The sequence below is a fragment of the Silurus meridionalis genome, chromosome 11 (assembly GCF_014805685.1).
Source record: "Silurus meridionalis isolate SWU-2019-XX chromosome 11, ASM1480568v1, whole genome shotgun sequence".
Taxonomy (NCBI): domain Eukaryota; kingdom Metazoa; phylum Chordata; class Actinopteri; order Siluriformes; family Siluridae; genus Silurus; species Silurus meridionalis.
The window spans coordinates 14,473,445-14,544,085 of NC_060894.1; the positions used below are offsets into that span (position 1 = coordinate 14,473,445).

The 70,641-nt window shown below is 36.2% G+C and overlaps 1 protein-coding gene across 1 annotated transcript; it reads left to right on the forward strand.

Annotated features, from left to right (window-relative positions):
* The first annotated feature begins 4,172 nt into the window (after positions 1–4,172).
* Positions 4,173–55,955, forward strand: trpc4a (transient receptor potential cation channel, subfamily C, member 4a). Its single transcript, XM_046861467.1, has 10 exons — positions 4,173–4,337; positions 43,616–44,137; positions 47,824–48,160; positions 48,361–48,500; positions 48,640–48,962; positions 49,068–49,263; positions 52,818–53,012; positions 53,245–53,286; positions 53,553–53,642; positions 53,715–55,955. The coding sequence occupies exons 1-10, from the start codon at positions 4,173–4,175 to the stop codon at positions 54,327–54,329; spliced, it is 2,625 nt and encodes an 874-aa protein (XP_046717423.1). The 3' UTR covers positions 54,330–55,955.
* The last annotated feature ends 14,686 nt before the right edge of the window (positions 55,956–70,641 follow it).

Genomic DNA, 70,641 nt, shown 5'->3' on the forward strand with positions numbered 1-70,641 from the left:
CTAGTTGACTACAAGTTATAAGCTATAAGTAAGCTCATTCGTGCTATTTGGGGTGGAAATAAGAATGAATGGGCATTGGCAGACATTGTAACTATCCATCAGAAGTCCCAAATAAAAACTTGAATCAGTGGTTAGAGTATAATCAGGGTGAAAAAAACATGCTGGCTCTATACCCACCAACTAGGTGGTGTCCTTGTTGTAAAATACTCAGCCCTGTTTGACAACATTATCATTGATCCCAGTGTTGTACATTTGCTTTTGCCTCTCTTAAGATTGAACATTTCTATCAACTCTGACTACATTTCTGAAAGTAGATGAATTTGAAATATTGCCAATTCCTAAATCAGCTGACTATGATTCCAGGTTTGGTTCCAAAATCATGAAATAACTAAGAAAATAAAAGGTAACAATTCTCTTTTTAGATGTTTTTTCCAACTAATAAAGATTACATTCAAACCAACTTTGTCATGTTCTCCACCTCAGATCACTTCAATCCTGGAACCTCCATCGACATACTTAAAAATAGGAAACAGGCAGGTTTTAAATTAAATTAAATGCAAATTAAATGCACATCCAGATTTTTTGTCCTGAAGCCCCTAGTTAAATCAATCATCAACAGTTTGGAGCAATACAGCATAATACAAGCCACTTACTTAAAGGCTGATAAGGAAAAATAGGAAGCCACAAAGACCCCAGATGCTCATGAATACGTCACAGTTTGAGCTTACAAGTTAAAACTGGATGCTGTACAGAACAAGTTGGAGTGAGTGAAGCCAGTGACTTTGCCTTCTTCCCTCCACAGGGATTAGTGAAAATTTATTTTGACCATTTCACTTTCTTACACATTTTTATGCATCGTGCTGTGTATTGTATTGTACTGTATTGTAAAAAATACAATTAAACAAATATAGTGGAACCTCGATACTCACGACCTTGACACTCACGACCTTGATAGTTTGCGACTTTCATTTGGAACCGGATCTGAAATCTGATAAATCGCCAGAAGCTGCGAGTGGTTCAAAAGTTCAGAGTAACATTTCAAAACAGAGTTTTTACTAATAAATTACATAAAATGTTTTTTTAAACAATTTTTTTTATTGTTTTATTCATTTAAACTATCAAATAAAACATTTACGACAAGTAATTGAGAAGAATTTCTGTTGAGTTTACAGTAAAGTACATGTACAATTCCCCTTGAAAAAGGAACCATTAAAAGGAGAGAGAGAAAACCTCACAATTTTTTTGTTACTCACAAGGGATCATAGAACGTAAGTATCAAGGTTGCACTGTATTACATTAATATGCATATTTCTAGCTATCATTGTTGTTTTCAAGGTTAAAACTTTTGTTTTAATAATAATCTATAAAGATTTATGACTGTTGCCTCAATTCGTTTAAATCATTGCCTTTTAAATCGATGCGAATTGCCTTGAAACCTCAACATTCTGATTTCTGGGATTGATGCTGATAAGACCATATAAAGTCTTCAGTCATGGCTAGTCAAATTACCTTTGACTGTTTCTTTTAGCTAGTTTTAAGTTTGGCTTTGGAACCATTTTCTAAAATGATTATAGACATAGGGAGTATGGCAATGTATTGCACATAAATATGTGTAATAGCCATTTTAATAGCCATATTTTACAAATGTGTAACAGACATATGCATAGCCATTTTAGTGATGATGATGATGATGATGATGATTATATACAATCTAAGGAATATTGGGGGAATTTGTATTGAACATGGTTGCAAACACTATCATACATAACACTATTTCTGTACTTTAAAATCTGTTGTAATCTAAATGTAAAATATATTTGGTGTGAGAATACTTCGTGTAATATACAGTAGATGCCTCAACTGGAGGTTTTGGTTCATCTTGTCTAACAAATATGCAAAAATTTATGGCATCAATAAGGCATCTCACAGATAATGCCAAGATAATACAATGTTGCATGTACAAAAAAAACTATTGGCCCTAGGACGGATCTTTGTGGCACCCTCTAATTTTACTGTCAGAAAATGGCCTATTTGCATCTACATAATTATGGTCTGTCACATAAGAGCTAAACTAGCTTCCACAAATCTGACTAAATATTAGTTACATAGTTCACTAACATTCTACAGAATGATAATACATGTATCACTAACATTCTACAGAATGGTAATGTAAATCTAGAGTTAGAAATTGAAAAACAGTTTTCAGCCTTCCTGAATTCATGAGTCTACTGTCAAGGTTTGCTCACACATCACAGAAAAGTCTTTACGTGGGTGCAATCCCTGGTGGGCTAAATTCAGGAATTACTTTGTACTTTCAAGGGGTTGTGCATGAAGACGAAGACTAAGTGTTCATGGTATTAACAAAACAAATTCATAATCTTAATTTGTGCTTTAAAGATAATGTTCTTTATCCATTATAATGTTCAACACTGCATTGCCTCTATTCATACTTAAGACTGGAACAAATTTATTTATTTATCACTTCAGCCAAAAGTGGTCAGATAAAAAAAATAATTTTTTGTATTCATTACTGAGGAGTGGCATTCGTTGGGTCACTCTACCATACAGGCTTGATTGGTGGAGTGCTGCAGAGATGGTTTCACAGACAATTCTTTGAACTTCATGGCTTGGTTTGTGCTTTGACATGCACTTATGTCATATGTTATCTGTGGGACCTTATACAGACAGATGTGTGTCATCGCTAAGGCTGTGAATACTGTACATGTGATTTCTTTTCATTTCTTATTTTTAATAAATAAAGATTTCAAACACACTCCTTTCATGTTGCCATTATGGGCTATTGCTTGTAGAACTTTGAGGAAAATAATAAATGTAATCAATTTTGGAATAAGGCTGTAACATAACAAAAGGTGGAAAAAGTGAAGCGCTGTTAAAGTGATAAGCACTACCAATATAGGAACTTTTTGACATCCTTGTCAGATACGGTAAATCTCAGTAAATCTGTAAGTAAATACATTTTGGTTTTACAAAAATGTTAAATGATCCTTAAATCTAAAGTGTTTTAAAGCCGACGCAATTACACATAAAATATTACAAGAAAGTATTACAATATGATATGTTACATACCCGTCCTAAAAATGTTTATAGTCCCAAAAAACCACCCCTATTAAAAATTCCAGTCTAGAGATCATGCAATTAAGAGAAATATCAGTTTTCTTATGCAGAACAGATCTGGCATATCCTTTGCAGTTTCGATTTAAATTAAAAGACCAGGCCACAGAAAGATGATGACATTGACATTTCCACTTTAAGACTGGCAATGCGTAGAGAATAAAATATTTGCTGTAGGAGAAACATTTGATATTCGTACTTGTTAGACTAGCACTTTGTGATATAAGAACTTTAAAAAACGACATGAGCTGATAAATATTTAATGTAAAATCATTTATATTTTCACACATTCAAATGTTTTGTCATATCTGTTATACTGTAGTAGTTGGTTGGATATACTATTCATGGATATACTATTCACTCACTTTCAACATATTCTAATGTGATGCTTGAAATTTCTCCCCTGAATTCAAGACATATTTGTCACCAAGAGGGCTTGATTTTGACTTTTTTTTGTATGATCTGAAATTCTTGGCTGGTTTAGCATTAATAAAATGGTGAGTACATGCATGGAATATATTCAGACATTACTTTTAGAGAATTTAAAGTCTCAAATTCCACTCTAATAATGAAATGTATGAGACTTTAAGAACATAATATTTGGATGAGCTTTAAAATTCATTGTGCTGCTACATGCAATTTAGGGATGAGCAAATTTTAAAGAAACTACTATTTAAACTACATTGATCAATCAATCAATCAATCAATCAATCAATCAATCAATCAATCAATCAATCAACCAATCAATCAAATTTTATTTATAGAGTGCCTTACAAAAGCTGAAAGGAGCACAAGGCGCTTTCCAGTAAAAACAACAAAAGACAACTAAATATAACAACACAATAAAATAGCAGTCGAATCAGAGGCTACGTGTTAAAAGTTTGTATAAATAAATGTGTTTTCAACTGCGATTTAAAAACACTCAGCACAGTGATGCATCGTATGTGTGCTGGAATTGCGTTCCACAGCTTTGGTCCCTGGACGGCAAATGACCGGCCTCCAAACTTTTTATACTTGTATTTGAGAATGACCAGAGAGGTATGTCCAGAAGAGCGGACAGTTTTGGCTGGTTGGTAGACCGTTACAAGTTCAGCGAGGTAGGCCGGGGCCAGACTATTGATGGCCTTGAACACAAACAGCAGGACCTTATACTCCACCCTGAACCGCACCGGAAGCCAATGAAGCGACCGGAGGACAGGGGTGATGTGTGAGTGTTTGGAGGTGTTAGAGAGAAGACGTGCTGCTGCGTTTTGTACCAATTGGAGCTGATTGAGAAGTAATTGATTAAGTCCAGTGTAGAGAGCATTACAGTAGTCTATACTTTTTCAAGGTCAGCTCGGGACAAGAATTATTGATGACTCAATAATAAAAAAAAAACAACTTTTAGCATTTTTACTGCATCATATGCTGTGACTTTGGTATTATCAGTTTTTATGCTATCATGTTATTCAACACTAAAAAACAATGTGACATGGAATTCTCTGAAAGTTCTGACATTGCTCTTACTGAATGTGATAGATTTGTAGAATAAAGTTTTTTATCAATGTTTATAAAAAGTTACTTAAATGCATAAAAAGCCCAGGTGTTAATTAATAGTTTACATAATACTTTTGATACGAAATTATTTTACTTTATTTTGCTGACAAGTGTATATATAAAAAATAAAACAATGTTGTCATCAGCCATTTTTTAATTATTAACAAACCTGCAGTGTTTATTTATTTTTTTCTTTCATAATCACTTTTAATACTATAACACTCAGCATTAAAATTTATTCTCTATCATGACAATGATTTTAGGCTATTTTAAGTTATTTAGTTATCATTATTAAAAATTTCATTCTGCTTCTCTCATTAGGGGTCGCCACAGCAGATCATCCGTATTTATGATCCTCATGTTCGATTTGGCATATGTTTTTACGCTGGATGCCCCTACTAATGCAACCCTCCCCATTTATCTGGGGTTGAGACCGGCATGTGTGCACTGGTTTGTGCAATCCTAATGGCTGTGGTTGGTTCCCTGATCGAACTCGGGGATTGAAGCGCCGCATCCTAACCACTAGACCACCAGGGAACCTTATTATTATTATTATTATTATTATTATTATTATTATTATTATTTTATTTTTTATTATTTTTTTTTTATTACTATTATATATATATATATATATATATATATATATATATATATATATATATATATATATATATATATATATATATATATATATAATAATAATAATATAATTATTATTTATATATAAACAGAATTTTTTTATATGTTTTAAAATATCGTCTATCTGTCCTGTAATCTTTCTGCTTTTACCAGCAGTCACATCATCATTAAATATAGGGGATCATCTGTAAATATCCACACCATAAGATGAATTTGAATACTTCAGATTATGAGCATTTAATTTTCTTTGTCATAATTTTCTCTAATCTCACATCATTCTAATAGAAGTTGTTCCAGAAGGATATTGCTCCAGATCTGTCCAGGCTTTTATTTTAAAGCTGTATATGGGAATCTCTTATCTGGTGTTCCTGTTTCTGAGCCTTACCAAAGGTCATCACTTTGATATAGACACACATACACACAAAACAGTCCTAGACACACATACATCTTTCTAGAGTTTTTTTTTTTCTCAATTTCAAGAGATTTCTTCTGTCATCCACCACAATTGGTTTCCATGGTCTTCCATGCCTTTTGATTTTCAAGAGCTCAACAAGGTATTCTTTCTTTGTACAAATGTACAACCCCAATTGCAAAAATGTTAAGACGCTCTGTAAAACATGAATAAAAACAGATTGTAAAGTTTATTTGTACATAAAGAATGCACAGCTTGCACATATGGATAGGCAGTATCAATGCAAAATTTTATTTTGCAGATTTAAGAGCAACATATGCTTCCATATATTCCGTCCGTGTCATCTTTTTCAGGGAAAACCTGACATATTTCAGTAAGACAATGCTAAAACAATTGCTGTTACAACAGTTTTGTACTGTTGTACTACATATATGTCTATGTACGTAATAGATGCTACACAATGGTAAACACTGCCCAGTTCCAACTTGTGTACCCATCAAAGTCAAAATGAACTTATTTTTCCTATTAAATGTTTTCCTCACTTTTATTTTTGAATAAACTACAGCATTCTGATTTCTGTTCAAACTTTTGTGGTAATTGGTCTTTACCAAAGAGATTTGGCCATACCTAATGATACCTAATGCTACCTCACTGATGTGTTATTTGAATTTTGCAGCTTAGTGACAGCTTGCTTTACTGGCAAATGCACTCAGGAAAAATTGCAGTTAAAGAAATGTGTATTATGATAGTGGGAGAGAGCTCTGTGTTAGATATCAGTCTAAAATAAAATATATCATAAGTTTAATCTAGATAAAAATTTGTTGACTGTGAAGGTAATAGTATGTAATTTGCTTAACCTGCTCATTATATTATTCAGTGAACCATTTTGCCCTGTGCATAGGAACATTATCACTCTTAAAGATACCACTCTCATTAGCATGGAAATGCTTAATTATTGGTGAAAGGTATTTGGTCAGACAAACTCTGTATTGATTTGCAGTGCTACCTTCTACTAATGGGACAAGTGGTCACAAACCTTACAGACCCACATACTCAATAATAAAAGTTCTTAGATCTGTCACCTAGGTGCATATTAACAAAATTACAAATATGGTAAAAAACATTAGAAACAAAGTTTTACGGAAGATAATAAAAAATGGACACAATGCCTAATAAATGAAGTATTGCTTTACAAGAACGAAATGAACTATTCACACCTGTAATATCTCACTTTATCCACTTTAATTGTATTTTCTTTACCCATAATTTTCACAAGTGCAGCATTTCCCTTTTAAAAAGAATAGGGAGTGTGTGTCATTCAACTGTTGAAACAGGCTCACATGTGCCTGACAGCAACTCAAGTGCTTGCATTTGAAGAAAATAAATGGCAATTCTGAGCCCTAATTGCACAGGTCTTTGAACAAAGGGACATAATAGGCTTTCAGTCTATTGTGTAGATAGTGTCCAATTAGCACTGTCTGCATTCTGTTTTCCATAAATTCCACAAATACATAATGCCCATAAAATTACACTCTATTTGAAAACATAAATCCCTCAGATTGCTCACTTTCACACTTTCAAATGTTCTTGGTTGTTTAGCACAAATGATTTTTAGTTTTTTTGTTAATTTACATTTACATTTATATTTTGAGTTTAAAAGTATGATTTTATTAGATAAAAAAAGGGGCCATTATTACTTCAAGGCAATCAGTAATGACCAAGTTTAAACATTTATTTTTCTTCTTCTTCTTCTTCTTCTTCTTCTTCTTCTTCTTCTTCCTCTTCGGCTTCTCCCATTAGGGGTCTCCACAGCGGATCATTCGTCTCCATACCCCTCTGTCTACATCTGCCTCTTTCAACCCAACTACCTGCATGTCTTCCTTCACCACATCCATAAAACGCCTCCTTGGTCTTTCTCTTTTCCTCCTTTCTGGCGGCTCTATCCTCAGCATTCTCCTACCGATATAACCCATGTCCCCCCTCTGCACATGTCCAAACCATCTCAATCTCGCCTCCCTCACCTTGTTTCCAAAACGTCCTACATGTGCTGTCCCTCTAATAAACTAATTTCAAATCCTCTCTGTCCTCGTCACTCCCAACGAAAACCTCAACATCTTCAGCTCTGCTACCTCCAGCTCCACCTCCTGTCTTTTACTCAATGCCACTGTCTGTAAACCATACAACATCGCAGGTCTCACCACAGTCCTATAAACGTTCCCTTTCACTTTTGCAGATACTCTTCTATCACAAATCACTCCTGCCACTCTTCTACACCCACTCCACCCTGTATGCACTCTTTTCTTCACTTCTCTAATACACTCTCCATTACTTTGCACTGTTGACCCCAGGTACCTAAACTCATCCACCTTCTCCACCTCTTCTCCCTGCAGCCGCCTCACTCCACTGCCCTCCCTTTCATTCACACACCTGTACTCTGTCTTACTCCTACTGACTTTTATTCCCCTTCTCTCCAGCACGTACCTCCAGCTCTTCAGGCTCTTTTCAACCTGCTCTCTACTCAACCTAAATCACAATATTATCCACAAACATCATAGTCCATGAAGACTCTTGTCTGACATCGTCCGTCAACCTATCCATCACCACTGCAAACAGGAAAGGGCTCAGAGCCGATCCTTGATGCAGTCCAACCTCTACCTTTAACCAGTCTGTCGTTACTACAGCACACTTCACTGCTGTCACACTGTCCTCATACATGTCCTGCACCACCCTCACATACTTCTCTGACACACCTGAGTTCCTCATACAATACCACAACTCCTCTTTTGGCACCCTGTTGTATGCTTTCTCTAGATCCACAAACACAAAATGCAACTTCTTCTAACCAACTCTATACTTCTCCATCAACATTCTCGAAGCTAATAATGCGTCTGTGGTGCTCTTCCTTGGCATAAAACCACACTGTTGCTCACAGATGGTCACCTCTTCTCTCAGCCTGACTTCCACTACTCTTTCCCATAACTTCATTTGTGACTGATCAACCTTATTCCCCTGTTGTTACTGCATATCTGCACATCTTCCTTATTCTTAAAGATCAGTACCAGCACAGTCCTTCTTCATTCCTCAGGCATCTTCTCACCTTTCAAAATCTTGTTGAACAACCTGGTTAAAAACTCCACTGCCATCTCTCCTAAACATCTCCATGCCTTCCCGGTATGTCATCTGGTCCTACTTCCTCCTTACTAATCCTATTCATTTCCTGCTTCAGCATCTCCACACCATCCAACCTTCTCTTTTTCTCATTTTCCTCGTTCATCAGCTGCTCAAAATACTCCCTCCATCTTCTCAACACACTCTCCTCACTAGTCAACACGTTTTCTTCTCCATCCTTTATTGCTCTAACTTGCAGAACATCCTTCCCAGCTCAGTCCCTCTGCCTGGCCAATCGGTACAAATCGTTTTCTACTTCCTTAGTGTCCAACTTTTCATAAAGCTCCTCATAATCCTTTTCCTTGGCTTTCGCCACATCCCTCTTTACCTGCTGCTGCATCTCATTGTACTCCTGCCTACTTTTCTCATCTCTCTGCTGATCCCAATTCTGTTTTGACAACCTCTTTCTCCTTATGCTTTCCTGCACTTCCTCATTTCACCATCACATCTCTTTGTCTTCATTTATATTTCCAGATGTCACACTAAGTATCTTTCTAGCTGTCTCCCTTATCACTTCTGCAGTAATTGCTCAATCATCCAGCACCTCCTCACCACCACCGAGCCCCTGTCTGACTTTTTGCCTGAATCTTATACGACAGTCTTCCTTCTTCAGTTTCCACCATTTTATTCAATTCAAGTCATTTTTATTTGTATAGCGCTTTTAACAATGAACATTGGCCCAAAGCAGCTTTACACAGATAATGTGGTGATAAAAAATTTATATGTTCTTTATAAGTAAGTTTGTCCCTGATGAGCAAGCCGGTGGCGACTGTGGCGAGGAAAAACTCCCCGAGATGGCAAAGGAAGAAACCTTGAGTGGAACCAGACTCAAGAGGGAACCCATCCTTGTCTGGGTTGCACCGAATGTCCAATTTGTTGCAGATATATGATGTTGCAGGGTACAGTGATGGTGATCAGAAGCAATCTGTAGTCCTGAGTCAATGTAGCAGACTGTTAACATTAACTACAGTTAATGGCATCTACATCTTTCTCTTCTTTCAGTCCTCACTCTCCTCCTCTTCTTCTTTACCTCCAAAACCATTTTACACACCACAATCCAATGCTGTCTAGCTACCATGTCCCCTGCCAACCCCTTCCAATCTCCAAGTCTCCAATCTCCTTTAGGTTGCATTTCATACATAGAACATAGTTCACCTGTGTGCACATTCGTTCTCTCTTATAAACCCTAAAATCCTCCTTCTTCTTAAAATAAGTGTTCACCACTGCCGTTTCCCCTCTTTTAGCAAAATTTACCGCCATCTGCCTTCAACATTCCTCTCCTTAAGGCCATACCTACCCATCACCTTCCTCATCACCTCTGTTCCCTTCACCTACATGCCCATTAAAGTCTGCCCCAATCACCAATCTTCCATTCATCTTCTACCACTTCAGCTAACTCACTTCAGAATTTTTCCTTCTCCTCATCTAACAGCCCACTTGTGGAGCATAAGCACTGATGACATTTATCATCATCTCTTCAACTTCTAGCTTCACGTTTATCACCTTATCAGAAACTCTCTTCACCTCCAGTACACTCTTACTTTACTCTTCCTTCAGAATCACATCTACACCATTTCTCTTTCTATCCACACCATGAAAGAACAGTTTAAACCCCCCTTTCAATGTTCCTGGCCTTACTCCCTTTCCACTTGTTCTTCTGAACACACAACATATCTACCTTTCTCCTCTCCATCATATCAGCTAACTATCTCCCTTTACCAGTCATAATATCAACATTTAAAGTATCCATCCTAACCTCTACTATACTACACATCTCTTTTCCCTGCTGTAGACATGTTCCTCCTCTTCTTCTCCTCCTTCAGCCAACAGTAGCCCAATTTCCACCGATACTCTGTTGGGTAACAATACGTGTGGCGGTTGTTGGTAACCCAGGCTTCGACCGATCCGGTATAAATTTCTCTTTTGTGATCCGCATATGATTTGGCACAATTTACCCTGGATGCCCTTCCTAACGCAACCCTCCCCATTTATCCGGGCACTAAGAGTGCACTGGCTTGTGCAACCCTAATGGGTGGGTAATATACACCAGACCATATTGAATTGACTATTGCATTGTGTTGGACAGATGGTTTAATAAAATAAATAAATAAATAAATAAATAAATAAATAAATAAATAAATAAATAAACAAACAATACTGTGTATATGTAAGAAATCTTTTTATTTTTTATTTTTATAAAATGCTGTGCAAAATGTATATAAAAACAAAAGTTGATTTGCATAGCTCATAAACTCATATTTTACTCACAGTAGTACATAGGAAATAACAAAAGTGAAAAACATAAAAAAAAAACCTGAGGAAATGTAAAATTGTAAGGGAAAAATTATGTAATTTTGAATTTGATGGCTGCAACACGTCACTCAAAACATTGGGACAGTCGCAACAAGTGAGTAAGTGTTACTAAAAAGAAACAGCTTGAGGAATATTTTGCAACTAATTAGATTAAATGGCAACAGGTCAAGAACATGATTGGATAGAAAAAGAGTATCTTAGAGAGGCAGAGTTTCTCAGAAGTACGGTAAAGATAAGCAGAGTTTCATCCACCTGCTGCATCTACAAATTGTGAAGGCTTTGAAAATTATCTGCAGTTCATAACATCATCAAAAGGGTCCAATAATCTAGAAAATCTTTTTCGCTCAAGGGACAAGAGAGAAAATCAATATTGAATGCTTGAGATTTTTTGGGTCCTCAGCCAGCACTGCATTAAAAACAGGCACGATTCTCTAGTGGAGATGACTTCATGGGTTTAGAAACACAGTGAGAAATTATTGTCTGTGAACACAGTTTGCTGTATTATACACAAATGCAGGTTAAAAATTTATTAAAGGTGAACATGATCTAACATGGATTTATCTCCAGGTCAGGAACTCTTCATAACTCTCTGCTCTCCCCCTTCAGACACTGCTCGCAAACTTGGGGTAACTATGGACAATCAACTGGCCTTCTACTCACATGTTGCTAATGTGGCTGGTTCTGAATGAACTTCCAATAGATGTTCGAATAGCAGAGTCCCTGGCAATCTTCAAGCGACTGGTGAAGACCTACCTCTTCCTGAAACACTTAAACTAACAGAGATATAGGCTGATTAGGTTGCATTGTTCAGGAAGACAATGCTAAACTTCATACTGCACCTATTACAATGGATGCAGTTTGCTTTGTAGTAGAAGAGTGCCTGCCTGCAGTCCAGACCTTTCACCTGTTGAAAATATTTGGTGCATCATGAAACAAAGAAAATGGCAAAAAAGACCAGGACAGCTGAACAATTAAAATCCTGTATCAGACACAAGTGGAACAACATTTCTTACCCGAAACTCCAGCAACTGGTCTCCTCAGTTCCCAGGCACACAGTATACAAACTGTTTGCAGCCATTAATTAAAAAAATAACCCTTTTCCTATTAAAATTGTACATATTCTATTAATTATTCAGTTTTTATTTACATTTTGCACAGTGTCACAACTTTTTTGGAATCGGGTTTCGATGTTCCAGCGTTTATGGTTTATAAATTCTGAATTATTTAGTGATGTTGACAGACAGCAGCACTGTTTTTATTGACAATGACAGTACAGCGTGTAAGGGTCACTGCCACATGACGATGAGGAAAAAGAACCCGTTCTACATAAACAAACATGACATTTGGTCCCCATATGTGCTGGTTTTTTTTTTACCCTTTTATGTATTTTATACATAAATTTTATATATATATACACACAGTACAGACCAAAAGTTTGGACATACCTTCTCATTCAAAGAGTTTTCTTTATTTTCATTGTAGATTCACACTGAAGGCATCAAAACTATGAATTAACACATGTGGAATTATATATGGAATTATATACATAACAAAAAAGTGTGAAACAACTGAAAAATGTCATATTCTAGGTTCTTTAAAGTAGCCACCTTTTGCTTTGATTACTGCTTTGCACACTCTTGGCATTCTCTTGATGAGCTTCAAGAGGTAGTCACCTGAAATGGTCTTCCAACAGTCTTGAAGGAGTTCCCCGAGAGATGCTTGGCACTTGTTGGCCCTTTTGCCTTCACTCTGCGGTCCAGCTCACCCCTAAACCATCTCGATTGGGTTCAGGTCCGGTGACTGTGGAGGCCAGGTCATCTGGTGCAGCACCCCATCACTCTCCTTCTTGGTCAAATAGCCCTTGATGCCTTCAGTGTGACTCTACAATTTACATAGTCATGAAAATAAAGAAAACTCTTTAAATGAGAAGGTGTGTCCAAACTTTTGGTCTGTATTGTATGAGACAATGTTATATAATGCAAATACAAATCACTTGAGTCCATTAGCCTAAATGTACAAAAACATCAATAATAATCCTGCTATTTTTATACCTTTAGTACACTTTCTATTTTATATCAGTGTCTGTAATATACTTTTGCAAAATGTTTTTTATATAATCCCATAAAATTATACTCAAAACCTGCTTCACTGCAAAACTTCTCTAAAATATTTCTTTTAATTTTTTTTGCTGTTGTTTATAGATTCAGTTTTTGTTTTTTTCCTTATAAAATATGCTTGATTATTATCTTAAACTGCATACATTTTGTCGAGATAACAGCAGGATTTTTTAAACAATTTCTATAAATGAAAAAAAAAAATGTAATTCTTTTATAACCATATTTTAATAAATATTTTAGAAAATATCTAGGAAAGGTGCTATTTCTTTATTGTCTTTTAATGAACAAAATTGATACATGCAGAAGGGATAAGTAAATAAAATAGTGTATAGATCCAAGAATCACTGTGATATAATTAAGATGTAACAACACATATGTGAAGGGGTCAAGTGTATGGGCCTAACAAAGTTTCAAATTCTGCATGCCAAATTAATTTATTGTGCATGTTATAAAACAAAAAAAAGTGCTACAAAGCTAGAACCAAAGTAAAATAGGAAACTCCCATAAATCTACTCAACAGTAAATGTGTGCAAACAATAATTTTCAATAACCAAATGGGATTTTGCAACCATGGCTATTTCCAAAAGAATCAATTTAGGCATTTTACAGCAATGAATACTTATGCATTTTGTTATGTTTCTTTATTTATAAACAGTTTTGCAAATTTTAGATCCCAGATAGTATAAATTTTACTATTAAATATAAAACGTTTCATAATGTCCCCAGATTTCATATCATATAAAGTAAAATGTGCATAAATGTAAAAGAGTGGTCACTGATGATTTCTTAATTGTTTCAGTACTATTAGACATGACTGAACCAATAGCACCAGACACACAATATCCAACAATTGTTAGCACTGATGGAAGTTGCTCAGTCTGGTATTGGATAAATACAGAATTATCTATTAACTGATGCTGTGAAAAATAACAAATAGCATTAAATTGCACTTGATACAATTTTCTTTTACCTTAAAATTAAAATTATTTGTAACAAGCACAAAAGGAGCAGCACATTTTGGATCATTTAGCTAAATATTTCATGGTTAAAATATTCTTTAAAATATACCTATTTATTTATTTATTTATTTATTTATTTATTTATTTATTTATTTATTTATTTATTTAAATCAAAGTTCAATAGAGCAGAAAGATATAATCTATTAATTGCACAGGCTTATAGAGCGTAACTAATCTTTGAATAGTTTTTGCCATGATATTGTATATATACTGTTATTGTAGTATATGTATATTCTTTTTCATATATTTGCATTTATTTTTATTTCTTTGTCTTGCTGCTGTAACATAGAAATTTCCCCACTGTGGGACGAATAAAGGTTTATCTTATCTTATCTTATGATCATGTTCCTATGGTTAAGCTCAGAATTCAAGCAAAGGAAATATGCTCTAAGAGTCAACTGACAATTTCTACCCAGAGACAGTGCAGTGACTGTGCTCTCTGGTGAGCCTGTGTGTAATGTGCTAATATATTACAGTGCAAAATCTCTCTGCATTTCATTAACTAGCAAACAATCTCTCTAATCACAGTTAATCATGTATTTCTGTGCATATGCTTCCTGTTTTGACATACTGTATATCCAAAGCATTTATATAGTAATGTTTTTATATTAACATATATAGCATCCATGTCAGTATTTGGAATGCCACATCTGAATGCTGTGATAATATATGTGTTAATAAACTCATGTACACTGTTTAATAGTATTGAAATCAGACAGTGCAAGTCTTAATTGTTAATAATCATATTTACCAAGTGAATTTTTTTTTTTTTTCTACCCAGTTGTCCCAGGCATCCTGAAAATATTATTGTTATTTTCTTGTTCTACTATATCACATTTTCCTGATCAGGTTGTAATGACAAGGAGCCAGAAGATTTGTATGGTAGCGCAGTCTCGGATTTACTAATTAGCACCTCATGTTTCATTTAGTGAGTGGGCTGTGATGTACCGAGAAGGTGCAGAGGTTTTTTCATAATATACAGTGCCCTCCACAATTATTGGCACCCCTGTTTAAGATGTGGTCGTGGACTTCTAAAAATTCTCCTTTTTTTTAAAACAACATAGAACCCAAATGCAAAAAGAGAAAATCCAACCTTTCATTTAAGTACATAACTTTGGTGGTAAAAAAATCACACATTTAGAAAAAAAAAACTTGAAATCATGTGTGCCACAATTATTGGCACCCCTAACAATTCCTCTGAAAAATGTAATTGTTTTTTTTTTTTATATATTTTTCTGTAGTTGCTAAGGTTGGTCAGGGTATCTAGGGACTTTTAATTAGTAATTCATGATTTCCTGTTTCCTGGGGTATAAATATGACATGACACAGAGGCCTAATTCTCTTACCCATTTGTCAACATGGCAAAGACAAGAGAACACACCATTCAAGTAAGGCAGATGTGTGTCGACCTTCATAAGTCAGGCAATGGCTACAAGAAAATAGCCACCGCCTTAACTTGCCGGTATCTACAGTCAGAGGAATCATTAAGAAGTTTAAAACAACTGGAACAGTGACAAACAAGGCTGGAAGAGGTCCCAAGTTTATCTTGCCACAACGCACAGTGAGGAGGATGGTAAGAGAAGTAAAAAAATTTCCCAAGCTCACCGTCACAGAATTGCATCAAAGAGTGGCATCTTGGGGTCACAGAGTCTCCAAAACAACCATCAGACGCTCTCTACATGCCAACAAGCTGTTTGGGAGGCATGCAAGGAAAAGCCTTTTCTCACTAACACTCACAAACGTAAACGTCTGGAGTTTGCTAAGCGGTACTGGGACTTCAACTGGGATCGTGTGCTTTGGTCAGATGAGACTAAGATTGAGCTTTTTGGCAACAAACACTCTAAGTGGGTCTGGCGTAAAACAAAAGATGAGTATGCCGAAAAGCACCTCATGCCCACCGTGAAGTATGGTGGAGGATCTGTGATGCTGTGGGCCTGTTTCTCTTCCAAAGGCCCTGGGAACCTTGTTAGGGTGCATGGCATTATGAACGCTTTGAAGTACCAGGATATTTTAAATAAAAACCTGATGGCCTCTGCCAGAAAGCTGAAGATGGGTCGTCATTGGGTCTTTCAGCAGGATAATGATCCAAAACATGTGGCAAAATCTACACAAAAGTGGTTCAGCAGTCACAAACTCAAGGTCCTCCCATGGCCATCTCAGTCCCCAGACCTCAACCCAATCGAAAACCTGTGGGGCGAGCTAAAGAGAAGAGTGCATAAGAGGACCCAGGACACTGGATGATCTAGAAAGATTGTGCAAAGAAGAATGGTCAAAATCCTCTCTCTGTGTTCTCCAATCTTGTGAAATGTTATAGGAGGAGATTAAGTGCTGTCTTGTTGGCAAAAGGAGGTTGTACAAAGTATTAACATCAGGGGTGCCAATAATTGTGGCACACATGATTTCAAGTTTTTTTTTTTTTTTCTAAATGTGTGATTTTTTTACCACCAAAGTAATGTACTTAAATAAAAGGTTGGATTTTTCTCTTTTTTTGCATTTGGGTTCTATGTTGTTTTAAAAAAAAGGAGAATTTTTAGAAGTCCATGACCACATCTTAAACAGGGGTGCCAATAATTGTGGAGGGCACTGTAATTAGAAAGTTTTAAAATATAGTAGATTGCATTGATCATGAAATTAAATGTGTCAACATTGTAAGTGCAAGCTTGACCAAGCGTCTTTTTTATTATTAGGTTTCACTTTCACGATTTTTAGCCCTTTTTTGGAACCAAGATATAGTCATAATATTTCCATGACACCTTGGATCATTTTAGCCAGATATCCAAATTACTGGCACTTGCCATCTCTATCATATTTTCAGCCTTTGGCCAGTGCAATGCATTACTTACCACCTACATGATCTTTTCCTCCTAATTACCAGCCTTGTCATAATTTGTCTCACAAGCTGAAGCCCATTAACTCACATTTTACAGGTTTGTGGAGCAAAGAGCACAGCATGTACAGCTGGTTTAGTTTGGGGGCACATGATGTCTATATACTGTACAGTATATACAGGATCTTATTTTGATATTCTCCTTGTAGTAGTATGTGTCTACTTATATTAATATATTTGTGACACACACCTTCTTATTGACTTAAGATTCCTAAAAATGCAGGAAACAATGCCTTAATGATTAGACAAGATGTGCAATTACAGCATAGCTGTGCAAATGTCAAAGTAAATACTGCATGTGTCACAGCTACAGCTGACATCTTTCTGTTTGTCCCCAGGGAGCACCATCCTCAGAGTACAGATCCGTTTCTTTACCTGATTATTAACCTGATTTGTCTCAAATCACCTCTCATTAGTGTCACCTTGCTGTCCTGTCTTGTCCACCATGAAACATGTATCTGATAGCTGATGACTGTGGGCTACATGTTTTTGCACTGCATTTTATTCTGCTTCTGTTTTTGTTTAATACCCCTGTGTTGATCTCTGATATTGGATTTGCTAAGACTTCTGAAGTTTTTCATAGTTTTTGTGGTTTATTTTTCCTACCAAATCAGATATTCCTTATTGTACACCTCTGTGTACCTAAAATACAACATAATATATAATTAAATAAAATCTTGTTTGATTGCTTAACATGCGAATTTGGATTATGCACGAAATGCAAGAAAGGCACTAAACTTAATCTTATAACGTTCCATTAAAACAGTTTGCTCAGAGCGAATCGTGATTAAATGAACACCTAGCATCCAATCAATAGTCATTTCTTTCATTGCACTCTTCCTTGGCAAGCAATGACCCATTTGTGAAACACAATATTCTCAAGGCCATGAATCTCTCTTGATGTTGGGCCTGTCAGAAATAAGTTTAGAGGTTGTAAAAATTGCAAAAACAAGACATTTTGTACGAATGCTTCATCTGTTACAGGTAACATGCATATTGTTATGACCATATCTACCCGCCTGTAATGATTGTGTATTTTGAAATTTGAACAGTTTAAAAAAAAATAAAAATACTTTTAGATCTTACTATTTTTTAATTTTCAATTAAATCAGTATTGAGCCATGAAATAGACTTTTTTATATTGTGATGCAGAATGAAGTTACTATAAATCTATAAATAAGATAAAGGCCAGAAACCCTTAGAGGAATTAGAGGTTTGCAATAACAATGGCAAGATCAATATCCCTGAAGCTCTGTTTGGAATTACCATCCAAATACCCTCTTAGTGGTCCCACATTTCATCATGAAAGAATCCAGCTAATTTGCTTTGGTTTCGTCATTCAGAACCTTTTTAAATATTGATAAATATAGATAAATGATCCATTACTTATACTTCCTAGAAGCTAGCATAGTAAACATTTTTTAGTGACAATAACACTTGCCATTAAACTGCTGCTCAGTCAATTACTACTGTGCATGGAAAAAATTAGGTAATGTGTAAAATCATGACTGTAATTCCTAGACTGTTAATGCAATACAGTATCTTTTGTTTTAAACCTCTTGAATTACAGCTGAAAGTCTGCACTTCAACCACATCTTGATACATTAATTTCAAAGATCTTAGCCTAGAAGATCTAAATGTCAAGTTACTAAAACAGCAGGGGGTTAAATGAAGTGCACTAAGAAGAAGAGCACTGGTGTGGATACTGTGGCATGATCCTTTAGAACAACCCTTAACTCATACGTGCTGTAAGGTGACCTCAAGGCATACCATATATATCCTCTCATGGATAAGAAAATGTGAAACCAGCCAGAGAACTCTATTTACAATTGCAGATCCAACTGAGCAAATAAAACCCCAATAGAATACAGTACATACACACCCAAGTAGATCTGTGATTGTTTATAATTATCCAGGTCATTTTTAGATTTGTTACAGAGAATAAGAAGACCAAATGGGACTAATAATGAGAACGCAGTTGTGGCAATAGAGCCAGCTTCAAAACTAGAGCAGGGGGGATACAGTAAGAAAGGTTCAAAACATGACAGTTTAACAGTCATTGTTCTGCTTTTTACTCAGACATATGGCCCCACTGGGCACCTGAATATTTCAGGTGTCTTGCCAGTTTCATTTTTATATAGCTGATTTATTAGAGAACTTGTGCTGGATGTGTATTTAGTGTAATGCAGGTGGTATTGACTTTACTGAAAGATCAAGTGAATCACGCAGCAATTTTTGCCTTGAAGGGCGTTTTTAAAGGTAGATCATGTATTGATTACAGACACAATCTAACTCACTTTTACTGACAGCCTTTATAAACAGGCATTGAACTATCTAAACACACGAACAAATGCAATTATTTGTGCGAATAGCTTTAAAAGCTTTCACATATCTCTAATAACAATCTGTCAAAATAAAACAAGAGAGTCAATAAAATGATTACTTGGAACACATTTTGACGACAACTAAGATTTATTTGAAAAGGAGATGAAGAAAAAAAGAAGAAGAAAAGACAAATCTTGTTTGCAATAATTTATGTTTCTGAGTAATTTTCTCCCTTGATACACACTTCAGCTTAGCCCCTGTGTCTTGATTATATTTGATCTTAGCAGTCAGTCGTCTGCACCTGCTGCTTTGTGTGGCAGTTGGCAAACAACCAATTTTCTGTTGCAACTAATAAACTGTGCTGCTGGTTATACTGAATGTAACCAGTTTTTATTTACCTGTTGTAGTCCCAGGATATAGTTTTAGCTGTTTTCTATGATTTTTTGATTCTGTGCATTGAGCAAATTCCAATCATTGGGTTAGTTGTAAGTGTAAAAATATATATTTTTTAATTTACATTGATATCACTGTAGCCGTACATAAAGAAATAATGCAAATAAAATAAGAATTTGAAATGTATTTACAATTTACAACAGCCAGGCATTTTATTCTGTTTAAGTAAGTGTTATGGAACAAAAAGCTGAGATGTTGGTCATGCTTGGCTTCTTTAACTAAGCATCTATGGAATGCATGTCAGAAAATTCATTAGACACAGATCAGGGAGTGAGCTCATAATCCTGAATTTACATTACATTAAATACAGGGTTAAGAGGCACACAGTCCTGCATCAAGATTAAATCTAAGTGGTATAAACAGAGAGTGTAATCAGTTGGCACTGGAGATCTAATGTGCTTCCATTTTTTAATCACCCTAGCTTCACTTCTTGACTACAGCTCTTCAAACACAATTGCAGATAGATATCTAGAGAAAACAGAACCTGGGAAAGTGACATACAAATTCCACTGTCACAGGTGCTCAGTTGAATTGTTGCAGTAATACTGTGCCTATATGAAGGTGTGTTTGAGCTCATGACTTACAACCTAAACCACTCGAGTAGGTGCAACATTTGAAGTCAATTATTAAATTCGGTTGAATATGTAGAGCGCAGTAACATAAAACTATCAGGGCATCTATGTGCTCATGTAAGGGGAAATAAAGCTTTTCTCTGAGTATCTTACATTTAAAAAGTTGTTGTTGGATGGGTTTTCAGAAAAAAACATTGGTGTTAGCCTTTACCTGATTTATATTATTACAAGATCTTGAACTGAGAAATAGACTTAGTGAGCATTAAAATACATCATAGAATATACAAAACCCCTTTTTCACTAATGCTATACTAATCATTCAAGAATAACTTTATGAACTGATTTTTCTTTAAATAAATATTACACTGAAAAAGACAGTCACTAAAATGCATCCTTGTTTCTCAATTATAAATTTATAAAAATTATAAAGTTTTTCTCATGACAGATTGTGTTTCTGATTTACCGTTTTTGACCTGTGTGAACATTAAGCACAATTCATAAAAATATATTTACAGTATATTATGTACCTTAAGTGATATTGAAATCCTTTGGCTTAATGATCAAATTGACACCCTTATTTATGATCTATCTTACAGTTACCTGTTAACTGGCTGCTTGATTATAACAGTAAATGTATGGCTGCACTTCACAAAAAATAATCCATACATATGATAATGTTGTTCGAAAAAAAAAAATCCCACATGTATACCACCAACAAAGAGACACTGAAAAAAAAAAAAACAGCCAACAAGGAAACACTAATTGCATTGTCAATAATTGCTTGGTTTTTTGTTTCCTTGGAGAGCATTGCTTCTCTTCTAAGTGCCTGTGAACAAAGAGGAAAATGAGGAAAAACAAAACCGTAGTGACCTAATCTGTGTCTTGGTTTACACCCACTTGCTTGCTTGGTATTGTTTTTGTAATATTCAACCATTTCACCAACATCTTTCCAATAGTTGCTTAATTGTTAGATCCTTGATTTGCTTGAATGCATCTGTGTGGGCATGTATGTATAAATAGCTCAGAGCGCCTTCACAGACGGTGATTAGGTTGATTAAACTTAACAGGCAATTTCATAGTGTAATCACCTCGATCTTAATGCTACCTCTAATGAACTTCAAAAATTTTACCCAGTTCCAGTGCTTTATTTATGCAATGATTTCATCCTGGAGACAAAACAGGAACGTGTGATGTAGCTTCATGTTGTTTCCTGGCCCAGGGGTCTCATCAGCAAAAATGATGAGTCAGCATACAGAGAGGTGCACCTCACCTGGTCACTCAACACCAGCTCCATCACCAAGAAAGCCCAGCAGCACCTCTACTTCCTGAGAAGGCTGAGAATAGCTTATCTCCCTCCCACCTCCTGACCACGTTCTACAGAGGGACAATTGAGAGCATCTTGAGCAGTTGCATCACTGCCTGGTTTGGGAACAGCACCGTTTTGGACTGCAAGACCCTACAGAGGATAGTGAGGACAGCTGAGAAGATCATCGGAGTCTCTCTTCCCTCTATCACGGACATTTACACCACACGCTGCCTCTGCAAAGCCAACAGCATTGTGAACAACCTCACTCTTCACCCTCCTGCCATCAGGCTCCTCAATACACAGAACTGAACTGAAACTCACGCACACAGAAATACACACACACACACAACTGTGTGACTGATCTGCACAAACTGGACTCAAACACACAATCGGACTTACTTTACACATCCATGTCTTCAGTACCACTCACATGACATCACTTAATTACTACAAACTGTTTACATGCTGTTTTTAGCACGTGTGTATGGCATCAGCTATACATGGTTGAAATGACAATAAAAAGCTTTTTGACTTGACTGGATGTAGTTTACACCTTGTTATGGTTGCTGAACTGCTGGATATCTGAGTGGTGCTTTAAAAACAATGTGGACTTTATAGATAATTGGAGCAATTTTAAGGTCAAGGCTGGCCTAGTAGGGTGGAACGGTATCCATCTCACTCAGGAAGGTGCTGCTCTCATTTCATGCTCCCCTGATCAGGGTTGTGTCTCCTTACTTGTTTTGTTTGACCTTAGTGCAGCTTTTAATACCACTGACCATAATATTCTCCTTTGCAAGCCTAAAACATTATGTTGGAATAAAGGGAACAGCTCTCTCCTGGCTTAGGTTTTATTTAACTGACCGCTATCAGTTTTTTGATGTAAATGGTGATTTCTCCAAACTCTCTGAGGTACGTTTAGTTTTCTGCAAGGATCTGTCTTAGGCCCACTGTGTTTCTTTTTATATATACTGTTTCTGGGTAAAATTATACATGAAAAACATGGTGTTCGCTTCCATTGCTATTCAGATGATTCACAGTTGTATATTTCAGCAAAGCCATATAAGAGAGATCAGCTTAACAATGTTAAGAAATGTATAAAGAACATTAACTTGGATGAGACAGAGGTACATTTACTAGCAGTAAACTTTCTGATTATGGATGGTCTTTCCGTCTCAGTGTGTACAGCAGTCAAAGACCTTGGGGTGATTATTGACTCTAGTCATTCTTTTGAGGGTCATGTGAATAACATTACCAGGATCTCCTTCTTTCACCTTGGAAAGATTAATACAATTTGAAATAAGATGTTACAGGTTGCAGAAAAACTAGTTCATGCTTTTCTTACATCTAGATTTGACTACTGTTGCTTTACTGTCTGGATGTTCTAGTAAGTGTATAAATAAGCTTCAGTTAGTCCAGGATGAGGCAGCAAGAGTCCTCACTAGATCTAGAAAATATGACCCCATTACACCTGTTTTAATCAGTCTACACTGGCTCCCAAATAAAATCTCTCATTGATTATAAAATACTACTACTGACGTGTAAAGCACTTAATGGTCTCGAACGCAGTATCTGAGTGAACTTCTGATACTTCTGTAAATCGTTGGTACCTTAAATAATGATGACTTCAACAGGGAGCAGATCTTCTCATAAAGCCCCACAGTTATGGAACAAGCTTCCAATTAGTGGTCGAGTCTCAGACACACTGAAAACATGTTTATTTAGTCAAGCTTTTTATCGGTGGGCTATTCTAAGGTAAAGAAGCAGATCTGGAGGGATCATAGAGTGTTCAGTGAACTAGGATAATTGGATACTGTCATTCCCTCATTTTCACACGTTCACACAGGTGTGTTGATGTGGTGTGGAGGGCTGTCTTCTATCCCAGAGATCCCTCATGTCTGCAATACCCTCTGGCTCTCCCTTTTAGTTATGCTGCCATAGTGAGTCTTGCCAGAGTCGGCAACTGCTCAGTGTCCTTAGCTTTTATGCAACAAAAAGAATACTTAATAATTTATATCCTTCTCTCCCTGTGACCCCTCTTCTCTCTCTCTCTCTCTCTCTCTCTCTCTCTCTCTCTTGGTCAAGTTAAAAATGCTCCTGAGGTACCAGTGACCAGTGTTTAGGTCCCTCTTCTCGGATTTGCCCGCTTCATCCCAGCCTGCCTCTGGATGAAGTTCTCTTCAACTGGAGGCCACTTTGTGCATTTCAGGATGTTTCACATCTGCGGCCTGGGGATCCATGAAATTACAGAGTAACACAGGAACTTTGAGGATGGATTTGAACTGTACTTAATGTCAACAGTTTGCTAAACTGACTTATGACTATAGTCAGCATTAGATCATGATTACTGCACAGGTCAACATAGTTTAACTGTAATAAATAGACATTTGTTGCCAGATGAAGATATGTTCCCTCTTGAGTCTGGTTCCTCTCAAGCTTTCTTTCTTATGACATTTCAGTTTTTTTTTTTTTTTACCTTGCCACAGTTGCCACATTAGGGACTTGTTCATTAGGACAAACTTACACTTATAAAGAGAAATCTAATTCATTATTTCTTACCACATTATATGTGTAAAGCTGCTTTGAGACAGTGTCCATTGTTAAAAGTGCCATACAAATAAAAATGAATTGAATTGCAATTAAATTGAATTAATTACAGGTTAGCTGAATATCATCTGATTTTCATGTAATGTCTCAAACTCGATCAAATCATGATCTTGTGTTTTTGTTGTTATTATTAGCAAAATAAGCTTTTCTCAGTTATGCATGGATTAATTAGGGTAATAAAAAGGTTTACATTTTAAACTCTATGAAGGGAAAAGTTGAAAATGTCAATGTACATTCTTTCAATTATGTACCCATCTGCACTAGTGTCACACAGGAGTCAAAAACAGCTAGAGGCTTTATGGTGACCAGCTGAGCACCTGCTTGTCTATTCTACACTGTCTATTTTAGTGTTACGGTGCCCTGCCATTCCACAGTCTTAATATAAAAAGTGTGAAAAAAATATCGAGGGTGTAACCGAGACATCTGCATCATATCTAAAGCATTAACAACTTACTCACAGATTCAAAATTTGGATTCACACTCCAAATACACTAAAATACGATTTTAGAACTACTTATTTACCAGCTCTATGAAATGTATTGCATCACTGTAATGTGAAGCAGTTTGTACACTGCCATGTTTGTCAAAGAAAAAGCTGTAGTCTTGTTGACTTGATTAAAGTGGTGTTTTCTTTTTCCACAGTCCCCAGCACTATCCACTCCATTAACCCCAAAGATGTCAGAGGGATTGAAGCCAAAGTGACCCTGTCTCACATACATCCTTGCCTGGTTTCTTCAGTTACTAAAGGTTTTAATGGTTTGTGTTATCTAAGGCATGTATTTCAAATACGTATTTCAAATATATAAAATAAAATTTTGTTATTTGTTTTTGATAGGGTTGATGAAAATGGCTTCATATTTTGTATCTAAATACTTCAGTGTTTTGTATTTTTGTAGTCTTCATCAAGACATCATAAAAATGCATCCTCTAATTTGTGCCTACTCAGTACTTTGCTCAGACTTGTTGAGATCAGAACAGAAAATGTATCCATGGAGTTCAAGGTAAGAAATGTACAGGCTGCCAGCCTTTAAATATGTGTCCAATGATTGATAAATAAATATTTGATTGCCAAATATTGTGCACTAATTGAACTAGCTGTTTTGTAGGATCATGATTTTGCATACCATGGCATGAATGACTGCCTGACACATAATATATTATTATATTTATGATTAACAATCAAATAATTAATGAGTTAGAAATTAGTTGCTATAAATACAGGTGCTATCAGTCCTCTTATGAATGATTTGCTTGTCATTGAGTCAGTATTGCTGTTACCAAACACCAAGTAACTAAAGTAGGATACAATTATGAGTCATTCGCAAACTGTTAAACATTAAACTGTTGATTAATTTAAAACTAACCTTCATTGTGGAGATTACAGGGATATGTATTTGAATATTTTTTCCGGTAACTGGATCCATATGACTCGGCCAAAGAAAATCTGTTGCTATCAAACATTGTTTACTTAATCAACTGAGTCAGTCTAATGGTAAAGGAACAGATCAAACAGGCCAATCAATGAAAGATTTGCGTTGAAATGTCATGCTCCCTTGTAAAAAATTTTTTTTAGTAGTTTTAAAATATACATTTTATTTTGATACATTGTGTGGCTGCTGGTTTGATAAATAAAAAATTAAGGTGCAGGTAGTTGTCAACTTACGACCATTTGACTTTACGACCACAATCGCTAGCCGCGGCATATGTTTTTTTTTACCAGCTTCCGGCATAATTTTACATACTGTACATATAGCCTACTCTACTTATGACCAAATCGTGTTACAACTGTCTTACGTCGCTAGCCACGGCGTACGACAGTGCGTACCAGCTTCCTGCATCATTTCACAGTACTGTACATATAGCCTACTCTACTTACGACCGATCTGTCGGTCCCAATCGTGGTCGTAAGTCGACGACTACCTGTATTTGGTATTTTATTTAAAAATACATTTTGATGTTTCTTTGCCCAACCTTGCCAAAAATGTTTAAAATAGGACACAGTTGGAAACAGTTCCACTACAAATGTTAGAAAATGTCATGTTGGGAAAGTGCCAGTAAAGTGCCACAATTCTACTTTTATAAACCTTTTCACTGCTAAGCCATCCTCAAAGTCATTCTAGACCATGCCTTGTAGCTAGTCACAGCCATCTCAATCTGTTTATTGATTTTTTTCATACCATGTGTGCAAAATTGACAGGACCTGTGTGTTGTGTAGGCTATAGAATAGCATGGGGAACCTTTCAAAGCTAAAGGTCTTGTTGTAATTACAAAAAGCTTGAAAGCAGTGAAAACTTGGTTTTCACTGTTTATTAGTTACTGAAGCACAAATTACCTATTTCTCATTTTATTTCTTAAATCTTGGTGTTATTTATAATCAGTGACAAGTGTTAGAAGGGAACACAAGGGAATACAATTTTGGAACAGTAAGGTTTGAAATGCCCCATGCCTAAAGAGCTAACACTCTAAGCACATGTAAAGTTTAAAGAATTATGTGTATGGTCACAGCATATATTTAACATACTTAAAGCATAAGGAGAACTGGTGTTGAAATCTGATGAGGATCTTAATTGTGTTTTATAACAGTTGATTGTAAAGGCTGATTGTCAAGCCTTTTATAGATGCTTTAAAGCTTACAAACCAATCTTTTACCTTTAATGCTCAAGTACTAATAAAAACTGTAATTGACTTTTCCAAGATTACATTTCCAGGCTTACTCATGTTTGGAAGTTTAGAAGTCTCTTAAAACAGTTTATATATTTTCCAGGGGTTTAAGCATTCTAGCACTTAGGACATAAAAAAATGCCAGATTTTCTCGTAATACCTCTAATAGGACATGAATTCTAGCTTTCGGGAGAATGTTATAAAGATAATACTTTACCGTTAAACAATTATGCATTATTAACAATTATTAACAATTATGGTGCATCCCAGCATGGCAGCCCTACCTATCAAGCATCATTATGAGATTAAAGTTATCCTAGAGAAAATAAGTTTGGGGGGAAATACTTTTGATGAATCATTGGTATCAACAGATATGTTCTTCCCTTATTATTTGTGTGTTTAAGTTACTAAATATTTTTTAAATCTTTGGAATTTTATTTTGCTCAAAGGTACTAGAAACCTCCAGTAAGACCTAACAAATAAATTATTATTTTTGATTCAGTCTCTATCATGGACTTGTCAAGATAACTCCAATCAAATAAACCCGAGGCTTGACCTCCAAATAAAACACAGTATTCCTCTAGTGCAATATTTACTTTTTGGGGTCTTATTTGATCTTGTCATGTTTAAATTTATGTAGATCTATATATCAATACTAATTTTTTTTTACATTTACAAACTACAGGCTTCTGAAATTCACGCTTTGGAAATGTAAATCTTTGCAATCCTGTTTCTATGGGGAACCTTCCATAGCAACACAAGCCTTGGTGATTTAACTCACCACAAGAATTGGTTTATCATTGTTTCTGTTCTCTCTCTGGGAGGCACTTGAAGCAAAGCTTATTTGTTGCCTTCTCAAGTCATACGTGGCACAAGACCATAGAAATTATGTTGTACCTGCTGCTCTCCATGACTCATTCTATGTGGATTTAAAATAATGAAATCAGGGCTATCGGCTACAGAATGTTTCAAACACCTCACACACTACCTATTTGTAACACTGGAGTTCTCTTCTTTTTATGCACAAACTACTCCATTGTTTCAGGGTTTTTTTTCCATTTGACTGCCTCCTGCTGCAACCATTTTAATGGCAAGTGTTAGTCCTGGAGATGCATTATTATATCAGTCTATGATTTAGATCACTCAATTCCAAAACTAAACCTGCGCTTAATTCCTGTGCTATAATGTTTTAGAGTCATTTCCTTGATTATTGTCCATTATTAAATGGATAACATAGAATCCTACTACCAGTAGTTGAATATCAATAACATTTCTAGAAACTGTAAGATTGTGATTACGGCCAAATGACATATTAATTATTATTATATTTTTTTTATTATTTATAATAATAAGAGATTTGACAAATAACAGCCATCCACAAATACATTAAGCCTTACTGTTGCCCACAGCCATGTCAGCGTAATGTGAATATTGATTCTGTCACACCAACAATGTAAGCAGCTTTCACATTACCTGTGTGTTATATCTCCATTAGAATCACATGACACATTTCAAATCTTAATGTTTTGTTGTAACCAAGATAAACACCTTGAAAGGATTAATACACTAAAACCCAATGCCCACATGTAATTAAAGCTTGCTATAGGGTCAATAGTTGTCCACTCAAACACAAATAATGCATTTTTTTACTGCATATCTGAAATGTTTTGTAGTTAAAACACAGATGCTTTTTTTATGTGATTTAAGCTTCATGGAGTCAAAAAGCAGCAAAGTAATATACACTAATCAGGCATAACTTTATGACCACTGACAGGTGAAGTAAATAACACTGATTATCTCTTCATCATGGCACCTATTAGTGGGTGGGATATATTAGGCAGCAAGTGAACATTTTGTCCTTAATGTTGATGTATAAAAAGCAGCAAAATGGGCAAGCATAAGGATTTGAGCGAGTTTGACAATGGGTCAAATTATGATGGCTTGACGAATGAATTTTGAAGGCTGGCCTGTGTGGTATATAAATGGACTAGCTACTGTAGCTTAAATTGCTGAAGTTAATGCTGTTAATGCTTGACAGGTCAGGACTGTTTTGGCAGCAAAAAGGGGACCAACACAATAGTAGGCAGGTGGTTATAATTTTATGCCTGATTAGTGTACAATAACCCCACTGCTTCTTTCCTTGATGTAATGAAGTTTTCTAATTTGGGCGGTTCATTTGAATCACATATTCTCTTCTTTTAATATTATTACACATCAGAAAATGAGAAAATGGCTGCAGAATATGCATATACACTGACACCCAATTTTTTCCACAGATCCCTCAGCTGGTGTGCTTCACAATATTAATTCCTACAAAAAGACTCACTATCAGCCTCTGAGGAGCTTAATGCTGTTACAAAAATGACCTAATCCAAAATCATCTTACTATGACTTGTCTGCCATTTCACAGGCAGTGTATGTCTTGCATATCAGTTACCCTCTTAGACCTGCTTATTAATTAAGATGCTCTGACACATCCTATCTGTCACAACTAATTCTGGAGCTTGGACTAACAGTACTGGGAATTGCATAATATCACTTGCAACAGGAGCTGGGATATCACAGCTAGCGTCTTATGGCAGTAGGGAATTCTGGGTCAAAAAAATGCTAGAACATTCCTAATTACACTAATTTTAGATGGTTTCATATAAGCTCAAGATCAGCTGTGGCCCTGACTTCAACAAAGTGATGATTGAGGTTACCTTAATGATTAATGTGACTTAATGTTTCCTATGTATGTTATGTACGTAGTTGTAGTCACTGTCTGGCCATGGACATTGCATTGTGGCCCTGCCCTGGCAGTATAGTCTATGATCCCCCTGTTTATGTGTTTATAGATGATGCTAAAATAAATCGTATTTGACTATTAAATTATGCTCTACTATGTTTATTAGGGCTGTGTGTGGTGGGCCCCTGATAGATTTTTTTTTTTTCACAATGATATGTGAGTCACATATAGTAAGATCTGAACTAGATGCTTAGATAGATCACAGGTAGATGACATCTGTCACACAAGGTGCAACCCAAAATCACCAGCCCTCCACCACCACCAACACCACCACCACCCCGCATCCTTTAAACCTTTTATTCACACTGTAAATCACACATGTCGCACATCTTTTGTAACCTAGGCAACATATGGCTTAGAGAGGTTATTTTTTCCATCACCTTTTTTCCCACCTCTCTCTCTCTGTGATTTGCTCATATATTCTGCCCCATTGGTCAGGTGAACAAGACCCTCATTGCTCAAATGACAGTCTGTAGTCAGCCCACTCTCATTACCTAAATCAGAGAAAATGTCAAGATGTTCTCCCAATTTGTGTTTTTTCTGAAACTCCAAGAACCATCAAGGTTAATAAAATGGTGAATAAAAAAAAAGCTGTAAGTGATGATGCCCCATGTCTTGGGTAAACTGTAAATTATAATCCTTTTTCTTTACAGCTTCTATGTCGGGTTCTTAAGCAAAATGTTTTTTTTGTATGGTTTACTTCATTATTAAGATATTTATTCAAATAATGGCATTTTACATTGGACTAAAGCGTTTTTGTGTGCGTTTCAGAGTGGAGTTTTGAAGATTCCTGACGATTTCTTAGTATACTATATTTGTGTACTCTTTGCTAGTGTACACAAAATCAAGCTAGCATGCGAATAATTAACAAACAAACAAATTAATAAGAAAGATATTTTATTATAATTAATACAATTATTTAGCCACTTAAATCTTTACCTCATTAGCTTTCTATATCATCTACCAAAAATTAATTTACAGTAAGAAAAGTATATAAATATATTAGCAGACAGCAACTCACACACTCATAACATTATTCATATTCACAAAATATGAATTATAGACACAAATAAATTAAAATTCACTATGAATAATGCATTTGTAAATTTCTGAATGTTTTTACATTAGATAACTTTTCTATCATAATATTGCCAGAAATACCTCAGGCTTAATTTAGTCTTCTACAAACAGAGAAAGATGGTAGCTATTTCAACCATAAGGAGAAGAAATGTGATAGCATCCAGGTCTTGAGAACTGCAGGTGCAAGGACCATCTGGCAACCCAAAAATGGCAAACAAGAGGAAAATAATTCAGGTTATCAAAAACTACAGATACAGGGTTAAAAATATTTATCCAGACCTTTCCCAAACTAGATTAAAACATTTGAAATTGGCCCACTCTTTTTTAACAATAACAAAGTCAAACAGGTCTAGAATTCAAAAATATTTAAAAAAATGTTATTAACGTTAATGAGAAGGTGGAATTTGTACTTTCTGATCTCAATCTTTATCTGGTTGCTCTTTCAGCTCTGACTTAGTTCACCCTGGGTCCTGGAAAGTTCACCAAACAAAAAAAGATACTGATGTAACCACGTCTAATGTGGTATTAAAATAATAACTTACAATAAAATAAATGTAATATAAGTAGTCTATGGTAAAATGCACATTTCACATAAAGAAGCGGAAGTGTGTGCAACTGCAAAAATGTATTAACAGTGCACACATACCCAACCACAATGCAACACAAAACAAAGATTAAACACGAACAGAAAGCATAAGCTGAACACACTCTTTGGGAAACACAGGCAGAAATATAGTTCATGACATTGACAACACCCAATAAAAAAATCATATTGCTTGTATTAAAACCATAAAATTTTTAATAATAAAACATTGTCTTTATTTAGGTTTTTGTTTAAAACTTATGGCTGCTGAAGGTGAACATCAGCCTATAAACCATTTTTTTTAAATAATTTAGTTCAATATTATTTGTGTAACACCTTTATTGATTGACATAGTCTGTAAGCAGCTTTACAAAAAAACAGAGATTTTGGTTATAGATGTTAAATGTTTCTGTTGAAGTAACTGTTTACTGATGGGGACTTAAGTCTGTCAATTGAAAATACGGTCCAAAGCCAACTTTGTGGTATCTAAGTGCTATTATACAGAATAATCTCATTAATGTTTAGGCTGTCCATGTGAAGCCATCCTCAGTGAGTGATTTCCTAGTGGTGAGATCTCCATACAAAAGTAGGGTGGTATGTTGGTACACAAAAAGTAGAGAAAATAAAAAGCTAAAACCGTATAATAATGTAAGTGGTATTTAAAAATCAGAAAAACACATACTATACAATGCATACTTTCAATAAATCTGAGAGCTATGATCAGAGTCTAGAAGTTCAGATGCAATATTATGGTTATGATATTGGCAGCCACACTATTTTGACAGTGATCAAAAATAATGGATGGCAGTATATTGTGAAATGAACCTTTAAACTGCATGGCAATATATTATTATTGCCTACACATTGATGCTGTAATGAGATTTCCCGTTCTTCATATACTGATAGACCATGAAATGTGGATTTCCTCATGCCAATGCTGCTTGGGAATCCTGACAGAACACATGGTTTTACCAACTCAAATAAATTGTTATAGGATATGTGACAGTTGTGTGTGATCATATAATAATTATAATCAATGTCTAATCATATAAAGGCTATTCTGATATAATATAAAATTATCAGCCCAGACTATTGGATATGACCTAAAATTGCCCTCTCTTAATCAGTCTTCTTCTTCTTCTTCTTCTTCTTCTTGCAGCTGCTCCCATTAGGGGTCGCCACAGTGGATTCTCCATTTCCATACTACTCTGCCCTCTTCATTTGCCTCTTCCAAACCAACCTCTCTTAATCGGTATTATTAACAAATTCTAAATGCTACATAATGTTGGGAAAGTACAGTACAGATGTGAAAAGCACTATGGGAAAGTGTTGGGTTTGTACAGTTGTAAATCTCCTTGATTCTACAATTTGCCAAGATTAGCTGGCATTCTGGATTATATATTGATGTTTTGCAATCATTACGAAAGAGCATAGCAGTATTTTTCCGTGACAGGTTTGTCTGCTACCATTACATGGCAAATGCAGAAATTCAGATGTTTGATTAAAGTAGGATTTTGAAATCTAGGTTAGCGAGTTCCCAGGGCACTGAACTATACTAGTGGCTGCACTAACAAGAAGTTCCTACACTGACACAGTGGCATGTGTTGGATCAGGTGTAAATGCTGGTATGGGTGAGAAACACATTTGGAAAATACAAAAATAGATATCAGTATGATATGTAATCGGAATTGCAAATTTCAAAATGTCTGATCTACTTTAATTAAATAGAAATTGTTTTTGAGAGGCTGCTGGGCCCATTCCTGGCTGGCTGTGAAAGAGGACTTACCGTTAACCGCTAGCAATCTATTGCTTCTTCAAACGCTAATGAGAAAACATTACAAATGCTTTCCTGTTTATAAATGGAGACTGGTAGGAAAATCTGAGTGAAATCTATCTCCACTGGTAATCAGTGCAAGAGGCTCAGGCTAATGTACATTTGTTGTCTGTTAGATAAATGCATCCTGTATAACCAAAGAAAGTGGAAATTCAGGAAATGAGCAAATAGGATTTATGTCATATTAAAATCATAAAGTCATAAAGTCATATGACTTTAAAATCATATTAAAGTCATAAAGACAGTATGTGACATAAAATAACAAATAAATAGAAAAGGGCTTATATTTATTTAAAAAATGAATAAAAATAATAGTAATAATTTCATAGCGAAACTTTTTTAAAATGATATTTAGTATTCTATCTATATCTGGGATACAAATCAAAAGGCATAGACATGTTGCTTTGGCACTTCACTTGAAAAAACTAGATATGAAATTACCCCTGAGATCAATGTGTAGGTCAAATTTAAAAGCACCTTTGGAATGATCTGTTAAAAAGCCGTGCATATTATGCAGTTTATTTGAACTTTTTGCCACACTCCTAGCTTTCATTCTGCTTGAACGTGGCACAGGGGATTTGTTCATCCAGCCACAAACGCATTAGTAAGGTCATTCAATGATGTTGACTTATGAATGAGTCAGTGTTTTAGTTTTTTTCCCAAGGGTGTTCAGTGGGGTTTAGGTCAGAGCTTTCTGTATGACATCCAAGTGTTTCAGCCTTGTCAAAAACAAGCCTATACCTTTTCTTTGTGCAAACTGGGCACTGACATACAGTACTGGCAGGCAATTGTTTGCTTCCATCTTTGTGGCAAATACACACATAATGATATGATGGACCGGTGTCTGTATACTTTTGTCTATTTAGTGTAATATCTTCAGTGTGAAGAATGAAGAATGAAATGAGCACACACATGGTTTCAGATCTTGTCAGTTTTAGCCAATCTTTGATATAGTACAATGTGAGGATCATTTATAGCTCCATTTTACTGTAACAAGTTTGGTATGTGTTGGTCCATGGGAAGCAGCTTTTTCATATTTTCTATGACAGAGGTAATGTTTTGTTTGTACTTTAACAAAACCTATTTGTGAAAATTATTTCCATAACCTTATAACGGATTCTATTACTTTCTCTTCTATGCTGCAGTGTTTTTTTATGGTGTACTTGGTGTGGTCTAGTAGATGTTCTTGCCAATTATGTTTTTTCCATTTTGCTTGAACTCATCAATGTGAACCACTTTGCCTGTTTCTCTTTAAGCTGATACATATAGTCACAGATCTGTGTAGCTCCTTAATCACTGTTTCTTAGGGATAAAACATCTAAACTTTGTTACAATCTACTGTATTTGTAACCCATTCTATCCATGCTAAATATTCTTCTCTTCTTCCATTCTTCTGTTTCCTATATTATTCACTTCTACTAGTTTGTCTTTAAATATATTAATTTTAATATTAAAGTGCTTCTAAGTACAGTAAGCAGGAATCAGGCTGTTTCTTCTCTCAAGGATAAGAGCTGATCAATTTTAATTACCCTAACTCTCTGTGTTGCTGATAGTAATGGGGATTTAGTAGACACGGTGGCCTCAGGGAACCTCTTCAATGTGCTCGTTTTACTTCATGCGTGCACAGATCTTCCCTGCCACCTCCCTCCTGTAATTCACTGGGCCCTGCCTAACAGACCAATACTAACACTCTGTACATTTCAGAATAATTTAATGCATGATTGCAGTATATGGACAAATCACTAGGTTGAGTTCAAGCATATGCAATCAGGCTATTTTTCTGATTGGCTGTGTGGGTGCGTGCGTGCGTGCGTGCGTGCGTGCGTGCGTGCGTGCGTGCGTGCGTGTGTGTGTGTGGTCACGAATGTACGTGTGCATTTATATTCCTGACCGTTTGTAGCACCAACACATCAGATCATTCCAGCAGAAGATGCCCTGCTACCACATAGGGGTTGTATGAAAGCATCAACATCTGTTGCAGATTGTACCACCCTCCTGGTGATTAGAATACTGACTCTTCAGAGGGTGTGGATAGCTACAGTAACAAATTGATTTTTGATCACAAAAGGAAACAAACTGAAGATGTCAAAACCAAGAATAAGCACTGCTAATAGCTTATCCTATATATCCCAAGGGGCCTCTCTAGGATTTCTTGCATCACTTCCTCCATTGGTGTTCCATTACTCTCTAATAAATGGGATTATTGCTTTGTGCTAATTGAAGGCTCTATTTGCTTTCTTTCTTACTTCTTGCTCTTGAGATATATTCATTTTTTACCTTTTACTTGACCATTATTTGTATGGACATTAAAAATGGCTTACTATTTGTTTGTTTTTTTTGTCTTTTTTGTAAATCTAAAATTTTTCCATCTCTACAGCCTTCTGCTTTACACTCTACCTGCTCATTTGTACTGAAAATGCTGGAGGGTTTATAGTCAGAGTGCTGCTGTTAGAGAAAAGCAAGATCAGCCCCGCTCTTCAAAACACAGTGTCTACACCATGACAGATATCCTAAGCCACAGATTAACTGCTGTCACTGGCAGCAAACGTGAATACTCAAGCTATATCAATAAATAAGTGCCTCAGCTGCTAGTTTGCCTAGGAAGCGTTCATTGCGTGTTGCTTTGATTTGTCATTTGCTACCTGGCTGCTGTGACTAAAATTGGGGCGATGGAGAGACTCCAGTCAGTTTGTAAATAAAAGAAAAATCAGGTCACAGATGCACTGCTTTTACCCTGAGTGTGGGAGTAAGCAAGACATGTGTGCAAGACATGCTTCGGAGTGAAGATGCTCAAGGCCCAATCTTTGCTGCAATGAGGAACTGACAGTATGGGATTCCCTGTGTTAAATCTCTCATCAACTATTTTGATAGACAGGTACAGAGGGTCAGGCTGGTGTAATATCCTCAGAGACTGAGCTAGTATCTGGATAGAGAGAGAGAGAGAGAGAGAGAGAGAGAGAGAGAGAGAGAGTGTGTGTGTGTGTGTGTGTGTGTTGGTTTTGTGGTTTATGTGGACATTTGACCTGATTACGTACCGACATTATGGGGACATTTGGGATTATGGGGACAGGACAGGTGTCCTCATAATTCCCGCACTGTGGCTATATATATCTATACTAGAGGAGCTGAAATTCAAAATTTCAGTCCATGTCCATTTATACCACAAACACCCGAAACTGACTTAACACAGTGTAACTTTGGAATTTCGTAGTGCGCCCTGTAGCCCGGAGCCGGTACTGCAATCCGTTCACACATGTGTGAAAATTTGAGCCTTCTGATTGGCTAGCGCTGATTGCCATTTTTCGTTCTGTGATTGGCTGAGACCTACGTCAATTATCCTACGTGTTCCTTTTAAGGGCGGAGTTTCATTAGACTCGGTTTGCCAACACATTGAACAGCCATTATCCAGCCCTTTAAAAGCCAGGTATGATTATAAAGTTCATAAACTTAATGAGTAGACTATTGATATATTCCAAGAGCTCGGTTCCTTGTTGTAAATTAATGTTGTAAGAAATATTTCATTGGAATCTGGAGATTGGGGTGAATTTAGCCTTAAGAATGCATAAATTAAAGCTGGCTAGTTAGCAACATTATCAATGGTTAGTTTTAAAACCTGAGTTGAATAACTAATTACTGATAAATCTTGTACCGAATGCGCACTGTATAAATTTGGGTTTAGTGCGTTTGGCCGAATTAAAATGAAGGGGAAATGTCTGTATGTTAGCATGGATGCTAGCTAATAATAGTCAGTGCTGATAGCCGCTAGCTGATAGCCGCGCGCATCCTCGCGGCTCTTTAAACGCGTTCGCTCCGGCCACAGAGCGCGTGCAGTGTTGTAAGGTGAGCTGCTGGGCATACAGCACCCGGACTGCTTATAAACTACTGAGAACTGCTTTTAATTATTTTATTTATTATAAGGCTGTATGCTATTTAATGTCGCTAGAACATCACTTCCGGTTAGCGCGTGCAGTGTTGTAAGGTGAGCTGTTGTACACACAGCACCCGGACTGCTTACAAACTACTCAGAACTGCTTTTAATTGTTATTATTTTGTTTATTATAAGGCTGTATGCTATTTAATGTCACTAGAACATCACTTCCGGTTAGCGCGTGCGACCGGAAACAGCTGAGTGCGTGCGGCGCGGGAGTTACATGGCTGAGTTTGGAGCGGTGGTGAGGGTCTGAGTGTGAGATAGAGATGATGGTACAGTGTGTAAACACTGCTGTATCACTGTGAGGGTGTAAATAACCCCTGATACTCTTCACTCATAACTCAGTAATACTGTAGTCAGAAGTAAAGCAGAATGAACACATCAGAAGTCTGATATCTTTGAGTGTCAGTGTGATGGAGAGTTTAAATCCCAGCTCTCCTCAGCATTGTCCCATGCTCTATCACTGGACATGTTTTACATAAACACCACTTATATTAACAATTTAAGGTTTTAGTTTAAATAAACACTCATTTCTGTGGGGAAGAACGGCATCATTTTAACATGGCTGAGATGAAGCGCAGAAGAAGAAAAGAACATCCAAAGCAGGAGACGGAGTATTACACATCTGCTGGGAAAGACAAACCTGGAAATATATAAATTCAGATAAAGGTAAGGGTCCATTCACACATGCCATCCTATGTTCCTTTTGACCTAGACTGCTTTCATTAACAGACAGGGCATTAGGATAAAACTGGTGTGAAGTTCACGACTGGATTAATATTTCATTTTTTCTTATTCAGGGTGTGGAGTATTCAGTTCAGTCCCTTTTGATGAGGGAGACCTCTTTAACCTCGCAACAGCAGACACTCTGGCAATCATCGAACACAGTAAACAGGTAATATATATTTTTTTACAGTTGTGAAATTATATTGAGCTCTTATTATATCTTATAAATCTGTATGTACTGTGTATGCCTGAGACCTGTTTCATTGTATATCAGGGCTTTAGTGATTTACATGTGTTTTGTGTTTATTGGCGTGTGTATGTAACAGACATGGTTTAGCAGTACACTGGGTATATGGGGACGTTGTTGTAATGTGATAGTCAATGTACATAAGCAGCTGTGTGTATAGTGTCTGACAGAAACCTGGTCTCGAGGACTTCACTTTATAAAGTTATTGTATGAGCACCATTAACTTTATTAAATTAATTTCTCTTAAATTTGCATCTTATAGATGTAGACTTACTGACTATTGTACTTCCTTATCCCTCAGAGGTAAGGGTTTGTTACAGAAGCACCAAATAGCAGATGTGACCTGGGTGATTGTATATCATGAGAACAAAAGTGACCCAAATATTATAGTATAGTTAAGGCAGCAATGTTCTTGCTGGGTGTAAATAATATACCATATATACAGTGTGCTTTGCTAATGTACTGTATATACAGTGCACTTAAAATCACCCCAAAAGCCTGACATAGACCTTATAGAGTATCTGTAAAATGCAATAGTAAAGGAAGTGGCAGATTGTTGTTGCTCTAATAAAAATAAAAAGGAATATTTGTTGATTCAATCTTGGTGGAAACTACTGGAATTTTCACAGAAACAGTTTTATGCATAGTCATTTGTAGAACTAGCAGTTCTGCAAAACCTAGTATGTCGGACTAAATACTAAGACCTTGTTTGCGATTGTTAATAATACAATTGCTGGTGATCCAAATGCTTTTTTTAAATATTTCTAAACATACCAATCTGTTTTAAATTAAATGTTTTGTGTAAAACTTAGTTTTATGTATCTTTTGAAATTAATGTCTTGGTTTGATATGGTTGCTAATGCAGTAAAATTAATTGCATTAAAATGTGACTTAAGTATCAAATACATTCTAGGGCTACTTAATGTTTATAACAAATGTGAGAAAGATTTCTTGTTTCTGTTTTTAGAATGTAGCTGAAAACATTAGAGGTTACTGCAGTAGATGAGTTGGAGGCTGCTGATCCAGGAGAAGAGTGAGAAAAGGTAATTTATAAAAATCATATTCTGATTATTTATTCCCAAAATGTTGCAGGTACTTTGCATTGTTTTAGTATGTTTTTATCAGTACGTATTGTCTCTCTTAGTCACTGGGAGAGATTGACTGGATGGGTGAACACTATCTGTGAACCATGTCTTGAGATCAAAATGACTGAGATTTTGTGTGCAGTTTTAGGTGCTGGGGTTAGGATTGAGTTAGTCTGTGTGTATGTAGTGTGTATGGCTGAGACCTGTTTTATGAGAACACTGTGTCTAATAAGGACATGCATAGACCATCATGTAAGAGTCCTCTACCAAAGGAGTATTAGTGTGTCCGTGTGTTTGACAAATACATGGTATATCAGGGCTTTAGTGATGTACATGTTTAGTGTTTATCTGAGTGTATATGGAACAGACATGGTTTAGCAGTACACTGGGTATATGGGGACGTTGTCAATGTACATAAGCAGCTGTGTGTATAGTGTCTGACAGAAACCTGGTCTCGAGGGACTTCACTTTATAAAGTTATTTTATGAGCACCATTAACTTTATTAAATTAATTTCTCTTAAATTTGCATCTTATAGATGTAGACTTACTGACTATTGTACTTCCTTATCCCTCAGAGGTAAGGGTTTGTTACAGAAGCGCCACATAGCAGATTTGTTGTACCTTGTAGTAATGTGATAGTCAATGTACATCATCAGCTGTGTGTATAGTGTCTGACAGAAACCTGGTCTCGAGGGACTTCACTTTATAAAGTTATTGTATGAGCACCATAAACTTTATTAAATTAATTTCTTTCAAATTTGCATCTTATAGATGTAGACTTACTGACTATTGTACTTCCTTATCCCTCAGAGGTAAGGGTTTGTTACAGAAGCACCACATAGCAGATGTGACCTGGGTGATTGTATATCATGAGAACAAAAGTGACCCAAATAGATTATAGTTAATGCATCATGCGTATTATTATATTGCTGGGTGTCAATTATATGGGTGCAAATTAATAGAGAGCCAAAAGATTATGAAAAGTAAAAAAATATTTATATATTGTTAATTATGTCCAAATGATAGTCCAAATGTGTTAACCTGGTTAAGAAGATGCTACAGCCAGGCTTACATTGTCTGATTTTTGGAATAACTCCAATATTTTACTGCTGTCTGTACATCAGATAGTCAGTGGAATGCGAGCGTAAATTTGAAACGTTAGTGAAGCTAAATGTATGTTTAAAATCAAAAATGCTTTGAGAATCTAATTGGTTTGTGTCCAGCCTAAAGGGAGGTAATAGCCATTAAAATATCCCTGGACAGGTCCATATAAAAGCATTTAGTTTTGTCTATTTTAGATTACCATTGTAAAGGGCCAATCTAAGCCTAAGAAACAGGATTCAAAAGAACTTTGTGAAAAGACAAAAAAGTAAGGTTGCCTGATAGACATTATTTTTGTCATAAGAAATTCTGTTAAATAATTATAAACTGAGTATTTGTTTTGGTTATGTTTTTAAATATGTACTGAACAGTATCTTACAATAACAAAAACAGTTCTTGAACAAAAAGAAAATATGACAAAGGTTTATATTGATAATTTGTATATCATATTACTGTTCAGTAGAATATACAAAACCTTGTTATTTTATCACCTCAGCTTTGAAATTAAAGGTATGCATTTAAATTGTAAAATTGAGTCCTTGATATGTCCTGTGTAGAATTAGGCTAGTATTAAGGCATCAAGATAAATTGGTGAAAATCTTTAATGTTATGATTATTCAAATCGATGAGCTTTTAGTTACAAACGAAACATACAGTAGTATTAATTTTTGCATCTGCTTTTAAGATAAACTCAACATTGATGCTAGTGATGGAAGTGACTCTGAGAGTGGGGCTGATGCTGCGAATTTGGATGCTTCCCTGAAGACACCAGCACAGATCAGTAGGTTTTCTAACCTGTTCTAACCATGTTTAATATGCGCCATAATATGTCAGTCCACACTGCTAATGTACTCAATGATGATTTCTTTTTTACAGGGATGTGAAGCAATCGGACACCAGAAGAGGAAAATGGTTTGCGTTGCATTTTTTTAGGTTATGATTTTTCAGGATTTTTCAGGACACTTTTTTCAATATATTAATTAGCAATAAGAATTTATATTACAAAAGGTAACATTATTCACATTTATTTGCTATTTATAGTCCTAAACAAACCTCTGCCATCATACCTCTTTCACTTACTGTCTGTGGTTATGTTTGCATACACTCATTGATACAATTGAGTTCTTCGATGTCCCATCTACATTTATGGCAATAGCAAACTCCCATTCCCAGAGCGACGTAGAAAAAGCTTTGGAGTTCCCATCAAGAAATGTACACACCAGGCATAACGTTATGATCTTATAACGTTATGACTAGTGATTGAATAACACTAGCTCTTTATTATGGCAGCTGATCGTGGGTGGGATTTATTAGGATTGTAATTAGCTTTACAATTTTCCTCATTTTAAATTGGTTTAAGTGTCTTTATGTAATTCATTTGTATATCTAGCTCTCTGCAAGCTTTATATAACACTGAGCATTTTGGAGATTTCACTATGCACTAAACATTCAAATATCTAAACATCTTGGTTATCAAATTTCATTTATAATGGGTTTTTGGTTAGTTTGTTTATGAATATTTTGCAGAGACTAAAAAAACTCTAAAAAGAAGTCCCGAAAACTACAAGGAAAGGACTTGTTCTTTTAAGTCACTGATGTCTTGATAGTGCACCATGCTGTCAAGTCTGTGTTTGTGTGTGTCAGAGGGCCAATAAAACATGCCTGTCCCTTCAATACTGTGTGATGTCTTGTTTGTGTATTGTTAAAACCAATGTCCTGATAAAGCCCGTATGTCCTTACAAACACTATTTTTGTCAGAAGGCGGGACATTCCGAGCAGGTCCTCATATACAACCATAATGTCAGGTCTTTATATAAATTGTTTAAATTTGTGTAAAGTAATTCTGAAGTGAAATTTGTTTTCCTCAGAGCTGATTAGATTTTTTGACATTTGTAGCATCACTGTAGCACAAGGGGAAGGGTGGGTACCTTTAAACCATGGTACAACTTGTTTACCAGGCAAAGTCCACCTAATACATAAAAACCAGTATGTGTGTGTGTGTGTATGTATGTGTGAGCACAGCTCTGCGTCTCACTCCAAGCTGAGTGCAGGCGCACTAAACTGGATTTAAACTGAAGTTTACGCATACAGACCACCGGGAAGACAGCTTGCATATCATGCTGAGGACCCTACCTGCTTTATTTTTTGCAACATATTCGTTCTTTTCCAGTTTCGAAATATTGCGTTTATTAACATAAATCTGCTGAAGTGACGGAGATGAGAGAACGGTGGGACTGTCGCACAGTAATCGCAGTAATCACTGGATGAACATGGTGTGACGGCGCACATCGGTGCTTTTTTCCCCGATGTCAGGACTTGGAAGTGCATCGCTTTCTTCACATCTCGTCGCTCCTTTCTCTGCCCAGCGGTTCCCAGAAGTGCTTCACTTATGAGCACCTGTTGTGCGCCTTTGCTGATGAGTTTATATGCGCCGGGATTATTCTCAACGACTAAAAACCTCCAGGTAAGCTTCTGCGTTAACGTTTTTTTCCTCCTCAAGAACAACAAAGCACATTTACTCCATGGTGCATTGCCTATGTAGATGTAAATCAAGGTAAATACTGAAATAGCTCTGACACACAGCCTGGCACTCCGGCTTCACACATGCAATCCGTTTCTGACACCTCCGGATGTAAAATCTCAGGCAATTAAACACAGCAGGGTTTCTCACCAATGATGTGATGTGCCTTCACATACTTTACCATACCATACTTTGTCTTAACTTACTATACACCAAGGTTGCCACTTTTGCAATTGAATTTTAGACCATTTTACATTATTTTGAGGCACTTGTTGCAAAGTTGCTCTTTTTTCACTAGAACCAAAGGTGGTTTTGCAAAAAAGATATCTAATATATAATATAATGATGATTCATGTTTAGAAATAATGAACCTCCTGTTCATTTTGTAATGCAGTTTCTTTGTCAGGCTTGATCATTTTTATACAAAAGACAACATTCGTCTTATTTGCACTAACCAATTAACCTTTTTTTTGGGTTATCTGGAAGCCAAAGAGTTCAGTTTAGTGTTTATTTATTTTAAATTAAAATTTGACATTCCAAATATAAATAACACTATACCAATTTTATCTTTTAGGTGCCTCCTATTCTGCTGGACAAACAGTTTTCTGATTTCACCCCTGACATAACACCGATTATTCTGGCTGCTCACACCAACAACTATGAGATCATTAAGCTTCTGGTGCAAAAGGGCGTCTCTGTGCCCCAGCCACATGAGGTGCGCTGCAACTGTGTGGAGTGTGTATCTGGCTCTGATGTGGATAGTCTACGCCACTCACGCTCTCGTCTTAACATTTACCGTGCACTGTCAAGCCCATCACTGATCGCCTTGTCCAGTGAGGACCCATTCCTCACAGCTTTCCGCCTCAGCTGGGAGCTGCAGGAGCTAAGCAAGGTGGAGAACGAGTTTAAGGCAGAATACGAGGAGTTATCGCACCAGTGCAAACAATTTGCCAAGGACCTGCTGGACCAGACACGCAGCTCCCGGGAACTGGAGCTCATACTCAATTACAGAGACGACATTAATCTGCTGGAGGATGAGGGCAACAACAGTGATCTTGCCAGGCTCAAACTGGCCATCAAATACCATCAGAAGGAGGTGATAATACTAATATATAATATATATTAGTATAATATAATATAATATAATATATCAATCTGTATTAAACAAGATAAAGAATATTATTATCTTAAAATAGGTTTGATTGGCTGAGCCCATTAAAAATCTCAGTTATGTACTTATGCTCTCCTCTTCTGCCAACTTCTCAGCAATGAATGTCTGACTGTCTCTCATTTAAAGCAATTTATAGCAATTTATCTACTCAATGAGATGCTTTTAAGTGGTCATGCCTAAAAACACCTGTCCTGAGTAGAAAAGAATGGCTTCACTACCCAGTGTTGTCCTAGCTGCTTATAGTGTGCGTTTTGGACTGAAGTTATATACAGAGTAAACAGAGTTTGAAGTATAATCTTATGTTTTATTTTTCCAAATACATTCTTTCAACTCTCCAATGTTCTGTTTAGAAAACCTGTCATTAATGTTACTTTACATGAATCTATATAAAACTATATTGCCCCCTTGTGCACACGAAACAAACTGCAGCCTTGAGATCTAGCATTGTCAGACATTTGGCAATAACCTTAAACAGAATTTTAAAAAATGTGAGGCAATCCTACATAATGTAAAAACCACAAACATATTAAAAGATGGCACAAACATAGTAGTTAATCTGCTCATTCTTAATACTTCAACAACATTTTTACATTTTTATCATTCATTAATCTATGGTCATATTCTCACCTGGCTTTAAAAAAAAATACAAATAAAATAAAAATCCACAAATCCCATTGGAAGCCGGGCTTAATCAAAATTATGTTAATATAATCAGTGGTATGCCACACACACACACACACACACACACACACACACACACACACACACTAAACTCAGTACAAGATTTAGAGCTTCTAAGACTAATGAACATATTTCTATAAATATGACAAAGATGCTCTCACCCATATCAATCTATTCATCTTAACTTAATAAACTTGCTTCATTACCTTTAGCTAAAAGGTAATTGTAGAAATGCTCATTATAATCAGTAATTTCACCAAGGCTTATAAGACCGGTATTAACTCCCTATCAGAGCAGTCAGGCATGCTGAGCTATGCTAATATCAGATAAGGGAGAACAATGAAGCTGTCCCAGGATCAGTGCACATTCTCTGTTACCATGGGAACAATGATTATTGGAGATCCCTATCAAAGCATAAGCATAAGAACTTTTTTTGGTTGAGTTTCTTTTGGCAATCCTGGAAGTCTGTCAGCTCAAGGCCCACCTCAGACAAGCTAAACTAGAGATTATCATCTTTATTGACACAGTTTAAGTGTCAACATTCCGCCTCTGTGTGTGTGTGTGTGTGTGTGTGTGTGTGTGTTTGTGTGTGTGTTGTCCCTAGGCAATTGCATTAAGACTATGCAGGAAGCCCAGCTTTTCTCAATTTCATTGGCAGTGGAGCGTTTTCCAAAGTATCTATTATTTATCCATCTTGCCGTTTTATTAAATTAATTGAAAAATATCTCACTGCAATATTGGGCTGTTTGTTCATTCATTAACTCTTTTACAGCAGACAGCGCAGCATTCATTAAAATTAACTCTGGTAGCCCCAACATATAGCTCACAGACAGCCATTGAAGCTTGTGCATCTTTTAGTTTTTTTAGCCGATTTAAAGAGAATGAATGATTACCGCTTACAGAACGACTTTTTAAAATTCACCATTATGAGATGCAAGACACACGATTTCACTGTATTTGAATGGGCATATGACTGGCATCTCAGAATTAAACATATTGGCCATAGTTGGAATCACTGGGAGATTGCTGTATTTGTCATTTGTATGATCCATCTAGCTGTCATTTCCTTACAATGCTTATGTTTTCCTAATATCCTACATGAAGTCTTAGAAATCAAACACAAGGGCAGAGCAAAATTTGTAAAAAGGATCTGTAATTCAGCTTTATTGGTACATTAAAATTTAATTGGCTGCATCTTTACTTTTAGTTTTAGATCCTATTTAATCAAATTTGTGATCAACAGATGCATATGAGACAATAATTTCAGAATTTATTTCCTAGTACTAAGTTTCACCTGTGAAGAATGCATTTGCTGTTAACAAGGATAAACCAACTTAAAGACCAGCGAGGTGTCAATTGTAAAAAAAAACAAGCTATTTTGAAGCCTAGAAAAGAGGAAAAATGTATAGCTAATTTGCAGTATTCTGAAAGAAAGAATTGGTGTACTAACAACCAGATATGGAAAAGGTCAGCAATGGAAAATAGCAAGCGATGATGACAGACACATTGTGAGAGCTGTGAAAAAAAACCTGCAAACAATTGTCAATAACATTACACATAGATTCTATAAGAGAGGAATGAAGGTATCCACTGTTTAAATAAGACTTCATGAGCAAAAATATAGAGAACATGCTATTATATGTAAACGACTCATCAGCAATAAGAATAAAAAGGCAAGATTGGCAAAGGAATAAAGAGATGAGCCAACAAAAGTGCAAAGAAAGAGAGGGGGTGTGTTTGTGTGTGAACAGTGAACATTCCCTAGCTGACATCCTTAAGGAAAGAATGTTTTTTTTTTGCTTTAAATTTAAAATTTAAAATTTTGTTTATTTACAGTGTTATATGTTGGCACAGCATTATTCATATAAAATATGCACAATCATTCATTTCAGAGGAAATACCTTGCAAAGATAATATAACAAACATGCTTTCCTGCAATCTGTCACAGATGTTATTCTTGTCAATAGTAATAGTAAACATTACAGTTTCACAATTGCTTTCCATGCAACCATGGGAGAAGCTGACTAACATGACACAGATCACAAATTCCATTACATCATTCAGAGCACTGAGTTTTCCATTGCATGAAGATCTAACAACAATGATATCTGTAAAATTTCAATTAAGACAGTCCAAAGCCTTCCTATTTTTATATATATATATATATATATATATATATATATATATATATATATATATATATATATATAATTTATATTTAAGTTGATTGAGAAGGCCTCTTCACACACAAATTAAAGCACAAGCACTTGTTAATGCAAGAGCACTGTCTGCGTGTATGATGTCTTGTCAGGACATTGTTAGTCATATCAGCAGTGCCTAATGTGCCACATGACTGCACAAACGTAGAAAGCTGATCCAGCAATTTGATTTTTATGCCATCTGATGAAAAACAGACTGATCAAGCTGGAGTCACTATGAGTCATTTTGTTAACCCTTAGACAGGTTTTAGCTTTTATAAATGGCACAAACTACAAAAGGTCTAATGGTTGGAAGATCAATTTTATCAGGATAAAAGTGATAAGCAGGGAATTTTTTTTTTTTAATCATGGCAAAGAAATTAGATTTGGAAAATATTGATCCCATATGATTATCTTTGTGCGTTGTGTTTTTAATTTTCTTATATTTCAAAAGAATAGGGATTGTTCACAATGCTCATTTAATACCACAAAGAAGTCCAGTTCTTTGCTTTATGAGTAGATATAGTTAAAAAGAAAATCTACAAAAAATACAATTTGATAATACCTTTTCAAAATATACTTATATATATATATATATATATATATATATATATATATATATATATATATATATATATATATATATAATATAGTCCAGGCACATTAAACTTGACTTGCACTGTAAATGTATTAAAAAAAATGTTTTTTTTTCTTTCTTCTGTGATTGCTTAGTTTGTAGCACAGCCAAACTGTCAGCAGCTCCTAGCATCCCGCTGGTATGACGAGTTTCCAGGTTGGAGGAGGCGCCACTGGGCCGGCAAGCTCGTCACATGTATTTTTATCGGCCTCCTGTTCCCTCTCTTCTCCATCTTCTATCTCATAGCTCCCAAGAGTCACTATGGCCTTTTTATCCGTAAACCCTTCATCAAGTTCATCTGCCACACTGCTTCTTACCTGACCTTCCTCTTCCTCCTTCTTCTGGCCTCCCAGCATGTTGTCACCACTGAGTCGGATCGGCAGGGTCCCGCTCCCACCACAGTAGAATGGATGATACTGCCATGGGTGCTCGGTAACTTATACCAAGTTCTTTAGTTAAATATATCTTGAAAATACAAAACAAATTAGAAATTTCTGGCACAGAGTGGCATTATGGACAAAGCTGTTAACATGAGTGGGAAGAAATGCAGATGAAGTGTTAGAAACATTAAATGGGTATGATATCTTGTGAGCTGCAAAACTGATATTCATTTTTAACTTTATTGTTTGTAGGTTTTATCTGGGCTGAGATCAAACAGATGTGGGATGGCGGCTTTCAAGATTATATACACGATTGGTGGAACCTCATGGATTTTGTCATGAATTCTCTATATCTAGCGACAATCTCTCTAAAGATTGTAGCTTTCACAAAGGTAAAATTAATAATTGAAAATTGCACTATAACCAAACTTTTTTCTTGGTTTTATAGTAAATTGGTTATTACATTGAAGATGAAATACAAGGTTTAAAAGATCCATCATAGGATTAATGTTTTCCTACTTTTCGTTCCAGTACAGTGATTTCAAGCCCAGGAATGATTGGGAGATGTGGCATCCTACACTGGTAGCAGAGGCACTATTCGCCATTGCCAACATCTTTAGTTCTCTGCGCTTGATCTCACTTTTTACAGCTAACTCCCATCTGGGACCGCTGCAAATCTCTCTGGGTCGCATGCTATTGGACATTCTTAAATTCCTCTTTATCTACTGCCTAGTGCTACTAGCCTTTGCAAATGGCCTTAACCAGCTATACTTTTATTATGAGACGGATGCTTCAAACAAAACAGGGAATTGCAAGGGAATTCGTTGTGTACAACAGAATAATGCATTCTCTACGTGAGTGACAGCATGTCTCAATTTACTGTGTGTTCAAAAATAATCTGCGCTCCATGCTAGAAGTAAACCGTCTCCTTTGATTCAATTTCTTTTGCAAAATTTCAGGTTATTTGAAACCCTCCAGTCTTTGTTCTGGTCCATATTTGGCCTTATCAGTCTGTATGTGACCAATGTAGACCCAGGACATCAGTTCACAGAGTTTGTTGGAGCCACCATGTTTGGAACCTATAACATTATTTCTCTGGTAGTGCTTCTCAACATGCTGATTGCCATGATGAACAACTCCTATCAGCATATTGCGGTGAGGCTTATATTTTTTTTTATGCCTGGGGTGTCAGACATATGACTATATTCATGCAGACACATGTATACTTGTACTTTCTTGTTATGTATTGTTGCAACACTGCATGTTGCTAATGATTTTGGATATATGCCACATTTTTTCCTGTGTTCATGGTCAGAAAGGAATGCATCTGCATTGACATGGCTGAAGTTGCACAACAGGGGTTGTAAAAACTCTGCTGCCAGAGTGGGGTTTTCAAACCCACTTTGGTTGCACTAACATTACCACCCACTGAGATGTTATTTTGTGCATTCAAAAGCCAGATTGTTGTCCTGAAACAATGATTTGAAAATCTTGTCCAATTTCCTTTGGTCTAATTTTGTGGATGCGCACTATTTATGTCACCCCATGTCATTATGAATAGGGCACTTATTTTATCCAGTTCAAATAAAAACAAAGAACTGACTTGTGCCTATTAAATATGAACCAGACCCTTGATGTGTCATTACATACAGAACATCATCAAATCTTTTTTTATTACACAAGTAGAATAAGATCACAGCTGGATTTAGAGCTGCTGCTCCCCTATCATTCAGTGTAAATGTGTTGAGATCAATTTATTCCCATGAAACTAGACGCATGAGAGTTGATAGCAGAAGTCAGTTTCAGTTAAGCTTTAGCAAGTAATTATAATACTAATAACACTACTACTAATAAAATTATTATAAGACAATAAATGTCAATAAAACTGTTTCAGATGACACAAAACAGCAGGTTTTTTTGGTTAGTACCATCCAAAAGTGGTCGAAAGTAGAACCAGCTCACAGCTACTTAAGGCTTGCTGATAGACACAGGGAGCAAAGGCTAGCCTATCTGGTTTGATTACACAGAAGAGCTACTGTAGCATAAATTGTTAAAAAAGTTAATGCTGACTTTAATACAAAGGTGTCAGGACACTGAGTGCATTGCAGTACCTATGGTGACCCCTGTCAAATAACAAATCACCCACAATGGCAGTAGCCTTCTTTAGCAAAATGCCTTGCCACACTGCAAAAATGATAACAGTTCAAGAATAAAGAAACATGGCAAAGAGTTGTAGATAATTGCTTGGCCTAAATATTTCTCAGTGCAAACAAGCATCTGTGATATGTGCTGGAAAATCATCTCCAGGTTACGTAGGTAACCATGGTTCCCCATAGGAACAAGGGGAATGCTCCCGCATTGTCCATGCTCTAAATCACGTGTAATCAGTCCAATGGCATGACCAGGAAGCTATTAAAAACCCATGGAGTGAAACCAGCACTAGCTTCTAAAAAGTAAAGGAAGCACTGCATGGATACAGGCAGTGTGGCATGGACATGTAGCGTCTTGCACGGGGAACCATGGTTACATACGTAACCTGGAGACGTTCCCCTTAAGGAACTCGAGCTGCGTTAACAACACTTTTGGAACAAGAGTCTAATAATGCCTGACTGACCAATCCCTGCCTAGTGTGGATGGGCACAGCTAGGCTGAAGGATAGAGGAGCCAGGAGAGGCACTAAGGTTAAGGCTATGAAACCTGACAAAGGTCAGCTGGGTGGACCAGCCCGCAGCGTTGCAGATGTTTTGGAGGAAAACTTCAGAGGACAAAGCCTTAGAGGCTGCCACACTCCGAGTTAAGTGAGCTCTGACACCTAAAGAAGTAGGGAGACCAGAGGACTTATACGAGGATGAAATAGCATCCACAATCCATCTGCTGGCCGTCTGCTTGTTCACAGGGAGACCGCTCCTTCTAGTGCAGATGAACAGCTGCTCCGACTTCTCCACAGTTTCGTTTTGTGGACGTATATGTCTAGTGCTTGCACTGGACACAGTCGGTTGAGCTTGTTCTGGTCTAGGGCCTGAAAAGGAGGAGGGGAGAATGCCTGGAGAATGCGGGGAACTCTAGATCGTACCAAGGCCTCAGCCTCCGGGTACCATGGAGAAAGCAGTTCACCAATGGGTTATTACCCAGCGATTGCCCCACAATGGGGGTCATGACAGGCTGCAATGGCAGGCACTTAAACCTTCAGGATGGAAGGAGCCAACCCTTTGGCGAACTGTTCTTGAAGGAATTCCAGCACTGGGCCGACCAGGCATTTAACTGAATCTAAACAGTGTTGTTCGCACCATGCCGTAAACAGGCGCAACCTGTGGTGGAGACACCAGCGGCTAGGAGCTGTGCCCCCTTAGGGGCCACAGCCATAGCCTCCACACCTCTGGGCGGGGGTAAATTACTGTGCCACCTGCCGCCTGACAAAGAAAATTACTGTGAATTACTGTGCCCCCTGACAGAGAAGATCCCTCCTGAGAGGAATCTCACAGTGAGGGAAAAACCATGCCTGCCTGGGCACTGTGGGGCAACAGGGGGAAAGGCGTACAGGGGGACATACCATGGGGTGACAGGGGAAAAGTCGTACAGGCGGGGCCTCGGCCAAAGAGAATTTGGGGTTGTTAGGGTTAACCAGAGGGGACAGTGTGATGTATCTTGAGTCGCAAACAGGTCTACCTGTGCACTGTGAAATCTCTCCCAGATTTGCCCCACCACATCCTGGCGGAGTCGCCATTCCAAGGGCCTCGGCCCTTGTCCCGAGAGGACGTCTGCTCCCTCATTTAAGTGGCCTGGGATATACACTGCCCTTAAGGAGAGCGGCTTTCCCTGGGCCCACAGGAGGATCTGACATGCCAGCTTGTACAGAGAAGGGTCTTATGTACATTAGCCCAAGTGGAACCACATTGGCGCTGCTGCCATCAGACCCAGCAGTGTTTGAAACTGTTTACAGTGTGTGGCTGGCCTTCTTTCACTCTTTTGATGGCCGCATGAATGGATTCAACACCGTTAGGAATCCAGTTCTATGCCTAAATAGGTGGTTTTCTGTGATGGAGAAAGCACACTCATTATGGCGTTCAGCCTTAACCCCAGCTCCTTCATGTGGGCAAGAATGACATCTGGATGCTGGACCGCCAGCTGCTTCTATTGAGCCAATATCAACCAATCATCAATATAATTTAAAATGCAGATGCCCCGAAGTCTTAGCAGGATGGATGCCGCATTCACACTCTTTGTAAAGGTGCGGGGTGAGAGGGCAAGACCGAACGTAAGGACCCGGTATTGGTAAGTTTCAGCCCTGAAAGCAAACCTCAGGAACTTCATGTGAGCTGAAAGGATGGATACATGAAAGTGCAACCTGTCACTACAAAAAGACTACCTACAAGAGAGCTCCTTTTTCATTCTACACAGAAAGGCCTAGAATCTAGTATTTTCTCTCTCCCCATGGCCAAGTTTGATATTATGAATCTTATAATCACTGCTTCTGGGAATCCAAATGACAAGCAAATTGCATTTCTAGTTGGTAATTATGCAGTGTAGGACATGTATATTTATATTATAACTCAGACCTTAATATGGAAATCTTGGTGTGACATGCAGGCTTGGGACAACACCAAAGGGGCTCTTTATTTGCGGTCATTATTTTGTGCTAATGTTAATATGCTGAATATTTAAGTTTTTTTTGTTACTTCCATAATTTTGCTGTTTTTACTGCTTCATAGGATCATGCTGACATTGAGTGGAAGTTTGCTCGAACTAAATTGTGGATGAGCTACTTTGAAGAGGGAGGCACTTTGCCTACTCCATTTAATATAATCCCTAGCCCAAAGTCTGCATGGTACCTGATAAAGTGGATCAGGCATCACATTTGCAAGCAGACGGGATCCGAGAGAACTGAGACTTTTGGCACACTTAGTGTAAGACTTCAACTTTTATCTCTTATATTTTGATGAAGTTCCAGGTTATCATCCTATATAATTGATCATAGAATATAAATACAATACATTATTATTGTTACATGTCAATGTGCATGACTCTTTTGCAATAACATCAATGCTCGGAGCCTCATTGCCTTAACACAAAGCAAACCCAATTCTGTGAAACTGTGGTTTCAAGTCAATAGTCAAGTCATTTCCATCCTTCTTACAGAGGAGAGCTGCAAGGAATGTCCACATCAATCACCAGTATCAGGTAATGATTTATTTTTTGAAGCCAATACCCATTATTCCTGTCTGCCTTTGTGCTGTCCTGTATATCAACTCTTCAGATGTGAATATATTCACCTTTCATCTATAAGGCCATAAATCAAACTTATGCCATTTCCACTGCGTTTCTAATCTTGGTACTACAGATGCGTTTAATGCCCTGTTATGCCAGGCATATGAATCAGAACTCTGACAGTCTGAGCTTATATTGTTGGCTATTGGCCCTTTCTGTCTTGTTTCAAATTTTTGCAGGAGGTTCTGCGAAACCTGGTAAAGCGGTATGTGGCTGCAATGATTAGAGATGCCAAGACAGAAGAAGGTCTTACAGAAGAGAATTTCAAGGTAATTAAATCATCTTATATTAGCTACATTGGTGCAGCAATAATGGAATAAACAATGTCTTATGTTTTTCAGGAGCTAAAACAGGACATTTCTAGTTTCCGGTATGAAGTTTTAGGAATGATGAAAGGAAATAAACCAGGACTACAGCCGTCTAAAGGAAGTACAGGGGCCTCAAATATGGCCTATTCTGACCATCCAATTAAGTCTTCAAAAGCTTCAATTGGAGAAAAAACAAAAAACAAGCCTAAACTTTTCAGTGTCACTGCCTCTATTCTTCAACAACATTCAAAAGCAAATTCAAAGAATACAGAACACTGCCTGGCTAACGGGTCTGTCCCTACTGCATCAGAAATTATTTCATGCCACAGGACAAGTGATTTCTCTGGATTGTATCACCAAATCCGACATAGGGGGACAAATGATCCAGGTAGGATTTATTCAGTGTGTGAAGAGGTTGGAGAGTCAGATACAGAGGAACCAGGGGAGAATAAGAAGAACGACAATACTTCTGAGTTACCGAATGTGAACAAGGCCAATGAAACTGAAATTGATGGAAGAAGTGATGAAACAAAACAAGTGGACAAAGAGACAGAGGAAAAAAACAGGTTTTCTGACAAACCATGTATATGTGATGGAGATGTGAATGACGAGAGTGGTGAAAATGATGAAGAAATCAGCAAATTATAGTAGCCTACAGCCATTATGGGAAGGACAATCAGACTCCAGTTAAGCCAAACTGTAGTAGCTTTTTTGTCTGAATTGTTACATATTTCAATTCCATTTGTCTGTCATATTAGGAGTATTCTAGGGATTAGATGCTGGTAGATTGGCCACAAGAGGATATGTTGCCAGTAATTTTTGTTCATCAGTAGCCTTTGTTTGGCTTTAGGTTTTACCTTTGTTAACCATATCTAAGATATTAAAATGTATTTATATAGAGGATCACCATTATTTATTATTTTTTTTTTTTTGTTACATATAAACAATAAAATTATTTTCTTTGAATATAACAGCTTATGAAGTTGGGATCAGAGTGCAGGACCAGCCTGTATATCTCTCTACAAGTATCTCTCTTGTATAAAGAATTATCCAAATAAAGTGTTACCAACACCTAGAGGCAGAAAAGGCCTCTTTATTAACCGTATTGGTAAAAGTCAAGTACTTGCCTAAGCTGACTCTGAATAAAAATGCTTCTGTAAATACTGTTACTCATTTTCAAGGAAATCACCTTTCAAAATTAAGTGGCCAACTCTGGATATGCCCTTGTCATTAGCTGAGAGATTTCATGTCTCCATACAGACTTCAATAGTATATTACTATGCAAATATTTTCATTAATCTTATAGAGCGTCACACTTGGAAGACAGTCATGATATTGTTTCAAACTGTTATGATATTGGTTTTGCATGAACAGACTGCATGTAGAATGGCAAAATAATAGTTTGGAAGATAGATCATGTTCTTGGTTAAGCATTTAAATTTTTTGTGGCATATATGCCATATACTTCAGTATAATGTAGCCTTTAATATCAGTTTGGTTGAGCTTGTCATATTTAACATGTCTTTCATGTGTTATTATTTAAAATCATTTTAACTTTTCACAACTGAAAAAACACATTACATTTTCATTCTTATAACATACTGGTGAATGTTTTGAAGCTGAGCTGTCTGTAGATTTTATTATGTCAGTATAATGAACATAGCATACATGTTTGCTTGAAGGGCCAGTGCTGTATGCTGAATATTTAAAAACTGAAAATAAATTTTCAAAATGTCCATATCTTCCCCGTTATTAGGGCACCATACATCAAAGGTACGTAAGCATCCTATTGTTATTTTAACTTCTTATTTTTCTTCCTCTGGCTAGGGTGTCTATGAAAAAAGTTTGACACAGAGGGAAAGGGTTTAACAAACATTCTGATAAAAATTGAGCAAAGTGTTTCCAATGCTCTTGTCAATTTACCCCAATCTTGGAATTTTTTTGGTTAGTTTTCTTTTTTTTTTCTAGTTTGCCTGTAATGGGTGAATAAGCCTCCAAACAGGAAGTAAAGCTATATTTAAGTAATGACTTTGTACCACTTGGCACTTTAAAGACCATGATTAGAGTTTAAGCAACAGATTTTTATAGCAGTTCCACCAGCTGATCAAAAGCTACAATAGCGTGCAAAAAAAAATCATATCTATCTGCCATTTTTGCCTCTTCTCCAATATTTGTCGAATCTTCAACAAATTGTTGCTCTTGTATGCCTGATACTGGATCATTGTAGGCCACCTTTCCATTGTGCACTGTAAAAATAAAAAAATTACATAAGAATACAGCTTATTGCATTAAAATGCATGGTATACATTTCTATAAAACCCAGTGCCACATCGTTACACATTTTCACTTCAGATAAGATAAAAATGAATTGCTCTTTCTCTCTTGTGGTGCTAATATCATTTTAAAGACCAAAGGCAGCTGAACATACTACATGAAGTCTACTTTGTATTATCATATATATTACATTTTCATTCCTTACTTTCTAAATGTTTTCTTAAGTTGGAATCCTAGAATCCTGAAGACTTATCACAATAGTCACCATTTACAAACCAAAAAGCATTTATGTTTACTTTGGTCCAAAATAGCTCAACAATGGTTTGTAGTCTATCAGTCGGTCCATTAGATCACTATTTTCTCAGAAATAACATGAACCACACAAAAGTGATTGCTGTCCATCAGTATTCATTCCACATTTAATAAAATAAAGATTACAATTTTTAATACAGCATAACATTTTAAATGATAAGAAATGAGACTTGTGTCAACAGGTAGTTTGGCCTACAGTTTATGAGCAAAATGCTCCAGCTGTCTCAGGTTTCAGATCAAGGGCTCATTGAGGACCACATGTTTTATGTCACTGAAGAAACCTATGAGCTGCGACTGAAATGGACCTTTCTGATGCTAGGCAGTACATTTCACTTTAGAATGGTTTTGATCTTGAGATTTTATTGTGCCCTGCAAAGATTTAAGGCTGACTGACACAGTAAAGGAGTCCCAAAACATAATCAAGCCTCCTCCATGATTCACAGTAGGTATTGAGTTCTTTTCTTAGAAACATTTCTTTTTGCATCCATGAACATACAGCTTTAGTGCCTTACCAACAAGCTACAGTTTTGTCTCATTTGTCCAAAGGACATTCTTTCCAGTGCTACTTTTATGGCGCCTTTTAATAAAACCAATGATTAGTGCAAACAGACACTGATGTACCTTGATCTTTGATTTCAACTTGTACCTGTATCTCTTTGGACATTTTCCTTGGCTCTTTTCCACCATTCACATTACCTTACTATTCAGTCTGGAGTAGATTTTTATTTCGTAGTTGTGTTCAGGAAGGTTGGCTACAGGACATGGGTCTTAAACATTTTAATAATATTTGCAATTATTGCCACAGGAGCATTAAGCTGCTTGAGGCTAGTCTGACTGTAAGAGCCCTTATCTTTAACATACTTTAACATACTGATTTTTTTCTCTGGCCTCTTGACAACAACTCCCTTTGCATTCTCTGGTCTATGTATAATGTGATGTACACAATGATGCCAAACAGCAGTGACTTCTTTTTAACATTTAATTATTCAGAATAAATGATTATAAGTTTGAAGACATGATGCTAAATAAAGAAAACAATTAGCTTGGAACATCACTGTAATTATTTATATTTCTTTTCTAGGGGTAAAAATATGTACATGCCATTTTAATGTTTTATATTATAAAAAAAAATTATTTGAATAAAAAATTAGAAGAATTTTTTTTTTTATTACATTTGGAATGAACAATTAGGAAAGCCAGTTACTTTTGGGATTACATGAGTCACTCCTATAATACGGCTATCCCCACCTCTCAGAATTCAAAACACAATGAAGTTTCTGATTTGTTCAATAGATTTTTCTCCTGAAAGCATACAGATGCTCAGATGCAACATGTAATGTGGTTTGTTGTTTATCTGTAAGCTGTTGGTCGACTTACAATTTTCACAAACTGTAGTAATGTTCCTGTGCACATACATAATGAATTATACACACATATCCAATGCAACTTAGAATGATGCTGTTAATGGCTTCCTTATTGCCTGTAGATTTATGCTCTAATTTTAAAAATACAAATCTTTACTATGCCATTATGATGCACACTGTGATTTTTAGTTTTATAGCATATAGTCGAAATATAATCTATATTTATATATTAAAAATTATATAATCATTTAGTCCAAATATTATTCTTGTATGATTCCCAGTATAATTCCTAACATGACATCTATGATTATTGCTTTATCAGTTATCTGATTTCTTATATGATTCCAAGTACTAATCAAGATATGACTATATATACGTTTCTTATGCTTTTATTATGATTCCTATAATGTTACATATTTTTTTATATACTGGCTAAACATTCAGAACTGAATTATTCGTATAACATTATGGTTCTTATGGATCTTATTATGGAGTCATATCATTCGTCTTATGTTACTGAAAAATCTAATCATCTGTCAATCACTCCTGATCAGTGGTCTAGTTAAAGAACTTTAACTGCATCATCTTTTTTTTTTTTTTTTTTTTTAACAAAATTTAGCTGGAATTGGTGCATTTTTATTTTTAATTCAGCCCACCCCAAAAAACTTCTGGGAAGTCTACCACCTCCTTCTAGCTTCTGTGGCAACCACCAGGGTTTGCTGTCATCGACTGAAAATGCTATACCGATCAACCAAAAGTCTATCAAATGGCTATCAAAAGAGCATTATAATTGTCATTGAATGGAACATTTTAAAGGTCATTGTATGACAAAAAGTCTTGGCTGTCTGGTTGTGCAAAATGAAATATACTGCAAATGATTAAACAAAGCAAAACTAAATATGTTTTATAACTAATCTTTTTTAGAAGTTTATGCGCAAATTAACAGGAACAAATTTTGATTATTTTGCCAAGAGTCGATACATGTGACTCATTATGTAGAATTTGATACTGATCTTGAGAGAGCAAACCTCTCTGAGACATGGCTGCTTGTATTAAAAAGAAAACTTCTTCCTTATTCAATGGAGAAATAATAAAAGTTCATATTTATAAATTAATAATATTAATAATTATTGATGATAATAATAGAAATAAAGCTGCTCTCCAGGCTTTGTAAACCACACCTACAACAGTCACCCACACTTGTTCTTGTAAGTAGTTTAAATTAGATTAAAATTGTTACTATTCTTTTCTTATTAATATTGTTATTGTTGTTATATTAATCCTTTCTTGTGTGCATGTGCATGCTTGCTAAGACCTTTCAACAAAGTCACAGAGTGCAATATAAGCAATAAGCACCTCTATATCACTTGCCATCTTCTACTCAAGGGCTAAAGATTTACTGTCCACCAAAGTTTCTGCTCATCACCCCTTCAGTCTGAGGGAGTAACCATAGTCATGAGCTCTTAATGTGTTTCCTCGTCGTTCCATGCTCTGTGAACTGCCCAGACTATCAAACTTTTTTTTAACTATAGAAAAGAGTAACAAGTTTAACAAAAAACCATTACGTCTCGCAGTCATCTGAATCCTTGGTGGAAAACGAACGTTCAACAGTGAAGAAGAAATGATGAGAGTTTCCTGACCACAATGTAGAAAAGTGGAAATTGAATCAAAAGATTTGGACTTGATTCTGCACAAGGACACTAAATGCACATGTATGCAAATCATGTTTTTTTGGAATCAACTAAGATTTAGAATTAGACTTGACTGTAGACTTTTTCATTAATCTATTTATCCAGGGAGCATCACCAATCTATCTACCTGTTCATCCAAACCATTATTCATCCTCTGGTCAAAAGACAACTTTGTGTACATCTGGAACTTCAAGACGACATATAAGATGTTAATGTCTTCTTTTGCATAACACATTTATTTAGATTTAGGGTCACCAATGATGTAAAAGATATAATATATACCAGTGGCAGGCCGTGCATTTGGTACCTAGACCTTCAGTGGGGACTTACCCAACTTAATCCACCTCTTAATACCACCACTATTACATCGCAATTATAAAAACCGTTAATACTCTACAAAAACGCAATATAACAATGTGCGGCATTACAGAGAGAGAGGCATTTCACATTTTGAGGGTGAATACTATTTTACTAAAGCAAGCGCTAAACCTCTACACTACAACTGTATCTGTGCCACCTACATCATCTGGAGAAGTTCAGAATCAATATTTTCTAATAACATGACAAAAACATTAAAAATGGGCATAAAATACAACCTACTCATCAGAGATGCAGACTCATAATTTGTACCGCTCCACAGAGGCTGCAAGCCAGTGGTACCGCTCATATTCACTGGTCTGGAAATAGTAAACAGACCCTTTCACGGGCTTAGACAAGCTAGCTAGCTTTGGGGTTGGCCAACCTCTCCTCATAATGTCTAGCTTTTCTGAAAAAAGTCTGCCATGAAAATACATTTTTAATTATGTCCAAGACCAAATCAATTTCTCTTCCTCCGTCAGACATTGTGGCCATAAACTCAAGTTTATTAAAGTGTGCAGATCGTTACAGAAATGTTTTGCTAGTCGAACTTAGCTGTAACCGTTTCCCTCTGACCAACCAATCAGAGGACGGAAAAATGCTGAGGCTATTCTGTAAGGCGAATTCGAAATCTGATTGGTTAAAGAAACAGACCCACTGCGAATATAGTCCCTGGGCAAATTAGATTGACATGGCAGCACATAGAGGCTGAAATCTGATTGGACAAAAAATCTAACATCCACATACACTGGAAACAGTGCAGCCAAGAGAAACGCTACGAAATGAAGAGGATAAACTTTTGGAAATGAATTAATACAATTTCATGGAAAAAATATTAGAATTTAGGTTGTAAATGAAGGTCAGTGCTTCTGATAGTGTTTAGGCCAGCAGAAAAGGCCTTGCTGGCTGTGACGGCCCACCACTGGTATATACTAAACAGGCATTGTATAACTGGTTATACTTGTGCTTATTCCAAATATATATTTGACTCTGAGAAAGGTGGATGAAATTGTCCTCACCTGCAAACTATGTAGCGAACATTGGCTTTCAAGATTCAAACATGTTCCAATAAAGCCACATATTGTGCAGAATCACATGAAGCATGCACTGTATTTTCATTTTTAAACATCTCTTCTGTCCTCTAGCAGCTGCTGCAGTTTGTATGTTGAATTAGATTCAGTATTAATGATACATGTATTTACTTGTTATTTTACATGTATACAAGTATTTTAAACATAAAATACAATTTTGTCATTTGAATTTAATAGGGTTGATGAAAATGGCTTCATATTTAAATACTTTAGTGTTTTAAAAAAAAAAATATTTTAGTTTTGAAAATACTGTACAAAATACTTTGTAAGAAGTCTAAATGATGACATAGATAAAAATGGGGCCTCTGATTGGTGCTTACTCAGTATTTTCCCCAAACTTGTTGAGATCAGAACAGAAAATGTATCCATATGGAAAAAGGTGGTCAAGGTATGAAATGTGCAGGCTGCCAGCTTTCAAATATGTCTAGTGATTTGTAAATATGCTGAATATTTTACCATGATTAAAGTAGCTGACATGAACACCACATCATATATTATTATATTTATGATTAACAATCAATTGATTAATTAGTTAGAAACTAGTTGTTATGAAGACAGATGCAATTAGTCTTCTTATGAATGACTTTTTTGTCATTAAGTCAGTGTTGCTGATGCAAAGTAGCCCTTCATTACCAAACACCAAGTATCTAAATTCAGACAAAATTATGAGTCATTCATGAACTGTTAAACATTAAACTGATGGCTACTTTAAAGCTAGCCTTTATCTGGGAGATCACAGGGATATGATTGTGATCATTCGATTTGTTAACTGGTTGAATATGTTAGATTTATTAAATGATTTGGCCAGAGAAAAGCTGTTGCTATCAAACATTGTTTGAGTTAATGGTGTGTAATGGTGAAAAAACAGATCAAATAGAAAAATTGATGGAAGGTTTTCGAAGAAATTTTATGCTCCCTTGTAAAAGTCTTTTTTTGTTTTTTTTTATACAAAAATACAGTAGTTTATTTTGCTACATGGTGTGGCTGGTGTATTTTTTGTTCATTTTGATACACTTAAATTTAAGGTATATTGTATTTTATTTTGAAATACATTTTGATGTATCTTTGCCCAACCCTGAAAACCAGCTGGTACCCATCATGATTCATTCTCTATACGTGTAGGGAGAAAATGACTTTATTTGTCTTTTTGTTTTTTGCATTTAAATCCTAAAGGAGATGATGTGGCCTGTCCCACCATCTTAATGACTCATACTGGCTAAGAGGTCTTTGTTGGAAATACTGTTGGTGCTGTTAGAGTTATGCAGTATTTGTTAGAGAAGGAAAAATCCTGGACAAAGTATCAGGAACATTCTGGTCCCATCACATAAGTACATGTGTGTTTTGTTGGTGTCATGGTGATGTACATTGGATGAGTTAATGACCAAAGAAGCATCGTAATATCAGTAAAAGAAAGAACATAGTGAGTCTGTAATGTTCTTGGCTGTAGGTTCCTCTGCCCTACTGAGTGATTTATTTAGCTAAAGATAGCTATATCTGTTTTATTTTATTTTTATTTTAATTACCTTTTTTATTTTCCCAAAATATTTTTTTTTACTTCTTTTTTTCAATCATGTTCACAGATTATCATCACACCTGGTGATTAGTAGGTAAATATTATCATGCAATGGGCTATCTATTCGTTGAAACTGATAGGGTGATGTAAATCTTATGGTAGTTTTCACAGTAGTTTTCACAGCTATTTGGGTCCCTAGTTTATTCCAGAAGCCAAGTATGATCCTAAAGCTTTGCTTTGATGCTCAGCCTTAAAAATTCTGTTTGAAAGTTCTATCATTATCCAAATTAGTCGACTAGTCTTACACCCAGGTGGAGTTAAAAAAGGATGAGATAGGTTACAAACTAATATTTTGATTTGTATTTGTTGAATCACCGTAGATGCTGAATACTAAAAAGTAGATATTCCAGGTCTTTTAAGAATTGGCTATGAATGAGCAACACACTAAAGTTAAAAGAACAGGATAAATACACTCTATATCTATACACTATGACATTATCTCTTCATACAGTATTTCACTGCACAAAATGGCTCGTTTATACATAATACAGATCTGGGGTTTATCATTGAAATTCAACTCTACTGAAATGTTTGTCCTTTTCCTTTCATGAAGTTTAGACGAAAGCCCTGCTCTGGAATAACAATTCAATAATAAAATATAGCCTTTTAATTTTCTCAAAAAACTGGATGTGATTAAAAAATGCATGGCTAATTCCTGTTCCCAGAACATGTCATTAAAATAGAACTGTTTAAAGCATTTAAAACACATGATGAATTGCTGCAAAGGATGCAGGCCATGATCAGAAATATGAAGAGAAACTGCATGAGCAAGAGGACAACCATTTTCCTTCCACAATGAACATAAAACTTGCCTATGATGACAGGCTGTAGGATAGAAGTCATTAGTCATAGCTCTGGTCTGCTTTTTGTTGGGATCATGTTTTCCTCCAGACCAGCTCTAGTTAAAAGCTTGTTTCATACTTCATTACTTTGTTTTTTAAATTGCAATGTCTAATTTGTGCTCCTGGAATTCTTAATAGTTTTTATGGTATTTCTGGTGGCTATTTTTATTATTATTATTATTATTATTATTATTATTATTATTATTATTATTATTATTATTATTAACAATAGGTAGCTAGATGATCAGAAGATTCTTTTCAGGGTTTTTTTTTAGGTTAATGTAAAGATGAACATTAAGTACAAGGAGGTCTGCCAAGTCGCAGCTGGCCAACAACTCCATTTCCCCAAAAATGGTCACCATTGACTACAATTCACACACACTGCCACACTCTCAGTCACCAAGTTACTGATACTGTATCTGAACTCATCAGTAATACAAAAGACTCACCTTTATCTCTGACCTGCTTCCATAAACACTAACATTACAGTAATGTAAACCCACACTGTGTATTTCATATCTGTTACATTAATACAATCAACAAGGGCCATTATATTGCAACCCTACATCTTGGAACTTGGAAGATCATTGCACTGCCTTACTGCAATTATTATTTGCACTCACTTTAAATACACTGTAAAAACTATAGTTACTGTCTTGCTGTACTGGTGTGCTCAATTTTACACACACGCACACACACACACACACACACACACACACACACACATGCACGCACGCACACACGCACATACACACACTTTATAAAGACACTCCAGTTCAGGTACAGACAGTGAAGTCACTGTTTGTAGATTGTCTGACAAAGTTCTGTTTTTTCACCTTAAAGATACTTCATGTTTTTATTTACCAGGCTTCGACAACTGTCTATATGCTCAAAACATGACAGAGAACATTGAAGACCTAAAGCAGAAGCTGAACATACATGAAATGAGCTGTCTACAGAGAGGAAGAGGGTCTGCTTGACCCCATTTAGCTATGTTTGTGATTAATAATAATTATGACAATTTATTTAGATTTATATAGCATGCAGTAATTAAAGCAAGGGTCACAGGCAGACAGGGCCTCAAGGATCCTGGTGCAGAACCTAAAGCCTGATATCCAAAACTACCCAAGCTCCAAAAAGAGAGGGAAACGGAGCATGTGTAGAAGATGATAGTCTCATGCTACATTCATTGCTAATTTCTGGTACAAAAACTATTTTGACTTGTCTGTTTTCTCCTGATGTAACTCAAGTCTCACTGCTGAATCATTCACCTGGCTTTTTGAGTTAGAGTCATCCCCATTTGCTTTGCCTATTCTTGCTAGTTATTTGTGGTAATATGTTAAGTGCTATAAGGAGACTGCACTAAACTAGGGTACAGAAACAAATCATACTAAAGGCATAGCTAAAACTGTACCCCCAAATCTATTACACTATTCTACTTGCTGCATGTATGGAAAGGCTTCATTTATTAAAATCAACTATATGGTGATACATTTTCAGTGTTTTGTAAGATAACAATATAGTGTGGATCTCTTTTTTCAACATATCAGCGATGGGACAAGATGCCTTAAGTGGTAAAGTCATCTGAGGTGATGAAGAATGATGAGGCTGCGCTTGATGAAATCTGCTTCAAACACAAGGTGGAAAAGGAGACCTGCAGCAACTCTAAATATAAAATGAAGCTCGTAGTAAAGCAGGTGTGTGGTTTGAGATTTCTTTTGTGTTGCACAAGATAAGAGTGTTACAGTAAAACAATCAGAAATTGTTATAATATATATGGGATATATGGGATACTGTATATATGTACTTTGCACAGCATTTTAATCACATCCCTAGCAGGAAGCAATTATACCTATGCAGATGACACTCAACAATTCCACATCTGCTCCTATAGACATTCTTGTTTCCACTCAGGTCTTGGTCTGAGAAGCCCAACAGACATCTCTCTGTGGATTGCAGCTCATTTACGGAACTGCTATACACCCCAGGTGATTCATCCGCATGTGAAAATCTTGTGATCTGGCACGTGTATTTCTGCTTTACATCAAGAGAATTTATCCATTTCTATCTACACAGGAAACTCAGATGCTGGTTCAGTTGTTGTTCAATGATAGAAAATACCACTGCAGTTCAGTCCTAAATAATCCAGAATGTAGCTACAGTACTTGCATTCCACACCATTTTCTACCTTACAGTATTTATCTCACCCTGTACTGCACAATACTTCCTGGGATTCTCTAGCATTGCTTGACTGGTTTTACCATTTCTCAGGGTACAAGCAAGATATGCTTTAAGATTTATTCTGTCCTGTCACCTAATTGTTGGAACAAACATCAGCTTGGTGTCCAAGCAGCCAAATCACTAGTCAATAGTCACAAGTCTTTAAACCTTTTCAGATCTCTTTCAGTGATTATTAAGTTAGCACCTTGAAAAAAAAGGCTTTTCTAACCATCTTCCTTTACAAGAGGTTTTACAATGATTATTATATTCTTGATCTGTGTCCTACAAAGCAGTATCAAAATGTATTTATTGATAGAGACTTCAAAGCCTTTCTTTTATTTATTCTGGATAAGAGCATCTGTCAAATGCCATAAAATGAATTACTAACGATTCTTGATATCTAAATAATTTTGAATATGCTAAAAAACTATTTTGACAGGTTCAACTGCACAAAAAAATAAAATGTACGTTAGTATTTTGTCCCTGTAGTAAATCCATCAAGGCATAGTTCAAATGCATGAGAAGAGCAAAACAGATTGAGCAGATATGTTCTAAAACAAACAGCTGGATAAACTAATTTAATTAATGTAAAAGATGAGACAAAGATTTGTAACCAAAATGAAGAACCTGCACAATAGGTTTGTATAAAAAAAAACCAGATCTTTAAAAATGTGAGGAGTTTAACAGTATACAGGCTTTTGTACAGCATCTACATTTGTAAACACTGGGAGGCTAGAACTGAGAAACAAAACAAGGTAAAACTATATTAAATTTTATAAGATTTTATAAGTGGACACCAAACTTTTGTCTTTTGTTTTTATTTTAGCAAGAAGCTGAGATAGAGATCAGCAGCATAACCACGAGACCACGTATAACCTAAAAAAGCAGAAGCTAAACAATTAAGAAAAAAAGGCAGAGGGAATTTGTTCAATATGCTTATGATTAAAAAATATTCATAAGACAAATGTACATTGTGCTCTTTACTCATTTGGGAATTAACAGTTCCTTGGTGCAGAAAGTTATACATGCAACCAGAGGCAAAAATTTAATGGAGCTGTGAGTTGTTGTTTTTTCTTACAATTGTATCTATTTAATTGTTCTGATCATTGGTCATCATTGGTGATATGAATATTAATGAATTAGAATATTCCTGCTGTCAGTGTTTGTAATGATGTTACTTCAGGTCAGAAACATGAAGATTCTTGCGGAAAGAAGGAAGCTGGACTTTCTGTACTACTCAGCTTCAGGGAACATCTGAATATGCTGAAGGATAAATTCACTCCAGGAAGGAGCTGTGCAATAAATTCACAGGGAAGGGTTAAAAGCCCAGATGGGACAACTACATAATAATAACAAACATTGCCAAAGTATAACATGTAAGGTAAAAGGACTGTGTGTGGTAGTGGGCTGAGTGCAGATTTGTGGAAGGATGGCAGAGCTGGAGGAAGTGAGTGGTAAGGATCACACACATGCAAATGATTAAATTAATGAATGTTTTCTGTTGCAGATAGCATGAGAGAAGATAAAAAGGGAGAAAGAAGAGAGCCTAAAGAGAGAGAGAGAGAGAGAGAGAGAGAGAGAGAGAGAGAGAGAAAGACACTAAGCTGAGTGTATGTCACGTCACCTGTCTCCAATTTTGTCTCCAATAGAACCAGCAAAGTCCACTGTGCATTAGAAATTTCCCATAATCCAAAGCGAAAAACCAAATCAATGCAAAACTTGCAACAAAGCAGTTGGGAATTCTCTAAGCACTCTTTTGTGGAAAAGATTGGACACTCCTGGTTTATCATTTTATAGGTTTGTGTGTTGTTTACGGGGGAGTGTAAGGGTTCTGTTCACCAAATAACAGCTAAATTTGGTTTGGGACTTTGTGAAAGGTAGCTCAATCAAGCAGATAATCTGACAAGACATCCCATTCTGCTCTTGCCTCGATCGAAGTACAGTCATAACGCAAAACTTGAATCCAGGATCTGTCAGCTCTCTTCCCTACCCTATAGGGCATGTACAAGTTTTGTTCAAAACAATGATAATAATTATTATCAAAGTGGCTTTAAAAATCCCACCACATGCATGTGAGAGAATGGAGGTAGAGATGTAAAATGGACACATCTATTAATTTATTTATTTTGTTATGTGTGATGAAAGTTAATACAAATCTTTTGATTCTTGAAAGTTGTTTATCTTTTGTCTATGTAAGAGTTTTTGGTGAATGAATTCTTTTGACATTTAATATATTAAAATGTCTTGCAAAAAACATTTTTTACTTATTTATTAGAAATAATATTAATTTAGAGTGACAAAAAATAAGCCCAAAATATGAAGTAGTTTTCAGAGAAATAGTCAGTCATATGTAAAAACATTTAAAACACCTAAGCCTTCTAAGTAAAAATTAATTTCAACGATTTTTTTTTTTGTTAAAATGTTATTACAATATCATGCACAATGCTTTCACTTTTGAATCCTCAGTAAGGTACAGCATTGTGAACACCAAGTTTAAAAGATTACTTTCTGCTGGGATATCCTCAAGGTATTCACAACTGAAACCTCTAAGATTTCATGTGATGCTATTCCAGCTATAGTTCACTGGAATCCAGAGGCATAAGATGGATATAGGACAAGGCCAAGCTGCACATCAGTTATTTAGGACATTTGAAACTTTGATCCATTAATAGCTCAATGGATGCCAGATGATCGCCATGGGTGGGTGGACACACGCATGCCAAGAGAAAAAGTCACTTCTTTTCTCGCATCAGTCCTTGTAATGGTCAGGCACAGGGGAAATAAAGAAGATTTGGGGTTTTATGGTTGGAGATGTTGTAAGGAGAATTGGACCCTGAGCTATCAGATGAAGTACATGCCATCCAGCAGAAAGCCTGCAAACTATGGGTGGTTTTAGTCTGTTTGCTGAGAGTAAATGAAGGACACACATGGTCCTAAACGACCTACAGACAATGCCTTAGAAAAGGAGTAAGGAATGGTGGGGATGTGGTTGAAGAGGAGAGAGGATATCCATCTTATCAGCACTCAGGTCAAAAGCCTTCATCTTTGATGGGAGAGGGGTGCCTATTAAATAGTTTGCTTGCACATCTGGAAAAGCAACATCAATGTTGAAATACAGTAAATACAATACTATACATATAGAACATGTTATATACAGGTTTTAGAGCAACATTGTGATCTTTATGCACTTTCTTTTTACAGAGAACTATTAACAAATTAAGTTTATCTTTAGCTGTAAAGGAAAAATATATGGTGGACAGTAATTTAGTCATTAATTACTTGTAAATTGTTAAATAACCCGCTTATTAACCAGGTTCTATAAAGGACTTTTTTTTGCAAAGGGCTTTAACATGTAGAGTAATTAGAAGAGTCTTTATAGGTTTCTTTTGTTCCAAGGCAAAACTAATATATAATGAATTGTGATTTGTGAATTGTGAGTTAAAGGAACTCTGGAAGGTCTATCTGTGACTAAATAACTAAAAGTAGAGCCAGACAGTAACATAAGGACACATAAGAATATAAAGCATGCCTCCACTCCATTAATAATATACATATTGAAAAAACATTAGAGTGCTGATAGTTTCAACGAAACAAATACCTAGATTCATACTAGATTTAAATATTTAGACTGTTGAAAGGCATATCAACAGTCTAGAGATGTGCCAGTTCCATTTGGATCCCACTTTATGTAGAGTTTGGACAATGGACCTCTTTGAGTGTTTAAAGGCTCTGGCATGGAGAATTTGGTGTTGGATCTATGATGATCGCAAATGTTGATCTATTTTATGAGTTGGTCAGTAGCTCCTGGTTCCATAACCTCAAATGACTGTATAAGACTGTAGAAAAGACTCATAATCAGTGCTCATGTTAGTTCTCACTTTCCAGTGTTCTGTATTGTTTTTATTGTTCTATATTGATTTATAATCACACTCTTGATATCACCCAAATGAGGATGGGTTCCCCTTTAGAGTCTGGTTCATCTCAAGGTTTCTTCCTCATAACATCTAAGGGAGTTTTTCCTTGACACAATCAACATGGCTTGCTCATCAGGAGTACATACACATAGTTCACCTTAACTGTTAAATTCTGTTAAGCTGCTTTGAGACAATGTCTGTTGTGAAAAGCGCTATAGAATCAACTTGACTTGACTTGAATTTAGGGCAAAGCCTACTGAACCCTTAAATATTCTAGGTACTAATAAAGAGCCTGTACCTTTTGAATGAAACAGGTGTAGCAGATCATAATAAACTAAAAGGTCAATTGAGTATGTGGGCAATGTGAGCAAGAGCATTCAATGTTTTACAATTAATTAATAGGATTTTATAACTAATTGAAACTTTTACCTTGAGACAGTGCAAGCAGGGGTGACCAAGCCTGTGTTTTCTTCTAGTAAGGGCTCTGACAGCTGACCAGCAAGGCATTACAATAATTGCACCTAAAGGTAGCAAAAATATGAAATAGAATCATGTATTGACAATATAGATTCTATTTCCCATAAAAAAAAGTGCAGAGGTATGAGATAGTACAGCACAGTGCAAATGACATAGTGTGAATATATAGAGGTGCATTGTGAGGTACTGAGGTGAAAATATAGGTAGAATGTATCATCAAGTGGCTATACATGCATTACTTAATAATTATGGAGCAAAATTGGGGAAGTAAGTTAGAAAATGAGAGACAAGGCAAATAACACGGGAGGGCAAATGACACAGTACAAGCAGGATAAAAAATGTTCAGAACTTTATTTTTAAACATGAGGCAAGGGGAAATGTATAGTCCAGTGTCCAAAATCAGAATGGAAAGAAACTGGAGCTATTGCAAGATGACAGAGGGGTATACAGGCCATGATGGGGTGAGAGGTGTCTTTGATTATACTTCTAAATCTCTGTATGCAGCATTAGTGAAGGGAGTTTTTGATGAAAGGCAATTGGACTCCAGTGATGTATTGGGTAGTTTTCAATACTATCTTGAGGGCCTTCTAGTCTGAGAGAGTGCAGTTGCCATACAACGCTTTGATGCACTTTGTGATGATGCTTTTGACAATGCAGGAGTAAAAGTTCAGTAAGACCCAAGGGGGATAGCTGAGATTTCCATAGTTTCCTGAGGAATCAAAGTTGTTGTTGTGCTTTTTTGATAAGGACAGAGTCGTTGAGTGCACAGGAAAAGTCCCCAAATATATGGGCCTCTATACACCTAGAGACTTGAAGCTGGTCACATGCTCCACCTCTGCCCTAAT

What these genes read in the sequence shown, in the direction of transcription:
- trpc4a (XM_046861467.1), top strand. Translation starts at nt 4,173, where the DNA reads ATGTCCAGAAGAGCGGACAGTTTTGGCTGGTTGGTAGACCGTTACAAG. An exon ending in ACTCCTATCAGCATATTGCG is followed by an intron (nt 49,264 to 52,817) that starts GTGAGGCTTATA and finishes ACTGCTTCATAG; the next exon opens with GATCATGCTGACATTGAGTG. An exon ending in ACATCAATCACCAGTATCAG is followed by an intron (nt 53,287 to 53,552) that starts GTAATGATTTAT and finishes AAATTTTTGCAG; the next exon opens with GAGGTTCTGCGAAACCTGGT.